The following is a 72,089-nucleotide window of genomic DNA, read 5'->3' on the forward strand; positions in this document are numbered from 1 at the left end:
AATCTCGTCAATTTGTCTTTTGTTTGAGCGCCATGCAACCCTTGATTACTCACTCCACCCACACTATTGTTCAGCTTACATGTTCGAATGTGTCACGAGGAATCCACACATAGCTACAATTTATTTTGTGTTATTTATTTCTGTGTTTGTTGTATCTACGGAGACTTGAGAGACTCTACTACGTCATCCAAACAAAGTAGAACTAATTCTTCTGCATCAAACAAGAAAAGAAAAACTTTATCTTTGGAATGTATAGTTAACATTGGGTATGTTTGTAAAGTCGAACGAGTTAAACGAGAATGACATCATCGTTACTCCTATTTTGTTACACTTTTCGAATGCTTCGTTACTAATGCGTTTAACTTGTTTGACTTCGATATTGAAGACTTCGATACAAAAATGAAAATTTGTGAATTGGCAAAGAAGTTTGATCTACTGGAATTGTCGGTCAGAACAATTATAAAAGGCAAAGAAAACATTCTCAAAGCTGTGAAAAATGCTCAATCTTTAAATTCAAGCATCATTCATAAACATCACTGTATTATCGCTAAGATGGAAACAATGTTAAAATTGTGGCGTAATAATCAAGTAAACATGAAAAATTGTATAATAATATAGGCCTAATTTGTTATACATATGTATATCTAAGATTTTATTAAACATTTTTTCTAAATTATTGTTTTCTTTAGTCTCCGGCCCCAATTAAAAATTATTTGTATGTATTTATATGCGAAATTATACCCCGACTTACGCGGTTACCGCTCAGTCCCACCTATTGCATAAATTCGGGGTGTTACTGTACCTTAAAAATTGTTTTTTTGAAGAAATTCTTTTATCTTGTAGAAGGTCTTCAGTTTCATATTCATCATCATCATTGTCATCATCATCATCATCATCATCATCAACCTCTTCCTCCTCATCCACATCACTAATTGATTCTGGAATAAGTATTTTAATTATAAACTGTTCAAGCATTTATAATTTACTTTCTATATAATCAAAAATTTTCAATCACTTATCGAAAAATAATAATTTTTTTTAAAGTTAATGATATAAATTTACAATTCCTTGCTTATAAACTCAAGCTTAAAATACTTTATATCAACTTCATATAGAAGTCTAGAAGTCACATAAATACTTAAAGGCAAATATTTTTTGTTTATGTTATACCATTCTAAAGCTAATGTACTGTATTTTGCATCACAGAATGAAGTAGAATAAAAAATAAGAAAAAATAAATTATTCACTTAACAAAACTTTACACTAGTCAAATGTGTTGTTTATTTTTAAATAATTCCTTATTTCTTGAAATATGATCATTCTAAATGCAGACTAACTTGCTTCCCATCTCAAATTTATTAATAATTTAATTATGCCATAAAATAATATAATTCTTAATAATCAATGAAAAACTGTAGATTATTTAAAGTTTAATTTTAAGATTCAATAGATATAATCTTTGCTTCTAGTCAAATTGGATAGGAAGCACAAAGAGAATTACTACTAAACATACTCTTCTCAAACAGCACGTCCCTAAAAATAACCACCCTTCACTAACCTTTAACATGCAGTCTATTTTATTAACATAATCTAACATTTTCAATCAAATAAATCGTTCATCATAAATCAAAAATTGTTCGATCTTGATGAAGGTCAATTAATTTGATCAAAAATGTTAGATTAAGTTAATAAAATAGACTGCATGTTAAAGGTAAGTGAAGGGTGGTTACTACTAAACATAGTTGCCTGGTAAGAAATTAAGCTAGACTCACATTGACATATGAATTGCTACAAACAAACAAAACAAACACTAATTGTTGTTTGCATTGTACCACATGACACAAACTAAGCTAGAAACATGATTGGTCAAAATGTTTATATTCCTCAATTTTAAATTATTTTCCTCAAACATGTGTGCTATTTTTATGAAATTGAGGAAATTTTACTTATCATTATTTTAATCAATTGATATTTCTTATAGATTACTTTAAACTTTATGTAATCAGTTTAGAAATATATCTACATTATTGTTAACCAAATAGTAATATTGTATTGGTATGTATTTTAAATAATAATAATAAATATCCTCACACTGGTTTCTTATTACCTTGAACTTCTCTGCTGTTAGATTTTTGAATCAGTAATATTCTTCAATTTTGTAAACTCTACTCATTTCATTTTTTTATATACAATATAATTCTGTTTAAAGTGGCATTACTGTGACAAAACAGTTGTTTGTCTAAATGAAAAAGTGTCTAAAACCTGAATATAATTACATATATTAACTCCAAAAACTCATAAAATCCATTAAAGAGAAATGTTTATTAATGAAATCTATATTTTTGACCACATTTAATGGCCATATTCAGAAACTTAGAAAATGACCATAGACAGACCATAAAAACTTCATATGAAGTTGAAAATGTTAGTTCCATTAATAAACTTTCTTTACACTGAATTTTATGGACTTTTTGGAGTAATAATTGTTTTTTTCTATCTTAATATTCTGTTTAACAAATAGATAAAAATTTTGATAGTTTTAATACTATCAAAATTTATCAGATAATATTGATGGGACCTGCTAATTGATGCCAGATTGCCAAGCTGTTAACCACTCTGCAGTGATTGATGGATATACCTGTTAAGGGTGATCATGTTGCACTGGAGAACGACGTCTATATCTGCAAAAAAATTTTGCGGATATCACCAAAAACTAGCCAATAATTACTGGAAAAAAAAATTCACATAAAAAATGAATTATGTGACAATAAAAAAAGATTTTTCTTTACTAGACATAACTGTTTAAAAAATATTTTTCCGAAATGAAAACGAGAAAAATGCGAGGGAAAATTCTTAAAAAATTTCCTATGTTTATTCTCCACTACATCGTGATAGAGCCATATCTGACTAACCCTCTCTACAAAGGTTAAGAGGCAGCCTACCACTTTGGTAGACCAGGTTCAAATCCAGATGAATCAAAATACCCCAGAAAATTTTTGGAGGGGATAAACCATCCAGATATGTCAGGTCCTCTTCCTCATCATCCACCATCCCATTCTAGGCCTGGTCAAACACATAATGGGCCTATATAAACATCTGTAAACCCAATAGTTACATTAAAGCCAAATGACTGCCAGATTAAATTAGGCTATACTATTACTACTATTAATAATTAAATACTAAGTAATTTGGCCTAGAGGTAAGTGTTAGGTGCCAGCTCTTATTAAATTTAATAATTTTAATTAAATTAATATTTATTAAATAATTTAGAAAATTGTGGAAGAANTATTATAACTTTCACTGCAATGATGATTATACAGTAGAGCCTCGAAAACTCGGCCTAATGTGGACCGAAGGGTGGCCGAGTTTGTGAAAATACCGGGTTATCAGGAATGGGGTTAAAAAAGGATAAGGATGCGTGTTTCCTCAGAAAATATTGTACTGTACTTGTATGTATTGTTTGCTTGAGAATACAACAGAGAATACACTGCCCAAATACCCTTAAACAAAGGAAAAGTACATCCTTCATGAAGGCATAGAGCCTTTACTACATGAAAATGAAAATTAATGAATACACTGTGTACAGTAATTTACCTGATAAGACAGACCTCAGAAAAATACTTTATGAGGCATAAAGCTGTCTTTATCATGAAAATTAATTAACTAAGGATATTTTTGCCCTGCCAGGGTGTGGCCGAGTTATCCGGAGTGCCAGGTTATCGAGTGCCGAGTTTTCGAGGCTCTACTGTATAAACAAATTGGTTGAATGAACTGAAGTTTGGCAAACGTTGAGATATTTTCAACTCCTGATGAACTGACGGTTTGTATCTACTTCTGCAATGAAATGGGAAAACAATGGCTTTCTCGTTACATTGTAGTTATCACTACTATACTCCTGCTCAATTAGAGCAGCAGAAGTATAGTAGTGATAACTGCAAAGCCATCGTGAATATGTATATTTTATGTAATGAATATTAAATAATGTAGCTTGCAATGTAGAATACAGTTAAAAATAAGCATAATGTGCCTTTATGCTAACTAAAGGCACATTATGATTTATGTTGCAAGCAAATATTAGCAGATGAGCTATCAGCTGCAGGCTGAGCACATATGATTAACTGAATGATACAAAGTTATATTACCATATAACTTTGTATCATTCAGTTAATGGCAACACAATGTTGACCACAACTCAAGTGATGTCAAATGGAGTCTCTCTCTTTCTCTTACATTGACATGCTGGCATAAGCTGGGTCATATCTCCCCCTTGTGACCTAGTACAGTATATTTGTATATTATATGTAATTAGTAGATGTGGAGTAATAAATATCTGGGATTCATCCAGAGAATATACTCAACCATTTCCATCTCTTTTCCTACAATTGCAATGTTACACATGGATGAAAACAGATAAATCATTGCACACAGCTTATCTGAGCACAGACTAGCCACCATAACACCACAGTTAAAACTCATAAACAACATAAACATTTTAAAATTTAAAGGAGCTCCAATAAAGTAGATTTATGTTATATTTTAAAGGAGTTTATAATTATTTTTCATTATAAACTCCTTTAAAATATAACATAAATTTACTTTGCTGGAGCTCACAAGTCCATCGTCAGGACTTGCGTGTATAGTGAGCTGTTATAAATTTACTGTTAAAATCTACCTAATTCAGAATATTCCTCCTGTAGCTTCTTTCTAGATATCTTTTTGCCGGCATATTTTGAGCCTAAATTTATTTGAGCAGTTTTCTTTCTTAATTGACTTTGATGAACTGGTATATCGTCTTCTTCATATTTTTCAACAACAGTAGCTTTAGTATCTACAAAATATTAACAAATATTTTAAAATCTAAAGATTTGTTCCTTATTTCCTTATATTAATTTATAAAAATGCATAATACGAGAGAAAATAATGTTTACAAACCAAAATCTACATTATCTTCCGGTTCTATTAATGTCGGTGCTGGATTTATAAGTGCAGCTATTTCTTCTGCAAGAGATGTCATGATTTTAAATAATCTTTATAAAGTTATTAGATTCAAATACCACTCATAACAGTAAAATATGCGAAACCACGTGGTTAGGAAGAACTTAAATGATGTTTGAAAAATACACAGTAGAGGCGCTGCTAAGATTTTAAATTCAAGCGAATAATTTAAAAAAAAATAATAATTAATGATAATAACTTCGAAAATTTCTAAATTACTGATTACTATTTTTACTTTTTGATAAGTTCATATTAATTCATTTTTTATATTTACTTAAAATTCATATTAAAATAATGTTTTTACGTAACAGAGACGAAAGGCAAGATGACCGAGCTGTTAAAGTTGCAGCCTAGCGTCCGGGAGACCCGAAATCAAATCCAGACGAGTCGAAATACGCCGAGGATCTTTCGGCGGGATCCGTTTAGATGAATCCGGACGGGTCGAAAAACCTGAAGAATTTTTCGGTGGGAATCCATCCAGATGTGTCGGGGTCCGTCTACCATCATCCGATAATCCTATTGTGGACTTGGCGAACCCATAATAGGCTTGCTAAAAAGGTCCTCTTAGTGCTCAAGAAGCGAAAAGAATGACGGCCGGATGGCCGAGCGGTCAAGATGGCAAACGATCTCTCTGGGGATCCGGACGGGTCGAAAAATCCCCAGGAATTTTTCGGGGAAGGTCCGACCGGATATATCGGTCTCCGTCCCACACCACCCGGCCCACCCGGCCACCCCATTGTTGGCCTGGCCGAACCCATAATGGGCTTGCTAAATGAGGTCCACTTAGTGCCCACAGGGCAGAAAGAGTTAAAGAAAACAAACGAGTAAAAAGAGTTGAAAAATAAATTTAAAAATATAGAGAGAAATATAACATTTGAATTTGAATTTATTGATCAAGCAGGTAAATTGTTTACCTCACGACTAAAACATTTCAAACATTTACAATAAATAAATATAAAAAGAATATTTCGTATATTTTAATAAGTGTATTATTAATATTATTGAATATATTTTCTTATTTTTTTAAAATAAAGATTACTAGCAAATGTACCCAACATTGTCCAGGCAAAAAGTATAAATAATAAGGGCAAACATTATACAGTAGATCCCCCTATAAGACGGGTTCCTATAATTACGATTCCTATAAGACGGCGAAAAAATTGTGGCGGTATCCGTAAACAACGGTAAAAAAACTCCTATAATTACGTAAAACGTCATCGGGCAGCCGAACTACTTTCCGCCGTCCAGCGCCACGCTACGGACAGTTTAGGCGGGTAAATTGAGTTTAGTATCGTCTGTATATATAATTATATATAAATTATACATAAATTATATATAAATTAGGTACTGTATATATAATTATATATTAACTTAATTTATTGTAACTTTATTATAATTATATATATACTTTCCGCCGTCTAGCGCTACACTACGGACAGTTTAGGCGAGCTATCGTCTGTAGAGTATGTAAATTAGGTACCGTAAGTCTAATACAGCACTAATTTTATACATTTCTTGTGAAAGAAACATTTCTTATTCAACGGCCATAAAAATTATTTATATTAATGATGTCTCCAAAGGTCAACGAAGTTTTCGCAGAAAAATAATATCAGAAATCGCGGCCGCGGTTTGATGCGCTGTTCCGCGACGAAACCAAGCTTTAGCAACGGGCGTAGTCGAACGGTACACACTCGGTAAGCAATCCTACAATTTTTTGTTTATAACGTAGTTTATACGGATTATTTTCAAAAAAATATACGTATTTTGGAAATGTTGAGTCGGATTAGTCTAGAATCGATTAATTTTATGGAAGAAAACCTTTCAAACAGCCGTAGTCCGTAAACTTCACACGTGTCGGGCTGTGATTGGCTGTGATTCCTACAAAATTAAGTCATAAAGAACGGAACGTATCTACCGTCTTATAGGGGGATCGACTGTAATTAAAATCATATCAAAAGTTTGATTATTTTAGGCCGACTCAAGTTCTTAGCATTATTTCGGAGGAGCTTCCAAATCATGGACTCTATCACTAAGAATATGAATCACGAATCGTGTGTTGCCTTCATTAATTATTACTCGATGCTTAATTAGGCTTTTTTGTTTTTTCGACTCTTTCCGCCCTGTGGGCACTAAGAAAGCCTCTTTTTGCAAGCCCATTATGGGTTCGGCCGGACTCACAATGGGCCTGCCGGGTGGTGAGGGACGGGGCCCGACATATCCGAACGGACCACCCCCCGAAAAATTCCTGGGGAGTTTTCGACCGATTCGGATTCGAGCCCGGTTTCCTCAGAGCGGTAGGATGCCGCCTTGATCGCTCGGCTTAATTAGGCTATATAATAATACATTCAATTTAAATTACCACAAAGTGTCAAAAAGATGAAATGAGAGGATGATCGTGTTTCATGGTTGCAAATATTTTCCACGTGGTCTTAGATAATAACCGTAAAAAAACTTGATGAAGATTACAGTGGCGTACCGTAGTGGGGGCGGCAGGGGCGGCCCGCCCCGGGCGGCACTTTTTAGGGGGCGGCAAAATTTCACAATAAATAATAATAACATCTTGTAAAAAATTTGAAACATCCTAAACTATGCTATCGTCCGGACAGTCCGGGAATCGGCTCGCCGTCCGGGTGAACAAGTAATTTTTTTTATCCGAAGAAATCCTGCGAAACCTATTGACCCTTTTTTTATTTTTGCTTGTACGATTCATTCGCGTTCATATACACCACTAATATCCAATAGAACAGGTCCTATTTTAAACAGGTCGCTGCACTACCACCGAATTTTTTATTGCTTGTTCTGTGACAAAACTGAATTTTGGTATTTTAAATTGAAATAACTAAATAAGGGGGGGCCGAAATTTTCCTCCGCCCCGGGCGGCTGACACCCACGGTACGCTACTGGAAGATCACTCAAAGGGTTTGGTATTTTGTAGGGAACAATTAGGCATTCTATTTTATACATATACTTATGAAGAAGTACTTTGTGTTATATAACGTTTTATGACTTAGAAATACTAACCCGTAGTGAGGAAAACTCTGATAAAAAAAAACTCTAACGTTCTTTACGTTGACGAATCGTGTAATTTTATGGAAAATGTATTAAAATAATTAATTTTTACAGGTTTGCAACAGTTAGTTTATTGTTATATTTTATGTTAAAAAACTAAATGAATAAATAAGTTTGATTTTATGTTGATCTTGTTGCTACGATCGTATGTACTAAGGGCCTTTTTTTAATGCTCATCATGTGTGATCATTATGGACATAATATAATCCATGATTATCAAGGTTTACAGCAGAATGACATAGAATGAGAAATGAGACCTGGCATTTCCGAATCAGCCAACCTTTAAAAGTTTTGGAATAAACCTAGATTCGAATCCGGGTTTGCCAGAGAGACAACTGTTGAGTTTATCGCCTCTGCTATCCAACCGTACAGTACGATTATTCTCATGTTTTTACGATTGATCAATCATATAAAAAATAGCGTGATATTTGCAAAATGCAAGAAAACTGTAATGCAGAATTTTTCTAAATTATAAGCAGTTGAGTTATCAAATAGGCAGTTTAATACTGTACAGTACGTAACAGACGAAATGAGTTATGCTCTTGGTTTGCTTACTATTTACAAGCAGCCCTAGTCTAATTTTAAAGACTTATGCATCGGTACTATTAAATAAATAATAATAGTAAACAGTATTTTAATTGTTTTGATAACAAAATAATTAAAATATTCTTTATTCACATTAGTGAACAAGCTAATCTACCATATTTAGTCCTGATGGTAGAGGCGCTGCTAAGATTTTAAATTCAAGCGAATAATTTAAAAAAAAATAATAATTAATGATAATAACTTCGAAAATTTCTAAATTACTGATTACTATTTTTACTTTTTGATAAGTTCATATTAATTCATTTTTTATATTTACTTAAAATTCATATTAAAATAATGTTTTTACGTAACAGAGACGAAAGGCAAGATGACCGAGCTGTTAAAGTTGCAGCCTAGCGTCCGGGAGACCCGAAATCAAATCCAGACGAGTCGAAATACGCCGAGGATCTTTCGGCGGGATCCGTTTAGATGAATCCGGACGGGTCGAAAAACCTGAAGAATTTTTCGGTGGGAATCCATCCAGATGTGTCGGGGTCCGTCTACCATCATCCGATAATCCTATTGTGGACTTGGCGAACCCATAATAGGCTTGCTAAAAAGGCCCTCTTAGTGCTCAAGAAGCGAAAAGAATGACGGCCGGATGGCCGAGCGGTCAAGATGGCAAACGATCTCTCTGGGGATCCGGACGGGTCGAAAAATCCCCAGGAATTTTTCGGGGAAGGTCCGACCGGATATATCGGTCTCCNACTTAAGTCATATTAAAAAATTATTAAAAGAAGAAATAATTTGAATTTTTAAAAACCAGACGATCAAAATTCTAATCACGTGACCAGAGTACAATTCAAACTAGTTTTTCAAGATGGTGGATAGACTGGGTAAGTCACTTATAGCAATAACGTTTAAAACACGAAATAAAGAACGTATCCGTACGAAAAATGTAGAAAACCGGGATTATATAAGTTTAGTTAACGTTACGGCAACTAAATCAATGGAAATATTTATAAATTAACGGAGAAAAAGGAAAAAATAACGAGAAAGAAGTTATCGAGCAACGCCCACTGTGACAAGTGTCACGTTTGATTATGAGTAAAAATTGTCGTGTTTGGTGACGAAACGGAGCAATTTACGTAAAAATAACGTCAGAATTATTCATTCAGCAATGACTAATGATTTTGATTAAAAGTTACGAGCGATTGGTTTAATATAACAATAATTCGACAAACATTCAAGCGTCACATCCTGCTCTTACATATTTTCCACTAGTTTCTTAATAGAATATTTCAATCGAGAATTACACCAACATAAACACTCCTCTTCCTTCTTTAACATGGTGGAAAAAGATTGTATGTAATTAATTTTTATGTATATATATTTATATATTTACTTATGTTACATGTGTCGGTGATATTTACTAGAGTTAATTATATTTAAAGCTAGAAACGTTAAGTTTTAATTATGTAAGAGTAAAATAAGCTTATTTTACTGTTACATGTTTGGGCTGTGGCCCTCGTCGATTTGATCAAAGGAAGAGGGCATCTGGATCGAACCGACTAGGAGCATGGCCCGAAATGCATCTTCGAAAACTGACGGCAATAGAAAACTTTACTTCTTGTGATTGCGCCTGAATAGTGTGCCACAATTTTTGTGAATAAGCCTTCACTATAATAACTAATGTGGATCTTGATACTTGTTGAAGGAATATTTGCTATTTTTTATGTCAATTTGCTTTGTAAAATATTTATATCATAAATATCTTATGAAGTAAATGATATAAATCTGCGGTGCTTGTACTTTTGGTCATCGGGATGAATTGCATGTAACTTGGGCGAGCGGACTGCAAAGGTTTTAGGCGAGTTGGTTCCGTGCAGTATGACTCCAGTAAGGTCCCGATTGTCTCGTTTGGAAGTGTAACTGTACTAGATTTTATATATTCCATCTGCATGAAAAGATCATACAAATTCTGTCTTTAACCGCTCGCCTCTAATCAAATTACCTCATATCTAATTGTTAAATTAGTCTTATTATAGCTTGATAATACTGTGGTTTGGCAAAATGTAGGCCCATTTTTCTCGTTTATAAGCGATACGTCCGATATATTTGGCGACTGGTTTTGACCCGGAGATCATAGTTTGGGCACAGCCAATCTAAATCGTAATTGTGATTTCCGGTAAGTTTATTGCAATGTAATAATAATTTTGAGCATGTGGCAGTAAAATAACCTCGTACAAAATTTATTTTTATATGCTTATATAAAGCTGATTATAATTTAAGTATGTAATAACAAAATAAATGTTGGTTTTTACTGTTGAAATTTAATGTCTCTAGCTGTAAGTTTTGCATTTAACTCTGATTAACTCTACAAAGTTTATTTTACTGTTTACTATTATAATTTTTATTATGTATTTAGCTATTTAATTTATAAATTCTTATTAAATATTGGGAAGTGATGAATCATATCCTGATTTGATTAATATCTTTTATACAACTTTTTCTTTTGTTAATATATTAAAATATAATAATTTCAAAACTTTTTAGAATTGAAATTGTCTACAATTTTCTGTTTGATTGATTATATGTCATCAATTTGTATTGTGAAGTTATATATATATATATTTCTTTTTTTCTATTCTTGCTTTAGTTATAAAATTATAAAATGTAGAAATTTGAGGAAGGTTTAGCAGTGTTTGTGGTTTATTTTTTTTTTAATTTTATTGAATTCGTTATTTAAACTGATTGTAGAATGAGGTCATATATGCTCTGCATATAAACTAGTGACTTCAAGATATTGATTCATCCATGCTTGAGTGAATCAATATGTTACGAAAATTCTTGGACTATTGAAAATATGCCATTCTTGAATGATTTACTGTTTTTAAGAGAAATTTATTTTTAAATTATGTTTGTTGAGTTATATCACTAATTTTTAAATAAAAATAGTTTTTGCCTTTTTCTGTTCTTAAACAATAATTATTAATTTTAGAACGTGATCTATGTCAACCTCTCTAAAGCCGATTTATAGTTAGTTCAAACCAAACGATATGCCAAGTTATCAGGCTAATTATTAAAATTAATGTGAGATGGCAGCATAACTGCCTACCTCTAGACAGATTAATTAGTTTTTAATCATTAACTCGGCCATATAACAGCCTGAGAATTTGGCAGGCTGTTTAATTTGAATTTTCTATAACATGAGAACTTTTTTATATTGTATCTAGAGGTGGTGTTTACTTGAGAGTGCTGATAAATGATTTACAATTCTATGCTTTTGCAATAACTATTTCTATATTTTCTTGAATGATCATTACATTTTGAGTGGTTTATTTAATAAAATATTAATTTTATAAATATATAAATGTGTTAAGAAATGTTTTAAATACTTTAGTACATTCTCCATATGCTTTTTCTATAATATATAATGGATTTTGAACTTTTGAAAGGAATATCCTGAAGATAAAGTTTAATATCTGAAGACTCATATCTTAAGCATTTTATTCAGGATGTTCTTTTGAAAGTATGAAATGCTCTAGTCATGAAATAATTTTATAAATATAATTTGTCACATTCTTAATTGCACTTTCCTGAAGATTCTCTCATACATTTAACACATTACTATGTCCTTTATTTCTATATATGTGAATGTATAATTACAGATATCTTCCAATATTACTGGGTCATTTGAATTAATTAAGAAAGATTAAAACCTGTTGACCTAAAATTTAGAGATGATTGAAAATTATTTTAACCGAATCAGTGGATCTTTGGTTCTTTGACATTTTTAATTGTAATGAAAAAGCAGTCAATGCTGAGATATATATCTGAAAATGTCTGCAAGGAAATAAATTTCTGACTTTATCCTGCATTGCTGCTTTTATTATCATTTAACATATTTTTTGTATTTAAAACCTGTTTCATCATCAATAATATCGGACATACTGTTATGAAATTTGATGCAGTGGAAATTTTATATGAAGTAGCTTTGTAATTTCTTTATTGAAATATGCTTTTAATGATTATTATTTTAAAAAAAAATTGTAGTTAAATTATAAAATGTACAGTTCAAAGGTAAATTTTAGTAAAAATTGTTACATCATGTTTGTGTCAGTTTAAATGTTGAGATACAGCTGTTTGAAAGTTAATTTCAACACATGTTGGCTTATATCGGTTGCATGACATAGTTCGTAGACTGCATGTGGCCCTCCATCTAATTTTGACAAATATTTTTGTATCAATAGGCCATTTAAATATTTAATATGAATTTAGGATTATTTAAATTAAAATTCTTGTAATGTTTTAAAGTTTAATATGGTATTTGTATAGTTGGATTTGCATATACACAATTTTTTATAGCTAAATGTAGCCATATGGGATTTAATGTTGTAATCTGAGGCAATGCTTTAAGTTATACACTCCTGTATTAATATCGTCATGGTATACCACCTCACGTGTATACTTATGCATCCTGGGCTTATGTCATCAGCATACTGACGATTTTATATTTTAATTTTAAATGTTAAAAGTAATTTTCTGTAAATAATGCTTATAATTTAGTAGCTATTTATTATTTATCTTAAATAATATGAAGTTCGTATCAAAATGTAAAAGGATATTACAGAGTGTGCAGAAGAATTTATAAGGTTAAAGTTTTGAATTTTAATTGATTTTTAAACTTGAGTGCATTCCAAATTATTTTTTAATGAGAATTAATACCAATAACTAATTAAAACTAAGCATTTGTTAAGATATGCCTTTATCCCTTAAATCAAAGGGATAGAGGCACACTCTTGATGATGATGATAGGAGGCTGTAACAGGATCTGAGGCCAACTACCTGTTAAGATAATGAGTGACAATGAGAAACAGGAATATTTTATTTTTAATTGCCATGTTTACTGCTTTAAGTAATACATAATTAGCATTAAGACTTTTGTTTCCCTTAAATATGCATTTGTAATAGTGCAATAATGCAGTAGAATTAATTATCAGTGTATATTAGGAGATTGCCATGAATGTTGGAAAATAATTCTAATAATGTATTGAGTAATAAAATAATAGCTATGTTTAATTTATTGTGGTGGAGTATAGTTTAAAGAAGAAAAACCTTGTAATTTCAAAGTCCGTTCTGCGTCAAAAGATTTTGTGTAATTTTTACTTTTGTTTCTAATGTAATGGGATTAAAGTTGAATCTACAAAGAATTTCATATTTCTGTCAATAAAATTATTATAGTTCTACTTGAGTAGTAATTATACAGAAATTTAGTAAACTGTTGCAAAAAAAAACATGCAATTTTCATTATTAATGTAATAATTAATATTTTGTTAAATGTAAACCAAAGCTAAATTGATTTTGCAATTCTTTGTTCATCCTGTCTGGTTATTAGAAAGATGATTTTTCTCAAGTTATCACTTTATTTTGATAAAATTAAAGAAAGTTAGTTGTAAAAATAACACATAAGTATTTTTTTTTTTATGCCTAGCTTTACAGGAACTACTAATTACATCTTACAGGAAACAAAAACTTTTTAGTGAATGTTATGCACATTAACACATCACAAACTAAATATTTTGATATATTTTACCTTATATTGTCAAATACATAAAAATGCTGAATAAGTATTAAATTATACAAATTATTATCCCACGAATCTACAGTCTTTTTGAATTATTCATAAGTTTTCCGTTTAAAGCTGCAGTTACGAAATCAAATACAGAGAAAATTGCAGTTTAGTGTTTATAATAATTACATACAGTATTTCTATTATGTCGCTTACTTGGATCATTATGTTATCAAGATATAATAAATATAATTGTTGTATTATCTATTTCCTTATCATAGCAGTGTTTATAAAAAGTACTTATTAATTATCTATTTGACAAAGGTAAAATTGAATATCTATCTCAATTGTAACAACAAAATTGGATTTATCTCATGGGGTGTGATGCAGCGATCAATATTTGAATTATAGTTAACTAATCAGTTTATCAATATTCTGATAATGGTTAAGATTAAGGAAGCAAATTAAGTAGCTAGTATTAATAATAATGCATTCATTTCATTACACCACATTTTGATACTTGAAGTTCACAAAAGTGTTGAATAATCTATTTATTAATAAATACAACTTATCAACGATAATTTGATGCTAATTTTATTATAGAAAATTATAGTTTCTGACAAGATAACATGCATGTATTAAATATTTTAAGAGCTATAAATGCAGTGTAATAGTATCTTCAGATTTTAACTATTTGTTAGCTGTTAAGCTTTAAATGAAAAGCCAGATGAATTTTTGATATTTTATATCTTGGATGAAACATGATACTTATTAAATTCTATCTGCTTATTAGTTTGGAATAGTTTGCAAAAGGTGATAAGAAGAATGTACTCTTTAATGTGAATAATGGGCTTTTGCTATCGATTTATAAGTTACAGACTTCGTTCAGGTGAAAAAATTCAGTTTAAACTGTGTAATTTTGTGTGAAAATGTTAAAATTTTTTAGGTCTTGCATGCAGAATTGATTTATAAACAAATTTTAAATTTTTTATAAATTGTATTGTAATTGCTACATGTTTTATTTTTTAAATTAATTTAAAGAATTCATTAGTAACAATTTGGAAAGTAAAATTTATTTAATACAACATATGAAGTAAGTGAAGAGTTAGGTTGCGAAACAAACTGGTCCTTTGACACTTTACTGCTGTCGACCATCTGTGACCTGTCCTATTAATGTTAAAACTATGCATAAAAAATATTTAGTTATCATATTAAAATTGGATGATTCTGAAATTACATTAAGAAATACTGTTGACGTAAATTAAAGGAATTTTATTAATAGTAAAGTCCAATAATTGAACTATATTGATTTGTAAAATTAACTTTACAAAGATTTTGCTTAGATTAAAACTTCTTATTTGATTTTTAATAATGGTTGTATCCATTTATGTATTAATATATATTTATATTTCAGTATAAATAGCCATCTTCCTTCTTCTCCTTTTCCAGTATTATTATTTTCACTTTGGGGTGGTTGTTGCCAGGGCTTTGGAATCCATATATAAAACCACCGACTGTCTTCTTAGTTTTTAAATCTCAAGACTTCTTTATGAAAGCTCAATAGGTGTTAATAATGGTGTGACTACAGGGTCGGCACCTCTTTAGCGCCCTGTCAGGATGACACCACTGTGTCTTGTGAACAGACACAGGAAAAGAATATTGGCCGTTAATTTACTTTTCGCGAATGGTCGCGGGTGCGGACTTTTGGTTCCAGGATGGAAGCAGAAGGAGAGAGTCAGAGGAATTATACTCTACAGAATTTCTTTATATACATAATATCCGTTTATTATTCTACTTTAGCTATATACAATTCATGTTGGATTACAATTAACGTGGCTATTATTTTCCAGATAACAAGTATGAGAGAGAGAGTTCACAATTACTTCGTGCAAGGATGAATACTTTGATATAAGTTGTGAGGGTTGGAAGTTTAGTCCTTGGATCTTGAGAGGGCACACAGTTCTTTTGAACGATGAGGTTTCGTAGGTGATGGTCTTCCCGCATGGCGGTGATTAGAACAGTCACTGGCAGCGGCTAATTCACACACGTAATCATACAGTTCACTTAACTCTGGAGACTGTCTTTGATGCATCGACCCTTCCTTTTTATAAAGGGGGCCATCATTGGGTTTTTCACTGCCTTATTAGGATTATTTTTTCACCACTGACAAATAGGGTTTTCTTTCTTCTTCTCGTAGATTCTGGGTGACACATTCGATGTATCATCTTCAACCAGGAAATAAATCTGTGGGAAAACAATTTTATTATTCTTTAAAATGTCAGTTTGTTGTTTATCTCTAAACTAAAAAAAAATATTTTTTTTCCCACAAAAAAAAATTTAAACAAACCATTTCACCAAGTTCGGCTCTCACAATGGTAAACCTTCTGAATTGGTTAACATTGTCACAAGATATTTAATTACTGCTATGTTTATTGTCAAGCTGTTTTTTTAGACTTGTAGCTTATATTTAAATTTGTTCAAATGTTAAAAGTAGGTAAGATGTGCCAACTCAATCTACATAGTCTTTTTTGATGCTATTTCTTGATTTGGCTGGTTTTATGACTATTTACTGGACTTGATGTTAATCAGAACTTTAACCTGGTTGTCCTAAATGGGGTTAGATAACAGCATTTAACTAGAATACTACTAGAATCTGAGCATCTTACTGTTTAACTTCTGATGAGAAGTAGCAGGAATATTCATAATTTGTAGCTTTTCTCACTTAACTGACTTTTGCTACTTTTTTATTAAAGTTGTGAAAGCATTGCTCTTTCCAATCTTGCTTTTGCTAGTATCAATTCTATGATTAAAAAAGACAAGGCCTTATTGGAAAGTTTTTTTGGAACGGCATTCGTCTGAGTGTCAAAAATCATTTTACAATTTGAAAATTGGTGAAAAGAATTCCTCAAAAAAGACAGTTCCAAGTAATAAAATAGTGTGATGAAAATGAAGTAATAATTGCAAATTATTCTGTTGGAATGCATGTTTATGGTTTATAGCTTTTGTATAATGCTGTTCTTCTAAAATTGATAACTTTTATATCTGGTAAAAGCTACTCATTGTCCTAGCTGCTTTTGATACTCAAAATATATATTCTAACTGGTCATTTATTAGTAAAGAATTATTGCATTTAAATGATACTTTGATTTGGTAAACTAAGCTCAATATGATTAACAGTTTTAGTACTTAGCAATAAGTGGATAATTTAAAAATTGTTTTAAAACTTTAAGTTACGACAAAAATTACGAAAGTTGGCTTGTTGGAATCGATGAATAAGGAATGAAGATGTATTTGTGTGAATTAATAAATTGAAAAATATGTGTAGTTAAATTAAAAACAAACGAGATAATGCTGTATTGTGTAAATTATAATTTAGAAATTTTTAAATTTTAAATATGCATTGAAATGTATTCATGGTTTGAATCCTGTTTTTGGATTATGTTGTTTCAGCTGTTATAAATCAATTCTTGTTATTAATTTCAATATAAGATGGCAACATCACTTGCTTCTAGGTCTAGAGGTCAATAAATCATTCAAAAAATAATGCAGTTTCATCACAAAATTCTATATTATTTGAATAAGTATATTGTAAGCAATTGTGTGCAAGATAGTTACATATGTGTAATTATTAAAAAGAATATAGAAGCAAATTTAAATTTTTTTCAATGATTAATTATTGTGTAACCTTCTAGGAACTAAACTTTTAAAATTTCGATAATATGAAAAACATTTTGAATATTCATATTTAACTGTTGTAATATTATGGTAAAGTTGTATGATTAAAATTTATTATTATACTTACATGAGGTCTTCCAAAATGAATGATACCATTTTAAATTACTGTAATGTTGTAAATTGTTATCTGTGAAGGGTTCAAGGTACACAATCAATAGAGTAATTGTCTAAATTTCGTTTTCCCTTTGCATTCAAACGTGCTATCATCTACTACCTTTAAGACTTCTGGTGACTCCAATACAGAAGGCATTTGTGTTCTGAAGTTTATGAAGTCAGAATCTTATCATTGTGCAACATGAGTAATCAGCAAGAGTTGCTGAATTGTGACTGCTTTGGGAGAAGTGACAATGGCTATGCCATAGTGAACTTCGAAAGAATTTGAGTATCAGTCAGAAGTATGCCATGCGGCACAAATTATGTGCATTGAGAAGTTGTAATGGTCAAATGCAAAACTTGGATAGTTTTTAAATGTTTTAATGTACATTATGATGATTTCAAATATTAATTAGCATAATTACAATAATTTAAAATGGTAGCATTTTTTTTTTGGAAGACACTGTATAATTCTAAAACAAATACATACAAAACTTAAGAAAACAGTTTTTGACAGTGTAGGTAGTACTTAAATATTAATATTTCACAAATAAACTTGATTTGTACCATTTTCATTGAAATTAATTCTTAAAATTCCACTCGAGGTCGGTGAGTTAATCATAAACTGGTTTGCATTATTTTCACTTGATTCGGCGTTGATTTTTTTTAAGAAGTCTCAAATAGAAGTTTTAAATAAATCATGTTAAGAATTTGCTTTTTTTTTTTTTAAACATTTTTATCTTTAAAAAGGAATGTTTTTTTTTATTTTTTTCAAAATAAAGAGAGAGAGGTCAATGATAAAACTGAAATAAAACTAGTATATATTTCACTTGATGACTAGTAATTTTGTGCCAGTTAGGAAAAATGGTTGTGTTTTGGTTTGTATTTTACTGACAGTAAAAATGAATAAAATTTAAATTTGTTTTAATAACACACATGAACTTATCTCTTTCTCTTCTTTTTCTATACTGACATAATTCAATTTACATGATTTTTCAACTGTATAAAAAAACCAGTTGCACACTCACAAACACAAATACACTTATCCTCAATTTAACAGAGTATCATCAAACTTTGTTAAAGTAATGAAAAGACGTTTTTGTTTTTTTTCATATTTATTCTTTATTTCATTCATTTATAATTTATTCTGTTTTGTATCTGTGTGGAAAGAATTCCATGAATTGAATTTCATTTTGTAAAGAGGTTGACAAGCAAAATCAATTGGAAAACACATCTAAATAAAACCACATTATAATTTTTTTTGTGCTTAACATTCTACAGAAATTATTCATATTTTTATTTTTTAAAGTTTTGGAGAAAAATTTAGAATTGGAATTCCCAAATTCAACTAAAAAGTAGGAGGTAGTAAGGTACAGTGGTGAGATATACATGTTTTATTAATAGCCGAGGTAGTAAAGCTTTTGCTCTGCAGACCTGAAATTAAATCCTGGCAAAGAACTCAGAAATATTTTTGGGTGGGGTCTGTCTTGGATACCTTGAGTTCCGTTCTTCATCACACAACTATCTCCGTTATATGCCTGGCTGAACCTGTAATGGAAATGGTTAAAGGAACCCTCTTAATGCCTTTAGGATGGAGAAAATTTGGTAACTGTTTCCTTTAATCTAATCCAACTAGATGTGTTTAAAAAAATGTTACCAGTTAGTCCATTGTGTGTCTAGGCATATGTTTTGCTCTTATTAATAGTGCCTGCCAGTGTGATACTTTAACTTCAAAATTCATTTTTAATCTAAATTGGATATGTTTTAACAAAATAACACCTAAACACAAATTTCCAGCAAACATATTTTAATTAAAACAGTTAAGTACATTATTTAACTTTTCAAAAAACTTATATATAAAAATTACTTTGTCTGTATATATCATATTGCAGGACTTCTGTTATTTTCAACAGCTAAGGGCTGATCATGAAGAAAAGATTGTGTGAATCTGAATTAAATCAATGCAATAGTCTACTGTTTAAAAAGATTGCTATCAAATCTGATTTATATTTTGCTATTAAAAATGTTCCTGTTAAAGTAACATGTTAAAAGTTTATTTAACTCCAGCACTGATTTCAATAAAAGAAAGAATATTTCTTGTATTTCTAATTGAATCTGGAAATTCTTTAATTTTTAATGACAAGACCTCTTCCACCAAATCTTTAAAATTATAATTACTTAGATTACATATAAAATATAATAGGACTATAAATTCTATTTTGTCTTTCTGTTATGTACTATAAACATAGAACTTTCTTTTTCTAGATATCGTATATTTAAAATAATCTGTCCTCATCGTCAATTTCTTGATTGATGTTTCTCTCCATTATCTGCACATTTATTTATGACAGTCAAGGCATGCTATGCTATTATCTGCAATACCATAAAACATGCAGTGCCAAACTGCCAACCACTATGATACAAATATAGGCCAGTCCTTATTACAAAATATGATGTCAGTTTATGGTATTTACTTGTTTGAGAGGCTGTTTGTGTCAGTCTTTGTTAATAGAGAAAAAATATTGTATATACAAGGAAATAATCTATACTTACAAGGTTCTTGAATGTAAACATTAATAACAAGCTTGCAAACTCATTAAATTTAAATAAAATTTAATGAGTTTTCCATGCTATCTCAACACATCTTATCACTGGTTAAATCCTATCTGAATTTTAAATTTAGGTTTAAAGAAACATTCTTATGTTCTCATTATTTTATATAATCATTATTATAAAATCGAAACTTTGTCGTGACTACAGAATCTTTGACTACTGTTTGTTGAGGCTTGTAATAATGATCTGTATCTTGCCGTATCTTTTTTAATTTCTTTTTAACTCTCCCTACCTCATGGGCACTAAGACAATTTGCATATCCAGCATGATTTGGTCAGACTCTTAACAAATCCAGGTTTAACCATCTACAAAAATTTGAGTTAATTGGACTCAAAGAGAATCTCTGGAAGTGTCATTTTGATGCCTTTACTGCCTCACCCATCTGGTTGTTGATAAGTTTGCTATTAATTTTATTGCTTTTTATTATTAATTAATATTTTGGACATATGCGGTTTTTAAAATGAGTGAATTTTTTTTAATAGTGAACAGTGAAGCAAATGCTCAAAGAATTGCAACTGTGGAGTACTGTTTTGGCAGCTCTGGCGAGGTAATTTGATTGTTTTTAAATTAAAAAAAGTAGATATGTTTATAATAATGTATAGAACAAACTGATACACTTGTATTACCAAATGAGCTGCTGAATCTTTTTTACTAGGTTCTATTATTAACTAACCTTAATGTAGACTTATTAAAACATCTGGCAGGTCATTTGGTGATAGATATATTTCACTGGAGAAATTGTCAGCTTTTACAACAGAATTTAACCTTTATTCTAGAAAAATTAATTATATTTCTGGCTACTATACTTAAATTTTTCAGAATTAAAAAATTTTCTTAATGAATTCATAGGAAATGAAAATTTTTTACACTGTTTTTCTTAGCATATCTATGAAGACAATATGTGTATATATATATATTTTTGCAAGAGCCTCTCTGGTATTGAGTTTTTGCAAAAATGTTATATAATAATTAAAAATTTTAGGACAAAATATATATATTTTTAAGAATTTGGAGAGAATATTCTTTACAAAATTAATAGCTGATTCCAAAGATACATGCAGACAAATTAAATAGTGGTAAGCCTGTGAGGAAATCAATAAAACAGGATATACTTGGAAAATTTGTACAGTAGATTTAAAGAAATTACATAACACACAGATTGATTTTGTAACATAAAAGGAGTAATTTCAGATTACGACATGCTTTATAAAATATTTTTGCTATAGACTTCAAATGATTTCAAATAACATCAGAATTTTTTCATTTAAAATTCTATTTAGATTATTAAATATGGTTGGGAACAATATTAGAACAGCTTCCAAAGACAATTTATATTTTATATTAAAGTCATATTATTTTTCTTTTATAGCCACTTGCCATTCAGGGTCGTGTGTTGGTCGGCGATGGAGTTTTAACCAAGATGTGCCGAAAAAAGCCAAAACCCCGTCAATTTTTTTTATTTAACGATATACTAGTATATGGCAATATTATTATACCAAAGAAAAAGGTAAATATTTTTGAAGTTCTACAAAAATATGAGAAATTGATATGTTATATGTTTTTTCCATTAGAAATTTTATATATTGAGAAATTTAATTTGAACAGAATATTATATTATGTTGATTAACTTTGTTGTACTGTACTCTCACTATCCTGAACTAGTTATTATGTGAGATTATCTGGATTATGAAAAGCTAAGATTAGTGGAGTTATATAGAAAGCAAAGAGAGTTGAAAAGGACTATGGAAAAATACATATGTTAAAAAACATTATTACACTGCATTTGGTATATGTATACAGTTTTTCAAAAAAATGCTACCACTTTAAATGATTGTAATTACGTTAATTATTATCTGAGAACATGAAAATGACATTAAATATTGAAAAACTGTTCAAGTTTCACATTTGACCTATTACAATTCCTCAATGTGTGCACTTCATGTCGCATGGTATACATCCAACCAATACTCAAATTCTTCCTATGCTGGCTACAACAAATCCATTGTCACTCTCACAGCAGCTGCAGTTCTAAGATTCCTTCATATTATTTGCATTACACAATGATAAGTAATTTCAACTTTGCAAAACTGCAGAACACAAAATGCCTTCTCTGCTGAAGTTGCCATTTTTGTTTACAGCACTTCCTAGAGATTTTAGAATGCAGGTGGGAGGTGAAACTTGGATGGTTACTCTGTCCATTGGTGTACTTTGCATACTTCTTGGATAATAATTAAAATAATTGCAATAATTTAAAATATCAGCATTCACTTGGAAGACATTGTATTTGTTAAAATGTGCTTATTAATTTTACAAACTTTTTTCTTGCAACATTTAGTGAGGAATTGAAGAAAATATGTTTGGATTATTGCAAGTTTGAATTAGTGAGAGGACTATATATGTATTATCACTTATTTTACTGAACATAAATTATCATTAGAGTAAATTTTGCACTTCTAAAAATTTCTTTCATTTTAAATATTGTTAGTTTTTTCAGCTGCTTTTTGTAAATATAACATATCCCTATGTCAAATTAATTAATTAATTAACGTATACATGGAAAATCCAGTTAGTGTTACAATGAATTGTAAAATGTATATAATGATTTTACTAAATCTTTTATAAGCATTAAGTTATTCATTTATGTTTTTAAAAGTTGTTGTTATTTCTTATTTCTGCTTTATTTAAACTTTGGAGGAGGGAAAAATATTGAACAGAGAACAATTAATATTATACAAGTAGATAAAGAATGTAATACACACTAATATGCTGATTATAAATTGTATGACGTAATATAATTTCTATGTAATTAGGAAGTAAAATTTTTCGTGCATTATCATATCAAACTGTGTAACTTCCTAATTACATAAATTCCTATTTTTCCCCTTCTAATATTCATAATTATATTTGAAAATTCCCAAGTATCAAATTTCAATATTAAAATAGAGTGAAAGTTTAGTTAAATAATAAAACCAAAAAATTCTATAATTATGAAATTGAGTAGGAAAATAAAGTAAAAGTTATTGGAAAATGTTAGTTTTTACAATCCAACACACTAGTTTCATAGTATAGAACAGTGGTTATTAACTTGGGGCATGAGAGAGATCTTTTTAGGGGTTACTAGACTTTAAATTTTTTTCTCCTTTAGTTGAACATTTTAGATTTCTTTTTTATTAAGAACAGAGTATTTTTAAAATAGAAACTTAATAAAAGTATACTAGTATCAAATTGAAATTTATTTCAAAATATATTTATTACCACACTTCTAATAAAATATTAAAACTAATAATTATATATTTGATATAGTTAATACATGATTGATATATTGTGCATACACCTAGTAACAAATGACCTAAAAATTAGTTTTAATATTTTTATTCCCTGTTTCAAATCTACTCAACTTTTTAAAATACATTATTATTTAAGATTAAAAATGATGATGATGATAATTAATTAAAAATTATTATTTTTAGTACAACAAGCAGCATATTATTCCTTTGGAAGCAGTAAAATTGGAGAACTTAGAAGATGAGGGAGGTATGTAATCTTTTGTATTGGAATAAAAAAAAAGGCATAAAATGTAGTTTAATAATAAATTTGAAGAGAAAGTCTGTTTAATTGCCATCTGACAGAATTCTATAATTGAAAATATAAAAAAGTATATTAGTGATTCATCGTCTGGATTTTTTCATAAGTAATTCTTATAAAAATCAATGAAATCCGTCAATTCCAGAAAGTGTATTGATTTTGAAGTAGGATTTTTTTCCAATGTATTCTGTAGATGTTTTACATATGTTTGCAGCATAAAGATTCTAGAAAGTTTTAAAAAGAAGAATTGTGATATGCATGATACAGTTCAATATATTTAAATTTCCAGTGCTATTCCAAAAATAGGATCTTTACTATAATTAAAAGGACCATCAGAGAATTGCATTTAAAATATGATTTTAATGTTGGTAGTTGAAAGGCTGTATCATTGAGATAAAATAAGTTTTAGGTGAAATTAAAGAATTACTTCTGTGTAACAGAATAGTCTTGTTCTGTATAATAACTGTTATTTTCAAAAAGTATTATATTTTAGAATGCGCATTGTTAATTCTTATTTATTGAACATTGTCATAATTAATAATCATTGTAAAATGTAAATTTTTTAGAAACAAATTCCTGTTAAAGTTTGATTGTTACAAACATTGTTTTCCTTGAGATTTATTAAATCTTTATAAAATATCTGTAATACCATTAATGCCCAAAGTAAATTTGAAGTTGTGGTACAAATAGATAACAAGTAATGCCTAAATAAACTTGGGTGGTGGTGTTTTGGCAAAATTTATTCAAAAATTTACAAATATTAATGATAAACATAAACATACAGTATAGTACAGTCAATAAGATCAAAGAAGTTGCAGTGCTTGAAGAAGATTTTTGCTACATACTACTTTGAAATACTTTCCACATTTCTCCCAATGGATGTATCATAGTTGGATGCAGTTGTGTAAGCCATTTTCTGTGATTGTTTGTTACGTGTCTACCATAGCTACTGAGACCAAATAAACACAAATTACTACCTCTCTACATTCTTCACCTTCAAAAACAGCTAAATCTATTGGAATCAGATCTGGGAAATTGACCCAAGTAGACTTTTACCTGTTCCTAAAACGAAAAGATTAAGGAAATAGTATATTTGAAATTTTTGTAAATCCTATTTGAATAAAAACTAAGTTTTTAAAATAAACATTCAAATGTTCCATAGAAAATTTATACATATATACATATTTATTTTGATAATTTAACTACTTTTACATTATTAAAGTTTTAGAATATTATTTTAGTGAAATCTGATTATTTTTTATTAATATAATCATGTTGCATGTAAAACATAAATAACCAAATTATAATCTTGCTGTTATCATCAATAAAATGATTGATCAATTATGCTTAGATTGATCAAATTTTAAGATTTTTATATTAATATGCAATTAAAAGATATTTTTTTTTTAAATAGCTGTAAAGAATGGATGGTTAATTAGAACCCCAACAAAATCGTTTGCTGTTTATGCAGCAACTGCTAGTGAAAAAACAGAATGGATGGCCCATATTAACAAATGTGTTGAAGATTTAATAAGAAAGAGTAAGTAAATGTTATTTTGATTATCTTAGAGTTTAGATTATTTTTTTTTCCTTAAAAAATATAATATGCAATGTCTATTATTAAAAACTAAGTTCAGAACCTCCTCTGGATATTCAGAGCAGAATTATACAATAGAAGTAGATATGAAAATAATTATTGCCAATTGATGCCAAAAGTTGCTAATTACAGTAGAGCGTCGTTTATCCGAAAGCTGGTCAACTGAAACATTGGTTAACTAAAAACATTCCAGTCAGAAAATTTAAATTTCTTCTAGTGCTGTGGTGCTGCAACCTTTGGCTATGTCTTGGGCTACTTCAATATTTTTTTTGTTGGTGTGTGTATTTTAGCTGGCAGGACTGGCACTTTTGTGTGACGTTTTTCTGAGTACTGTGTGTTAGGATGCGTGTCGTGCTGAATTGAACGTTTTTGATACTAGATTAACTTCTAAAGTATAATTTTTTTTGTTTTTATATTTTTCAATATATTTATTTTGTTTGTACAAAATAAAGAAATAATTTTTAATGATACAATAGCCACGATTATTATTATAAAATTTTTGTTAGGCTTAACATCGATGAAAATTCAACACGAAGCGACACGCAGCAGAGAAAAATTTTAACATGGGATAGGTTAATATATTTTTTGTACGTAATCAGTTATCTGAAAAATAAGTTATCCAAACAACTCCAGTCCCCAATTGATTTGGATAAATGATGCTCTACTGTATTTAAGATTTTATATTTTAATGAAATGCTGCTGTAATTATATACATTATTATAAGTCATTCTAAAAATTTCTTATACATAAAAATAGCTGGAAAAAAACCTTCAAAAGAACATGCTGCTGTTTGGGTGCCAGATTCAGAAGCATCAGTTTGTATGCACTGTAGAAAATCTCAATTTACTATTATTAATCGTAAAGTAAGTGAATTTATCATACAATAACTTTTAAAATTTTAAATATGTGATTTTAACGATGATTTAACAATTCATTATTTGCAGAATTAATACTTCAATGTTTTAATTGAATTTTTATCATTCTGACAGAAAATTATTTCAGTTTAGAATTAAAGATTGATTTTTGTAAATTCAAACCTCTCATTTTTTTTAATTGAATGGAACATTTTATATATTTGGACAATTTTTTTAATGATGATTGTAATTCTATAGAGAATTTTTAATTTTCATAACTGTGTTATTATTGTATGCTTGCAGTATGACTGCTCTAATTCTCTGTATAATTAAGTTGTCATACTAAAATTTAACTTTTAACATGAACATTTCTCTTCTATATTAGTAACCATGATATTCTAGTGTAGTTGTTTATAAACTTTATGCTGTGACCCTAAGGACAACAATTATAAGATGTGTACCCCTGCAATCCCTGTTTTATTGAGTAAATTTATTTAAATATTCCTCTGCATAATATTTTTTAATTTTGTTTTTCTGTATCATATAATAATGTAATAAGAATAGTCAAAGCAATTTTATTTTATGAAAATGTTATTTTTGTCTCTGGTTCTCTGAAGTCATCTCACAGCCTTTTACTTTAAGAAGCTCTATTGTAGATACTAATTTTTAATAATGTTAGTATAATTAAATCATCTTAGAATATGTAATAATCAACACTTGTAATATGTTAATATTTCAGGCTATTTTATATTCCCTTATCAGTGTTGCTGCCAATTAAAATTTATTGTTTATTTTTTTTGATGTCTTTGCATTCATTAAAACCTGTGTTTGCAAACCACACTATTGTAGTGTTCAGAAGATAGCTAATCAAAACCTTTATAGTAAAATATATTTAGATATGGTCTCTCTGCCAATAAGATGTCTTACAAGCATGTATAGATTTTAATGATTTTTTTTTTTAGTGCAAAAAAGTTTTATTAAAAAAAAAAAAAAGACAATGGGATTTTAATTGGCAGCCATACTGATGAAAGGATTAAAAAAAACCTGAAATGTATTTATGGCTATAGTATGAGTGTTTGTAAAGAAGATTAAACATGTCCTAAAAAAGAATTTATAGTATTAAGATAATTAGCACTTTTCCAATCTATCAAAGAAAAAAATTAAGTATGGTTAATAATTAAATGATACAACTAAATGTTAAATAGTTACTTAAGATAAATGTTTTAAAATGTAAAGATTTTACAGTTCGGACATGCTCAGCAGAGATAAAGTACAAATTTTCTACCACACATATTCATTTGCTGAGAGAATATTTTTATTCACTAACATTTTCAGCCTACTCCTATAGGCCATCATCAGGTTTCTTAAAACCGTTTATAGACTATGTTCCACAAATAGAACATTCCATTTAAAATTTAACCTTTGAAGTATTCTAAATACAAATTTAAACTGAGATGAATTAAATAAATAACTTATGAAATATAAGGTTGATGTTAAATAAAAATAAACCTAAAAAATATACAATGTTAACAAAATATAAATAAATATGCAAATAAGAAAAATATATAATAAAAACTATGATAGTATAACACAAAAGCCAAATATGTTATGGGGGACACAATTCAGGGGTTTTTATGTCTTTTTTCAATGATGTATTTCCAGGCTGAAGATAATGCATTTGTCTCTCTCACATTTAGGCACTGCTCTTTGATCTTGCTTATAAGTATCACTATATTACTAAAGTTGTGTTACTAAACAATGTCTACGGAGTTATAACCAATTGTGCTTCAGATTCTAATTTTTAAGCGGAATTCCAATGGTGGTTTGATTATTATGTTCTTAGAATTTTGACTAATAATGGCCATTGAACATGACCAAAATGGTTGCAATTTGAAACTTAAATATAGTGCTGGAATTTAAAAGATGATATGTATCTTTTTCAGTTTATAGTATATTACTAATGATAAGTTTTGAATTTACTTAAATGGTTAATTACGGCTAACCAACAAAACAAATGATAATGGTTATAAGTTATTTAATTCCAATAAATATTAGTTCAACAGTCAGAATTAATTTAAATTGAGCCATCCAATTATATATGATCATCATTCTTAATATGTTGTTTTAATCTTGCACTCAATGTTCATACAATACTGTAGTTTAAATTTTGATTTCTGGCACTCATTACTTCATTTACAGGCTGTTTGCTGTTGTTCAAAACTGTGATCTTCATTACTATTTAATTAAATTGTGTGACATCTCTTAATGGAAGAAGCAAATAAATGCAAAAATTTGCCTTTCAAAAATAAACTTGAAATTTTACAACAATGTTATAATTTGCCAAAAGTCAATGTAATGCCAATGCACAATTAAAAATTTCAGTCAATTTTGTGCAAGATTTTGAAAAATAGAGTGATTTATTTGTAATTCATGAATAATATTTCCAAATTATAGCCTGATTATTTATGGCAGGTGTGGGTGTATATTTGCTAAGCATTGGGTTTCAGTAGATGTTTGTATCTAAATAGAATGAATATTGAAATGTCATTGGGACAAAATGATGACATGATTTGAATATGTTAATGCTATGGTAATGAATCGTTAGATAGCAGAATTAGCTAAAAATGTGAGAAAGATTTTATTGTACACAATGCATGGTTTGACTAGGGGGAAAACAAGAACATTCATACACAGATGCATTAGTGAGGAGAAAAGTTCTGCATTATCTTAATTGTGAATGAACAGAGAATACCATTATTGCCAAATATTCATCAAGGAATATGTGCAATGCACATGAAACAGTACTTTACTTTTGTGTAATGTCCAGTCATACTTACTATGAAAGTGCTAATGATTTAGCATATTAATTTTTTACCATGCTAATGTGAAAGGCAATTCTAGTGACTGAAAATAGTAAAAATCTTAGTTCTAAAGGTGTGAAACATTAATATTTTTACAACTGTTTAGTTAAATGGGATGTAAACTTGAAAGAGAGGATTGTTTTGTTGGTAGACAATAGTACAACATGATTCATATATTAATGATGTCATTAAAAACATTAAAATAATAATCCTTTCTGCCAATAAATCATTGCTTCAGCTATGCAATGCAATCAAGGAGTCATATCTAACTTAAAAGCATACTTGAGATCCTGGTTTTAACTCCTATCGTGAGACAGTTATAACCCTCCATAAAAGGGGCATGTCAAATGATTGACATTAACATGATTTGAATAAACACAGAATGAGAAGGTAAATGGCCTACATTACTTCGGTGAGTCATTAAACAAAACATGGATTGACTTTAATGAAAAAGCCCAGAGTCTACAAATGCTATGCTATTAATTTTGTAATTTGCTCTATAACAATGTGTTAAACATATGCAGATTCTATTCTAAATAAATACTTAAATTAAATTTCTTATGACTGCTGAAATGCATATACAGTGATTAAATAAAGAGAAGTAATTAGCTATCTGCTGTGTGATGGTCTACTGCTAAACCGAAAATTTATATATTTTTCATGCGGATTTACAGAGACTTTATAATATTTAAATAAATACTCTTTTAAAAATATTTTTCAAGCTGAAAAAATAAAATGGCTCTAATTTTTTATCGTGAAGAATAGTCTTAATTCTTTTTCTTACTCTGAATGTAGACTTTCTGGTATTCATTTTTAACTTTTCTTGCATTTATATTACATGAATCGTTATTTATGCACAAGTTGATTCTCTTTTCCAAGCCATAAAAGATCATGTTTGCTTAGTCTGAGTCATAAGTGAATAATTCGACATTACTCAGTAGTGGACCACTCTATTAGTTACGTAATGAATCAAAGTTATCAGTTCAGTAATGAATCATTTACATTTCATAAAAATGAATAATTACTGGTTGGTAGCAATCCAAATTTGAGATCTTAAACTTTCAAATAATTAGTCATTGAAACATCAGAACAGGTTTTTGAGTTTTTTAAATAGAAATAAATTAGAAACTGATTATTTCGTTAAATATTAAATCTACTTTTGTTATAAATGTTTAATAGACATATCTCATCTCCATTTTTTAAGTTTCAACAATTTATTACTTGCATATATTAACAAGTATTTTGCTCTGCTTGTTAGTTTCTTATTTCTGTATTGTTTCTGAATAAAGGAAGTTATAAATACTGGTTTATCAATTATAAATTGATATATTGTAGAGTTTGTTTTTAAAAAAAATTGAAAGATGCTGCTTTAATAATTTAATCTGTTGTAAACTAGAGGACAATTACAGAAAGTGTTTGAGAATGTTTTACGAATAATAAGTATTTAGAAAGTCATTTTTCTTCTCTGAAGAGTATTGCAGAAACTTATTTTTAATTGTCTGTGCTTTTTTTTTTTTTTTTTAATATTTTAAAATTGAAAAGATTGTTGAAGTAGGCTAAGATCTAATTTTTAAAGTATTTGCTAGTAAGACCAAAGATAAGGATGTAAGTAAATTTAAAAATTAAGTGGTGATGATATAAAATCTATTAAAAAAGAATAAGAGCAATTACTCTCAACTTTTTTTTAAATTACCAAAGTCAGGTATTATATTTAATTACTAAATGGACTCTTCATCCAAGATGAAATGTTAAAAACATTAAGTCTTTTTAATACCAGTTTATTGTTTTTAACATTTCACCTTGGATGAAGAGTCGGGAAAGTATAAGAGATATATAACTAAGGATTTTATCAAAGTTTTATCAAATTTTATGTATTTTTAATAAAATTTTAGTAACGATGATATAATTTCAGATTGTCTATATTTTAATAAATGTTAAACTGTACTAAACTTAGCTGTAGTGAAAAATATTTAATTAGAAGTATATGTATTTAAATTTCATGAGTGTTTAAAACAATATGATAATTGTATTACTTAGTATTTTTAAGTATTTCCTTGGTTTTACCAAACTGTTTTTTGGACTGTGGTTAAAGTAATATGGTATCTTGAGAAAAAGATTTGATATTATGCATTTGAAGTCCATAAACTGTAATAAATATATCAATCATTTAGTGCTTGTTACATTGCAGGTCAGTACATATATATAATCATGTACAACAAATTTAATTTATGGTTTATTGCTTTATGCCTTTTTACACCGGGGGCCAAGGGGGCAATCCCTAATGACCACTTAATCAGAACGGGTTGGTAAAACCCAGTCTCTATGTCTGTTGGATGGCTAGGAGGGCTATTAATGGAATGGGGAGGTCATGAGTAAGTCAATATGACGAACGACGACAGGTAGCCAGGTTAACAAATACAAATAACATTTAATCTACTAAGCTAAATCTAGAGTTACAAAATGCACAACTAAATGTTACCCATAGCCGTGTCGCTTCGTGAGATGCGGTTCCAGTTTCCTATAAACTAATATTGAACACGGAGAGAGGGTTTACAAATTTGACTCTTCAAATACCTCTGAGAATGATGCTATTGAGATGCTGTTTTCTGTCTTGGTTGAGGTTGAATTATAATCACTGTCGTTTAATGTTTAGGGATGGCATTTCCTTCTTAGAATGTTTTTCATGTTTTGGGATCCAATTTCTTATTTGGCAATTTGAGCCATCATCTTCTATGTTGTATGGTGAGGAGGAAGCTTTGTAAGGAGTCCATTCTATATGTCAAGTCTTCTCTCCGTTGTTCTATACGGGCCGGAGAAGTTCATTCAATGGACATCCACTGAATATGGCATGACAGGAGACTGGTGTTGTCTGCCTCTAGAGAGGATAGAGCTGCTTCTTGCTCTGGGGGACAAATGCCTCAAAGTAGAGGTGCTGCGTCCTTATATTTGTTTCTGGCCTGGGAAAATGATCAGGTGATCAAATGTTTAATGACGAATCTGCAGGTGTTGGGTTAGAGGTGATCCAGGGAGATAAAAAGGTGTCGAAATGGGACGTAGAATGTAATCTTTGGTTCATGCAACGTTAGATACATCCCGTTTATACAAATGAATGTTTATGTTCTCATCCCTTTAACTGTAAATTGTTACACTTTCTTAGCTGTTGTTGATGAGAAAGACAACATTCAATCCTTTTTCTATTCAATGTTTTCTTAACAATCGCAATGGAGAAATAAGCTTAAGATTTTCTCTAAATTTGTGCAAAAACAAGTGCTCGATCTCACACCTTTAACAAGATTGTATATAATATAATCTTTTACAATAACATCCATGATTTTGTCGATTCACATTACATGTAGATACAGTATCAGACCAAATATCCAGTTCCTGGAAATCTGGAATTAGTGGAAAATTGGCATTTTGAATTTGGCAGTCTGTAGTTCACCATCTGGGCACTTTGTTTTAGTTTTCATGGCATAATTACATGCTAGTTCTGATGGGACTGCTATTATATAGACAGTCCTCTTGCAGTTGAGTTTTTTGTCAGAATTATAATTTTCATTTTTTGTTTTGTTCATTATTTTCTATTATTATATATTTAGTCTGGGTCAAGAAAACCAGAAAATTTAAAAATCCTGACCACTTCTGTTTCCAAACTTGCTGAATACTTGGTCTAGTATCAATTATGTAATCTCAGTTTTATTCTTAATGAAAACTAGAACTTTTATAAACTTAAAATGAAAAAGAATATGATTTACATACATATTGAAACTGTAAACATAAATTATTAATCTTTGCCTTTCAGAAATGAAATTACGATCTTTGAAGTATATGTATTTAAATTTCATGAAATCATCAGATTTCATGAAATTTAAATTACATTAATTTTGGTAAACACATTTTAGAATATATCTTATTAGAATATAATTTATAAACATCTGTTTTAAATAAATTTGTGTTCACACATGATATGTTTATATTAGTTTAAAGAGAATATCATATTAATATTAAAATAGTATATTTTAAAAATTTTCAGCATCATTGTAGAAAATGTGGTGCAGTAGTTTGTAATCCATGCTCGAGCAAAAAGTTTCTCCTACCTACACAATCTTCTAAACCTCTTCGAGTTTGCCTTCATTGCTATGACACACTCAGCAAGTCGAAATCCGATGCTCAACAAATCGAAAAAGTGGATGCCGCAAAAGGTGGGTGGATAAGAAAGTTTTAAACCATTTGATTCTAAGTGCTAAGTTTTCTTACAGGATTAAAGGTGTAGTAAACAAGGTACATCTAGTAAACTCTTAGGACTTAATATCATTGGAGCATAGTTGATGGTAGCCTTTCAAATTTTTCATTATTTTGAGCTTATATAAGATAAAATAGCTAAAAAATGAATAAGACTGAAGTTGGAAGTTTTCTTTTCAATATTGTGTCTTATCATTAAAATGCAGCAAGATCAGAGTTATCATAGAAGAATATTAATATTATTATTATTTGTGAGTAGTCTACTTAAGGGTCTCGGTCAGAAAGGAAGAGAGTGAGGGAATATGAAGTAGCATAAGAAAAAGGAGGAAAGGTCCTAGCAAAAGGATATTGAGCAGATTGGGTGAATCAGAAGGTATGGAAGGGGAACTTGTTTACAAGGAATGGTAACGTCCACTGTTTTACAAAGAAGAAAAATATGAATATGGTAACAAAAATATAAAAATTAAATACAATATTTAAATAAAAATATTAACATATAAACTTGTATATATCTTGTGTTTACAAGATAATACAAAAAGTAACAGCTTTATGACGATAAAATGGAATGGTAAAGAGTAGGACAGTATAAAGCAGGGCTGCCCAATTCATTTTGGAGGCGTGCTATAATTTCAATTACCTGTCAGCCGGCAGGCTACCTAGTGAATCATACTTGCTTACACTCATGATTCTTCTATAAATGGATAGGTATTTGAATCAAACAAAGCTTTAAATTGCACATGTTTTTAATAATACCTAATAAAAAATACATCAATGAGACCTATGAAGGGGCTTATTAGCTAATAATTTTTCAATATTTGGTGACAACAATTTAATTTTAATACACAAAAGTCAACTCAGAACTAATAGAACAAGTGTAATAAATGCATAGGTCAGGTATTAACAGCAGTGTGGCGGTGACTCAAGTCATAGTTCATTCCGCATTCAACCAATCATGTGGTGGTTGGCATTTATTGGTAGCATGGCATCGCGCATGGTGACAGCCGACCGCTACCGTGGGTGGACAAATTCAAATGCATTGGCGGACCAGGGTTTGGGCAGCCTTGGTATAAAGCAAAAACTGTATAATATATTAATTTTTAGATCTAATAAATTAATTAATACCATGTATTCCTTTTTTCCTTTTTTTTGTTTTTTTCAAAAATACTTATTTATTTTTTGAAGCATTTTCTACTTTGTACCTTGTTTTTTTGAATGAGTTTTATTTTATTTTTGTGCACTATTCAAATAAAATGTAAAATGGAGAAATTAAAAATAAATCATTAAAACAAAATTCTACATAATTACTAATTTCAATGTAAGTGCAATGAATTTAATTGAAAATATACAAAGACTTATAAGGAATTTTTGATGGGCAACAGAATATTTTAGTTCTATTACTGTGACAAAATTATTGCTGCCTGACACATATTCTGAGAAAAATGCTATTACTTTGAATATTCTGTACTATGAAGAGTTTACTCTTTACTTTAATAATTTTAGATTGTTTTTAAATAAATTTACACATGTTCATAAAATCTTTCCTACTTTTTTCTTATGAACTTAAAGGGGTTTTTTTGATACTTGACACAAGTTTGCCAAGCCCACTTATCGAAGGTATTGGAATTTGTTGTGTCCAGAACAAAAACCACCCAATAATTCCTAAGGTTCTTGACCTCAATTTAAAACTAGATCCTCCAGAGTTGTTGACACCTTAACCTATTTAGTTATCTGACAGTCATTATTATTTTATGAAATTTATAAATTTATTGGAAGCCATATTTTCTTGGAAATTTCTGTAAGGCTTATTTTTGAAGAATGAAATATAGCTAATTATGAAAACCATGGTTAAGTCAAGGAGAAATGTTTTTGGACTGACTTCGGTTCATTGTAACATTCGAAACAATACATGCATTATTTACAGGATACATGCATTGTTTCTGAAGCATGTGAAATCCAAAATTTACACTAGTGTCACACATAACAAATCAAAAATTTTATTATCTCAATATTGAAAGTTACCTTTGTTTTTTTTAAATAGTGTTTTTTTTTTTAAATTTGCATCTTATTCTTGAAATGATACTTTTGTATTTTTATAAAATAAATTATCAGAAATTTCAAATTGCTAATGTTGAAATTTTTCAGTTGAACATGAAATGCTAAGAAATATGGAAAAGTGATGCAGAATAAATGAAATGCAGTTGTTTTTGTTTTCTATGGAAATTTTTTAATTCATTGAACAAGCAATTAAAATTTTAAAATAAATTAAGAATGGAATATTTATTTATTGTGATATAATGTGTATTATTTTCATTGCTGCTCCCTTGCGGCAAAAAAAAGTTTTTTAACTTTTTAAAAGTTTTAACTTGTGCAGACACTTTAATATTATAAATCAGTTTTTATTTACAGCTCTTCTATGTGCTAAAAATAACTAAGAATTTGATTAATAGTACAGTTTTGTTTTGCTTTTTTCTTTCTTTCTTTGAGAGGTTATCATTAAAGTTGTTCAAACACAAAATTAAAAAATAAAATTGCAAACAGTATCATTGGTAAACAGTTCAGAGAATAAAAACAACTATTCCATTGCTAAAAATTAAATTTTTCTTGCATTAAAGTATCATTTAAAATTTCTGTTATGCAAAAAAAAATGTTAATTTGAACTTTTATTGCTTATCATCCTATTATACTCGTTCTTCAAAAAGTAGTGAGTGAAATTACAATAAATTTTATAGATGGGATGAAGATTTTTAATTTAAAAAAAATTAAAAACGTTATACAGATAAACCCTGGTTATTGTTGTTAATGTTGCCAAGAAAAACATTGCATTAAGTGAGAATAACAATGCATGGCAGATAGAAGATTGTTGTAGGAATATTCCAAAATTATGATTAAATCTTTAAAGTATATAAATATTTAGCATAGTACTTAATAAAGGAAAGAGGTAGTAAATTAAATGCTGCTTTGATTGTTAAATAAAAAAAAACACATTAGATGACTTATTTTTCAAAAAATAATGTAGGTGACTACTATAAAAATTTCTTATCTTCTATGTAGCTCAGTAAGAGTGTCATTTTCTATTTCTTGGCACAGTTTCATCGAATGTTCAGTATTAGCTGGCCCGAACACTGTGCAACTTTAACAAAGTTGCAGTAACATGTGACCATTTGAGACAAAGTACATTGACATTTTTGATGAAATCTTGCTTCAGAGAAGTTTTCCTGTAGTTTCTGTTGAGAATTGTGTGACTGTGTTTGCTTATAGTCCTAATAAGCTGACTAGTGATGATCTAGTATTGATTGACATGAGTGACATTATCCTTGGTTAAAAACAAACTACAGCTGCACCCAAATAAGCCAAATATATATTTATATTCTTTGTCATCTTCACTATTCTTGTCAATTAAATATCATATTTACTTGCATATAAGATGAGGTTTTTATTCATTTTTCACTGCTTCAAAAACCTAGGTCATCTTATATGCGTGAGCAAAGGATTCTAGGTTTTTGCAATAATTTTTGTGAACCCTGTATTTTAATTTTTTATCAGATGCTCATCCTATGGTGTTTAAAAACAAAAATGTTTTATCTGAGTCGTTTCAATTGTTCTTGTGTATTGCAGCAGTAAAGATGAATAGCAATAGGAAAAAACAAAGCTTTTGAATTGAATTTCAAATTAAAATTCCAAAATCACATGGCAGCCCACTATAAGTTTTAATCCATTCCCATGTGAAAACAGATAATTATTTGGAAATCAGAATTTGGAGAAACTCATAAGTATGGATTCGGCTGTTAAGAATTGGCAAAAAAGATTCCTGATTACATGAAAAAATTTTGTTGCCGATTTACAAGATTTTTCCTTAAAGATTAAAATGCCAGTAATTTTTGCAGGACAATAAAATATGAAATGCATTTATGTGCATTTGATATTTTATTTGTGATTAGATGAAATAAAATTAGAATTGTATTAATAAATCTAATTTTCTGTATTTTAATCTTTAAAGTCATACCTCATCCTATATGTGAAATCATCTTATATGCAAGTAAATATAATACATTAAATTAATTGTGACTGCTTTCATGTTTTATAATTTGAATGGAAAGAATGTGTGCCATCACAATGAATGCAATTGTGGAACTGCAATGTCCGGAAGTGAACAACAGATTGCTAATGGGATATGCAATTTAAGTTGTATATAGCATCTTGCAGTTTTTGCATATGTAACTTTATTGACATTCAGCTTTTATTCCAAAAATGTTGTGGTGTATCTGAGGCCTATTAGGATCACCATCCATTATTTTTTGTCGAGAGATTCACAGACATGAAACATTTCATCAAGTACTTTTTAATGTGAATTCCTTTGTTGCTGTTTCTATGTCTTAATCTTCATTGCTATTACTCTGAGCTTTGTATGGTTGATTTGCATCCAGATTAATACAGTGGTACCTCGGTATACGTCTGCTTTAGAATATGTCCAGTTCGGAATACGTCCTCTTTGGACGAAACAAATTTTGCTCGGTATACAACTTAATTCAATTATATGCACGTTTATGAACAAGCAGCACTATCGGTGTACTAGACCAGACTAGACATTTGCGGTGCCACGGTTTATAACTTTGTTAAATTTCTTCTGATTTTAATTTGTAAGTAAAATTTTATTATTTTTATTAATCATGAATTGCAAAAAGGCAAATGAAAAGCAACAGAAAATTAAAAAATTGACTAGAATCACATGGAACTGAAAAAAAGAGATTGTTGAGAAATATGAAGGTGGCATGCATGTTCCAGATTTAACTGTTGCATACTGTATTCCGAGAATGACGACATCGACAATCATAAAAAATAAAAACATTTTTAAATCTGCTAACGTTGCAAAAGGGGTTAAATCAATTTCTAAACAGAGATTGAAGACATTAGATCATGTTGAGAAATTGCTTTTGCTTTGGATAACTGAAAAACAGTGTGCTGGCGACAGCATATCAGAAGCAATTATTTGTGAGAAAGCTAAAAAGATACATGTTGATCTCATGAAAAATCAAGCAGGAACTAACCAGGAAAGCAAGGTGTTTAAAGCCAGTCACTTTTTTTTACATGAGAATGAATTAATCATTTTTACATTACTTCTTATGGGAAAGGTTGGTTTGGTATACGTCCTATTCGGTATAAGTCCAAACATCAGGAATCGATTAAGGTCATATACCAAGGTTCCACTGTAACTTACTCATTGGTAAGATCTCTGTAATGGGATTGGGACAATTTTTGAACTGCATTCTTGTCTATTTCAGTTAATTCTAGATCTAGTCCAAGTTGTCTAATTTTTCTAAGTTACTATTAGTTTTAGAGTTGAATCATTCTTTGGAAATCGTTTGTGTATTCAGGAATTAATTAATTTTTGTCAACTGGCCCTGATCTTACTTATTGTAACTTCTCTCCACACTTCATCTGTGTTTTCAAGAGCAATTTTTAAACTGAAAATTTTTCCAAAATTATTTTAAAATAATTGATTCATCTCCTTTAATTGATCATGAATAATTATTTTATAATACTGATTCACTTTATTTATGTACTTTAAAGTCTTTGGCACTTGGAAGAATTAGTTTAAAGACTATAAAGTACATAAAATAAAGTGGATGAGGAAAGTCCAGTGTCTAGTGTCAACACTTCATGGTGTCTCAAAATATAACAAAAGAAAAAAAAAAGCACAGTTTCAACATAGAGAAGACTAATTCATGTTACTAAACTCTATATAATTTACTTAAACTAAATAATAATGCATCACTTTGATAAATATCTGTTTATTTTTCTAGTTCCACCAGTAAATGTTACAGTCGATTCTTCTGGAGACGAAGATTCCGACGAAGGTGACGAAGAAGAACAAGAAAAACAAATGACCATCGAAGACGAAGAGGATGCCACCAAAGATATGGAGGAACTTCACATTCAAGAAAAGGTTAGATATTTAATACTAAACAATTATTGATTTATTAATGTGTTTCATACAAGTGTACTGTAGATACAGGTAACCCCTGTATAACATGGGAATTGTTTTAAAAAATTGCCGTGTTATGAGAATCTGTGTTATACGAAACAAAGAACTAGTATGAAAAGGGGGGGTTAGGTTCCAAAAATTAAAAAAATATGCTTTTATATTTTCATAATTAAGATAAAAAAATTTTAATAAAGATACAGTAGAACCTCAAAAACTCGGCTCTCGATAACCCGGCCACACCCTGGCAGGGCAAAAAAATCCTTAGTTAATTAATTTTCATTATGGACAGCTTTATAAAAGTATAAAGGCTCTCATAAAGTATTTTTCTGAGGTCTGTCTTATCAGGTAAATTACTGTACACAGTGTATTCATTAATTTTCATTTTCATGTAGTAAAGGCTCTATGCCTTCATAAAGGACGTACTTTTCCTTTGTTTAAGAATATTTGGGCAGTTTATTCTCTGTTATATTCTCAAGTAAACAATACATACAAGTACAGTACAGTACAGTATTTTCTGAGGAAACACTCGTACTTATTTTTTTAACCCCATTCCCGATAACCCGGCATTTTCAAAAACTCGGCCACCCTTCGGTCCACATTAGGCCAAGTTTTCAAGGTTCTACTGTATTTATATTAATATGTATCACTTCTTAAATTAAACAATGTTTTCTTCATCATCACTAAGCATTATTAACCAAGGGTGTTTTCTTTTTGGCAAGATATCCTTATCCTCTGGGCATTTTTCAGCATTATCTTCAGATTCATGCTCTACCTTTTGCAAAAAATATGTTATTTTAGATTGCTTGCTTTTAGTTAAAAGATCTAAAAACCGGGGATGGAATAAAGCAAGTATGGAATAAGGGAAAAACTTCTGGCAACACCAAAACAAGTTTTGAGAAGGACCACATGTATTGATAGAAGGCGGGAAAAGAAAATTTACATACTTAAGTACTAATAGTTCACAAAAATTATGCAAGAAAATCTGATAGTACATACGCACTTGAATGAAAAATGTCAAATGAGGTATCTTTCACACTTAAAAACTTTATCACATTTATTGAACTGTTGTACGGGGATTTCTCTAATTTCAAATTAGATAAAGTTTGCTTTTAATAGTTTTTATTACATTTAATGTTGTTCGAGGGTTTTGCCAATTCTTGAATCATGTTAGAGTGAATTTGTGCTATAGAAGTGCTGTGTTATACAGGGATTACCTGTATTAGGATTAATTCATTGGGACAATTTGCAATTTATAAATTTATCTTTCATTAAAAAAAGAAATTAAATATTAATGTTCTGGATGTGATTTGAATTTTGTAAAGTCATTTTGAATATGAACAATGCTATCTTTTCATTCACAATAAAGATGACAACTGTAAGATAAAGCTTATTATGTTAAGATAATTAATAATTAATGTGAAATTAATATCAGAAATTATCTGTTATATAACACATTCTGTTCATTAATATATATTAAACTTCTTAGCTAATTTGATGCAACATAATTCTATATTTTAATTAATCTTTAACTACGACAGTTTAAAACAAAAAAATCTATCCCTTTTATTTCATACTTTGAAATCTTATGTATATACTTTTTCAAAATATCTACTTAATAATTTGAATTAATTTAAATAAGTAAAAGAATGGCTTGTAGTTTATATATATTGTTAAATTCAAAGAAGAAACAAGTAAACTGAGATTTTAAAATAGTCAATAATAGAGTAGATGTCTACATTAAAATTTTCTGCTTTTAGAATGAAGTTTAGAATGAAGTTTAGAATGAATAGTATTAATATTATGTCATAATATTATTCTTCTGTTTTTTTTATTATTATAGCAGAAATGATTGAATACATCAATTTCTGTAATTTGTTTTCTTGATTTATCCATTCTGAGTTTTTTAAAATCATTTAATTTTTATCTATTTTGTTCCTGTTTGGTAACTTATTCTACTATAAGTCTCTATTTTAGCACTTTTGAACTCTGTTTGTTAATGTATTTGGTTCTGCTTAACATGATTATAGTAGATTTCAATTATTCAGGATTACGTTAGCCAAGCAGCAGATGAACTGAGATGACAAATTGCCTATAGACAAATTGTTAAGTCGTCACAAATTATTTTTGCCTCTGTAATTTGCAGGCTGTTAGTCAGTAGGAGGGAAAATGGAATGATACGCATTGCCAAAATGTTCAGTTTATTACAAAATAATTACATGTAGTAGCTATATATGTTTTCTTTTCCTTTCTTTAAAAATTTGTTTGTTATACAAAACAGTTTGTTTATATATGTAAGTTATTTATATTAGAATTTCACTAATAGAAATGTAAAATATTCATAATAGCCAATTTTTAATTCTAGAAACTTTTGAAAGATTGAGAATAAAATTACATTATATATATATATATAACTATCTTTGCCTCTGAAAATATTTATGATTGACTACAAAACAGGTTCAGCCTGCTGAAAAATCCCATAAAATGAAATTTTGTCTCTACATCCAGCTCAAAATAGTCATTTCTTTTAAAGTATTTTTCAGCATAAAAGGATTAATTTTGTGCAAATTCCATTCCATTTGTTTTCCTCTGTCTTATCAGAAAATTGTTTTCATTTCAAATTGCCAAATTCTATTTAAAGTACAAAATTAACTTGGCATCAAAAGTTTATTTTTTACTGGCTTGATGCTTGCATTTTATCAGTTATTATTATTATGTTTATTTTTTCATTTCCATATGTGCACAACAGAGCTCAGAGATTTAATCATTTGATGGAATTCGCTGTAATGAAGTCAGTATTAATACAATAATCTAATGTGTCAACAGAGTTTGTGCTATAATTCCTTTATAATTCCCTTGTTAAATGTGCCAAATTTAATAATAATGGAATTGTTTGAGTTTCTTGGTGCACTTAATTTATTTAAAATTAATAACTATGGCATGATTTTAAACTTGTGTGTCTATACTTTGCTCATATTTGAATTTTGGAGGGAAAAGGCCAAAAAAAAATCTGAATATTCTTAAATTTATTGTTTGAAATTATTTCCCATAATAATAAGATCTTATTTAAGACATTGATTAGTTTGAATTCTGATCAAAGACGATGCTTAGTCAGGTATTCATTAAAAATGTCAAAAAATCAATAAATGCGTAATCTGAAATGGAGAGGCGATTATATGACAGATCGGAAGCATAATTGAAATTTCAAAACACAAAGTCTTGATTTTAAAGGGGGGAGCGGATATAGAATGGGAGAAATTGCATTCGACTCGTTGACGGCCAAACAAAAGCTCGGATTTCCCTGGAGGAATCTGAGAACGGAGAGAGATAATGATGTGGCAATACAGAATTTGAAACACATTCTGGTTTGGACAGACTTAGATGCTGTCAAAATGAGTAAGTAAAAATAATAATCACTTCCGACATCCAAGCTTTTATTATTTTTGTTTATATGAAAAAAAGGGAAGCCGATAGACTATGCAATGTCATTAAGAATAAAGAAGTCAGCTGATGTCTTTAAGTGTACAGTGTAGAGTCATTTGGCTCAGTTCTCCTTGGTGTCTAATTTACAAATGAATAAATTATTTGTATTTATTTGAAATACCCGCATTACGTTTATACCGAGAGTAATTTTGAGAAGTTCGTGAGTTGGTTCAAAATAACTTATGCTATTTTTCATCAAGATGGAAGTTCCATTTAAAACTAAAATTTGTATGCTTTAACATGATTTTTACTTTTCATATACAGTATTAGAGCTAAATATTTAATAATAAAAATTGACGTTTTATTTACAATTTTCCTGATAAATTTCATAAATCGTTCATAAATTTTTTCTATTTCCAAAATTAGATTAAAACTTAAAGCATTGTATTTATTTTAAACCCGGAGCTTTAGAAATTCAAGGAAATTAATTATTAGCCGCTGTGGACATTCTAATTTCCAAACTGAAAAATTGCATTACATTAAAGTGAAAATTTAATTACAGATCTCAATAAAATAAAACATTTGTACGACAATGCGGAGTTTCTGCATTGAAACCCGAGAGAGTGAGAGTCAGTCTATCTACAATGACATTAATATCAGTAGAAGCTTTGTGAAGTGTTACAAGTTGCAATTGCAAGTGATAAAATGAAATTTGGAAAATCTCATGAAAAACACATCTCCGGTATCAATTGAAACATAAAAACAAACTGTAAAAGTCAAGTAAAAATTAAGATTTCGATGAAGAGGAATTAAGTATTAATAGAAAGAAATAAGAGAATTAATTTTTATACTCTTTTCTATTACGCAGTACTTCAACTTTTATGGAAGTCAGATCAACAACTACTTTTGAATAATTCAATAAAATCTCGGAATTCACCTGGTAGACGTGTTAAAAATACTATATAAGATGGTAATTATTTAACTACTTTCGATTGCCGTAACGTCCGTGTGCTATAAATCTTGAAAGTACTTAAAATGAAGTGACACGACTTATTTAAATTTAATTATTATTTGTATTTTCTGTAATTATAGTAACAGAAAATTGTATTACGAATTCTATGCAATAAATCTTATTTTATCTGATCATTTCATTTCTGTTCAGCAATTGCTTTATCGCTCATCAGTTTCGACAAGTGATCCTGTCTTCTGCATCAACATGGATGCTATCATTCATTTCCTAAACTGCTTTCTGACAAATGCCGAAATAACATAAGCTCTATCAATTTTTCTATTAGACATTTTTTGAATAACTATTATGTTGATAATAAAAAAATCCTTACTAAGTAATACAAAGATATACGCATCAATATAAATATATTCTTCGTGAAATGAAAGCAATAACTCGAGAATATCAATGCGTATAAGCTTTCTTTAGTTAAAAATTACACTTTAAATAACATTTCAATTAATAAAAATTCGGAATGCAAAAATACATAAAATAATACTTAAAAATTATATAAAAATTCAATAGGAATTTTTAGTAGCTCTTTTAAGACTTCCAGAAAAACCAAAAACAATGTTTAAAAGTATTTTAATTAATGAACAATAAGTTAATTGAAATGATTAAATTCTATTCATAAAGAAATGGTTTATTTATAGAATAATGAATTTTTAGTTTTAACAAATGTTCACATTTTGATAATTAATTCAAATCTTTTCACATCTTCTTCAAATCATTATTAATTCGTTTATCATGGTTTAAATTCCTAGTGGACTTAGAAAATTTGAAAGAAATTAATAAACTGACACAATGTTAGAAGCAAGTTATTATGATAGATAATAAACAAAAAGAAAAACAAATACAGAAAAATGACTTTTCATTTTCATATCTACTCTTCTAAACAGTGAATTATTTAATGGAAATTTGGCCTTTAGCCAAATGAATAAAAAAGATTTATATATTTTAACACATTCGATGCTGCACTGCAGTTCTTACTCACATTACAATTTTTAGCTGTCAGAAAAACATCGAATTTCACAAAAGTTTTGGTTCAAACACGTATTATTATAACGAAAGATGGCACTAAAAGTATGAGTCGAGAAAATAAATCTTTTATTTTTCTTCAAGGTTAAAAAAAATTTAATCTTATTATTCAAAAACTTTAATATTTATATTATTCGAATTGTATCAATTCTAAACGTAATTAGATCTTTAGGCTTAATTTCGAGATTAGAATTTATTTTTATGATTGATGATGTGTCAATTAGTGCACTTGTTCTATGATTTACGTGGGGATTTGTTGATGCAAATCACAACAGCGATATAAGTTTAATGAAGATCCCAAACATGAATTTATGCTGATGAAATTTTGAATGATTTAATGAAAATATCTAAATATTTACAGTTACTTATTTATGGTTAAGAAAATTCTGATTTAAATATACAACAATGTACTTTTTTCGGATATAAGAAGTTTCTTTGTAAATCATTTAAGAGAGAAATTCAAACTGACAAAAAATAATGTTTTTACATCTTTTCAGCTGGTCGAGCTGACAGGAAGTTATAAAAATGTCAAAATATTCGAAGTTAAAACTAAAGAATATTACTTTCGCAAAATCGCTCTGAGACGTTACTCTGCTAAACTAAACAGGAAAGTTCGAGGAAAAATATGAAGAGAGGGTGGAAGTGGTAGGTGGAATAAAAGCAATGATAAAATATTCTATTTTTCTTATTCAAACTCGATAAATTAGCCAAGTATGAATGAATTAAAGCTTCAAGCATGACTGTATTCAATACATTATAGTAGAAGCCCCCATTAATCATATCATTGATAATGTTTGCAGAAAGAATTTATGCTGTTAATTCGTTTTATAATCTGATTATTTTTTGGATAAATTTGGCCAATTTGAATAATTAAATCACAGTTATAGTAGATCTTATCAAGACAACGACATAATATTTCAATGAGAATAACGTTATCATCTACATAAAACAAAAATGGAACAAGTGAATTAATTCATTAGCTTAACCCGAAATTAAATGTTATTCTACTATTTCTTTCCTTCGATAATGTAAAATGACAAACTAATTTGAATTTAACATGAATTTAATTCTTTTTTTTAGTTATTTTTTTCTACCGGGAGAGCAATAAACTGGACGAGTAACAATTATAAACCTTTCCATCGGATATTATAGCTTATAAATATTTACGCGTTCGTTTCTACTCTTCGCAGATGAAACAAATATGAATATTTAACAGATATTATTTTCCACTATTCAATTACTATAATTAAATGACAAAGTTATAGGATTTTTTAAAATAAAACAGATAAAAATCCCATCTTTCCGTGATTTATATTTATATACGAGTATATTTTAAAAAATTTTAAATGTAATCGTTTAAATTTTATGAGAAGAAATAGTCCATCAAGTTATAATTGAACAGGAAAAACAATTTTAAGCTCCAACGAACTTATTAATAGAGTTTTATCTGCAATAATAATTATACTGGCGTCACTAAATGAAAATTTTTGAAAAGAAATAATTTGTTTAATCGTTTTTAAAAATCTATTCTTTTTTTATTTATTATTATTATATATATTTTTTTATTTAGAAGACAGAATGTTTAAATTTTGGATGAGGATATTGAATGGAGTTTAGCTTTGTGGGTTATAAACAGAACCACACCTAATTTAAATCCGCTTTGGCTGTATCGTCGCCCCCTTTTTTATTATTAAAGTACTCACTATCGCTATTCGCAATCATTTCTCGGAACGAAAGTACTTTAGAATAAAAATGCCGTAATCTGCTTACAATTACACGGAAATGGTTCATTGTGGAAAGAAGATAATTCAAGTATGCTAGCTATCGATTTAAAAATAACCGCGTTAAAACTTATTAGTAGAACGTTTTTAGTAGATATCTGTCATTAAAATATGTTGCTAAATATTTTAGAAAAAAAAGAGAAAAGATATAGCCTTTCTTATAAAAAGAATTTGGGATTTTTCTAGCTTGGAAAATTGACATGTCCGGCAGTAAAAACATAAAAGAAACGGTATATATATTGTTGAAACAGATAATTTAATTTTTGTTAGTTTCTATTTCGTTTCGAGAAAATACTCAAATATAGGAGAAGCAATTTTGTTTCGGTTCTATTTCAAAAAACTGATGGAAAAAACGATTGAAAACGAAATCTTTAGTCGATGACAACGACTATAGTTAGAGCGATCCCATCCAAACAACTATCACCAAAATTGAAGAATATCGACACTTGCCATAAAAAGAGAAAAATTGGAAAGCGTTAAAAAGTGGTCTTTCTTTCGATCTCTTCGCAAATCCTGAGAAAGTAAGTAAAAAATTGAAAGCGTATAATAGAAGTCATGGTAATATCGAGACGGTGAAAGGCAGTTTATTTCATTTTTCTCCACAAACAACCATTATCATTGATTGTTTATTATTAACTAATTACATTATCAATATTTGCAATCGGTTGATTTGTGACAGTCACGCTATTTTTCGTTCTCGCTTCGGTAATTATCGTAAACTTAATTCTAAATAAACGATTAGCAAAAGGATATGATAATTGTTTGGCCTGTGTTTATAGTCAACGGGATGGGAATATTTATTGAGTTTCATGAACAATCGAATGCCGAACTAACAGTTAATGAAGTTTTAGTAAGAAAAGAAAGACAACAATGAAGAAAGTAGCGAAAGAACAGCTCGATTGATTGCTTTGACCGGTATCGAATCGAACCGAATTCTTTTCTGAAGGAACATATGTGAATAAATTACATTCCCCTTTAAACAATATGTCTGCTTGAGTGATGAGCCGAACAAAACATTCTACGATTATGTTGGAAAGAAGAGCTGTCCTACAAAGAAAATTAAATATTTTATTTTAAGAATATTTAAAATTAATATAAAAATACCTATTTTTAAATGCCGAGCTTCTTGATTTTTCATTTTTAAAAATTTCAACTGATGATTGTTTTTTAGATTCTAAAATAACGCCATTTTAGAAAAAAATAAAAGTTTAAAAATAATTAAAGTTTAATTTTTCTTTAATTTAAATCTCTAAGCTAACAAATTTAGTAAATCGTTAAGAGATAAATACTTAAAATTATTATAAAATATTCATTAAATCGAATGTTTTTAACAGAATATTTTCTTAGAAGAATTGTAATGTGTTTCTGATAAATTATGCCCCTTTTATTAAGACTTGGTTGGAAATTTATTTTTGTTATTAGATTGAAAATTGATATAAGTAATATGGAAAGACTCACCTTGCGCCGGTAAGAAATTGAAATTGGACCATAATTCAACAAATAACACAAATATATATCCGTAACACATAGTTAAATCCTTAATAGTATTTTTCTAGTGATCCGCGTAGGGAATTCTCATTGACTCAGTTATCAATGTATTAGTGGCCAGATACCCATGTCACGACTATTGGTGTACACACCAAAGCTTTACAGGTTGGTGGCAACTCCAGGCTGCAAGTGCGTGAATCCAGCTGTGAGCGGTGAAAGATCGAAGGCTCGCTGGGCTGATCCACTAGTATCGGAGGGTGCGGCTGCTTCTTCACCAATACGTATCAATACCAACCCGTAGTTATCATCGAAATTTAAAGCTTTTAATTTATAACACTGTTACTCTACTCTTAAGAAAGGGGAGGAGATAAGAAAAGGGATAGTTTTCTCGATAACGATGAAAAACGATAACACAATTCAGTTTTCTGTTATAAAAAATTTATCTTCCTTATCGATAATAACAGTTCGAAAAGTATATTTTTCTAATTGAAAGTTAAAACATATAACCATAAACAACTAATTGACGACTTAAATATTTATTATTAGTCTATTTTACATTGTAAAATCTATTTTACAATAAAAATAACGTCTATTTTACATTGTAAAATAGACGTTATTTTTAATTCTTATTTTACGAGTAATTATTTATAAGATAATATGAGTGAAAAGAAAAATTTTCGAGAAAACTTTACAATAAAAATAACAGAAAACAGACTACATTTCCAAAACAAAATTAAATAAAGTATGAGCATCTCATTGTTTTTTTATTACATATTTTAAAACGAAATAAGAATCAAAGCAGAAAAGCTTTATCCTACTCTAATAATGATATAAGAAGTTACTTTCTGTTACCAAGAAACGGGAATTTCTAGGAGAATTTTTGTTTATTGGAGTATCTGATGCAGCAGAAAATTTCTTACTAGATACGTACACCATTCTTGAAAGGTAGAAGACATACTTATCTTTGCTGTTGTTTTATATATATATATATATATACATACATACATATATAATAAAATAAAATTTGCAGAAACTTTTATATTCCTTCAAATTCTTTTACTAGTCTACTTATATTTAATAATTGCGTTAAAGAAACATAAGGATAAACTGCCGGTTGCACTAACGATGAGAAAACAAGCATCTTTCGTTGAAAAGAGATAAGAAATAAGAATAACTGAAGCGGATATTCTTGCACAACTAACATTTTTCTCGAAAAGTAATATAATTAAAGCGATGATAACGCTATAAATGCTTAAATTATTACATGTTTTAGCCATAGTATTTCTTTAATATGACTAAAATTTCTATGGGATAAGTCATCATTAAAATGTGTTTCAATTTAAAAATAAAATATAAATTATTTAATACCATACTATGAAATGTAATTAATGTATATAGTTTCCTGAAATTTTAATGTTATTTAAAATAAAAATTTTTAAAAAGCCTTACTTGATGCGTTAATATATCCAATTATTGTAATCAAAGTATACGCTGCGATAATAAAATAAAATAAGAAATGCTTTCTTTCATAAATTTTCATCAGATTTCTCATAAATAATTTCATAATTCTGTAAAAAAAAAGTTATAATAGTTTACACAGCAACATTAAAAAAAATTCGTAATAACTAAATAAATAATGCATAAATTTAATTTAAAAATTCGAAATTAAAATTCTGTAGTTGATTAAAATATAATAAATAGAAATTCAAATAAAAATGTAATTTTTTTTAAATCTGTAAGTAAAATATGTTTTTTTTTTTCCTATTTTAAATAACGGAAAGAATTGTTTAAAATTTCAAAAATATTTTAATAATAAAATTATATATATGAAAAAAACTTATAAAATATATTTAAGTTAAATGTCATTTTTCTTTTATAAATTTCATATAAACTTACAATCTAATTTAGTTATAAGTAGGATTTATAATTTTTCAAAATATCTCGAGTTATTTTATGCAGAATGTATTATAAAATTTTTATTACTTTTATTTTCTTTTTATAAATAAAGGAAATTATACCTGTATATTTCATGGTGAAAGAAAAATTTAGTTGTGAGACGATTCTATATGTAGTGTCATTTCATTTTATATTGTATTATACATTATGCAGATATAATAAAAATAAAAGAACATTTTTATAAGAAGTTGACAAAAATCCTATAAAAATCTCTTTTATTCTTAACCAGAACTCTGACAAGAATCATGTCAAAAGAGAATAAGAACATCTTTCAGGAACATTCCACACATATTCGATCTGATTTAGTACGGCAAGTTTAGTCTACAATCCCTTAAAACGCTTTTCTTTCTTCAAGAAGTATTCGCAGTTGGAAAATGTGAATAGTAACACATAGTAAATGTCAAGGAAACTATTCAAGCACTAACACGAAAGAACCAAGAATTTTGAACTCTCTTTTTTCCCTTTTTCAAAAGTCTCTCGGAACAAACATGCTTCCATTTTATGATGATTTATTCCAAAAATCTACGCTTTTGTAGTCAAAATAACATTTCCTCTACAAAGATAGGAAGATTGAAATAAATATTCATCTAAGTCGAAACTCCAACACACAGTAGATGTGGGGATCGATATTTTAGCATTATCTATCAACAATTTTCTTGAATATGCAGATTGATAGACGTAGGCACTGTAAGATATTTGTTTAGCTTATAAAATGACATTACTTTCACTCTATACATCTGTTAGCTAATGACTTAGTTCTATCGCATTTACTGCCAGAAGAAAACATCTGTGAAAGTCACGAGTTGAGGTCATACGGAATGATATGGATAAATGGATGGATGACATCTGTCGTTGACGATTTACCTTTGTTTTTTTTTAATCTATATATAGAAAAATCTTGTCTTATTTTAAATGATTTACTTGAAATTTAATTTATTATTTAACATATTTCTATTTCTAACTCTATTATAATAAGTATATTATATTGAAAAAAAATATATATTTATATATATATATAAATCTGATTGATTTTTTTAAAGATAATCGAAGTGTTCGAAACAAATTCGGTATCATAGGAAGAAAATAAAAGTTCCAATTATATAATAGAACCGCAAGAGAAATTACTTTATCTATCATAAAGTATAAAAATCCAATATCGAATGTATTATCTACATTCTCTGATATTTTCTAAATTTTTCGATCATTTTTTTGGTAAATCGTTGTAGGAGGTATTGATACTTTATCTCCGGATTTTAAAAAAATCCATAAACAATCTATTTTTTGATGAAGCAATTTAAAAATTAAAACATAAAAGGATTAGATATTCTTCTTATTAAAACTCACTGAAAAATAAGAAGTAATAAAATTCTTTAAACTTACTTTAAAAAATATAAATTGAAAAAGATTTCTTTAATATTTTTTAATAAAATTGTTTTCTATTTTATTTTTTAGATAATGATGATACAAACTTAAAAAAATATATATTCAGATAAAAAGTTTTGAGAGTTAATTCATAAAAAGTAATTAGGCCAACATTATTTTTAAAAAATCAAATTATTTATTTATTTATTTTATTCAAATTTTATCTTATACGAGTTAATAAAGTTATTTTTCAATTAAATTTCTTAAACATTTTTTTCTTGCTAATTTAAACTAATTTATACAATTTATAAAGTATATTTATAAGAATAACGTCTTTAAAAATATCGCTCGATGTAAACTAGATTTAAAACTTTTATCACATTTAAATAATGAAATATTTTATAAACTCTACTTTTTAAAAATTTATAAGCCTGCGTGTATAATTCAGATTTTAGGCAGATAAAGTTTAAATATAATATTAACTTTCGAATAAAATTTTAAACGCATTCAAAATTCTTATTTTAGTTTTAAAATTTATCGCATAAAACATTTTTTTTTAAGTTTATGATAAAAAAAAATTCATCACTTAATGAAATAAATAAACAAATTCTTAAAAAAATTATAATTTAATTATTTAAATAATTTTAAAATATTTTAATGATTCTTAATTCTTTCTATTTATATATCTATCTGATATATATAAATGACAATATTTATTTAAATGGATTGCTAGATTTTGATATATCATAGCCAGTTTAAAAAGAGTTGTCTTTTTTTTGTGAGTTAAGTGTTGCGTAAAAAGAATTCTCTCCCAGGAGACAACCGAATATATGAAGTCTCAGATATCTTAGGAAGTAGAGTTTTGATGTCTAGTTTTTGAGGTATCTTCTCCAGTTCCACGAGTTGGAAGTCAAGAACAGAAGTTTGATAAGATGATCTCTTGGGCTCTGTGTATCCTAGCCATCTATTTTCACGTGAAAAATCTCTTTAAGAAAAGCCATGACGGTTTGACATTAAGATTCTGTAAGGAAAGCTATCTCTACAATGATTGCTGATGTAATATCTCTTTGAAGAGGAGCAGATTCAATAGTAAGTGACCGCTGCGGTTGGTCGATGGCATAGTCTGTAGGATCGACTTTGATAACCATGTTGTCAACAGTTAACTTAGATTTAAGCAAATAGTTAATTAACTCTTCTACATAAATTTTGAAATACTTTTATACAAAGCAAATTATAATTAATTTATCATAAAGCGATTAATATTTATTAATTACTTTAAGATAAATATATATATTTTATTTTCATATTTAAGCTGTTTAAGCCTGAAGAACGGAAAGGAATATAAAGCAATAAACCGTACGAGATAAACCGGAGAGGAGAGTAAATTTATTTTAAGGATAAATAATTTTATAAATTGAATATAAAAAAGTCAATTCTTTAAAAAATCCTACAATTTTTTTCTTTTGAAAAGTTTTTCTATTGTAGAAAAATATATAATCTTATGAACAAAAATGTAATCTTAAGATGATCCCAAAGGATTCAATCTTGTTGATACTTTGCTCTTGCCACCTGCTGATATAAAAAGAAGTCATAGAATCCTTTATGTCATCGTGAGAATGTGAGATATTTTTTGATCGGTCATTTTAAAGATTGTTGGATAATATTGTTATATTTATAGAAGTCAATACTGCACAATAAAGTTAATCTTGAATTTTATTGGGGGTTTTTTCTAACGAAAGGAGTAAAAAACACTCGCCTTTAAACTATTTTTGAACATATTCAATGCTTAGGCAATCTAAACCTTAAATAAAATTCTTAACGCAAAAAAATATTCTGAAAGAGTATTCTGAAAATGACAAAACAATCAATTTTTATAAAAGAGAAAATTATTCATACCAAAAATCGTAATAATTCTGCACTACGTTATTGTATAAATAAAAATAAATATTTAGATATATTCTTTTTAAAATTGAATTACTTTTTTAGATTTAAATATTATTATTTATAGTTTCAAATAAAATTAATTAAATCAAATGTTTTTTTAATATCAAATAAAATATCTTATTATTTGTGCAAAACTTTTGTGTTTGTAAAAAATAAAAAACAGTAAATAAAATTGTGGGACAGTCGTTAAAAACAGTCCTAGAAACGGAACCAATTGTGTATTGTTACGCTTTGCAATAAGATCTATCTTTCTGAACGCTATTCAATAGTTTATCCATTGACAAAAATAGAATAGGTATTCATATTTTCAGAAAATAAGAAACTGAAGAACTCCGAATTCTTTTGATCAATTCTCAAATAAATTATACAAAATTTTTATTTTATTTTATTCTATAAAAACATCTTTCGAAAGTAAGAAATAATCTTTGTATGAAGTAATAGATTTTTTTTCTATAAAATCATACTTAATGTGATTTTTAAAAATTATTTTATATTTATATGTATTAATTACAATATCTATTACAATAGATATATCGTGGCAATGATATATTTTCATCTAATGAAAATTATTCTGTTTGAATTTAAATTTATTTTATACATTTTAGAAAAGATTTTGTTTCATTTTTTTACTTATTTCTTAATTGCTTGCCTTCGATCTTACATTTTCAGGAAGAATTTTACGAGTTAATATAATAATCTGTAAATGAGGATCAAACAATTACTAAAATAGCTAATTTTGATATGTTAAAACAATAAAAGTTTATAAATTTGAATGACTTTTTCATATGAAAACGTTTCTCTTAAAGATTTACAAAGTGTTTTTTTTTAATCATATTTTTTCGAAAAAATAATAGGGTCTATTTAAATTCGTAATCAATCTTGAATTCTTTTCCTTCTGTAAATTTAGAAAACATCATTCAAAAATTGATATAAATGAAGATTTATTAATACCTAATGAATTTGTGATGGAGCAGAACATTTTGAATATTCAGTAGGTGGAATATAGTCTATACATCATTTAAATTTACTTGTACAATATTTAAATCTTATTCAAATTCAAATTTTGATCTTACATTAAAGTATCCTTTATCAAATGTTTTCAAATTATTTCTTGATTCATTGAATTTACGGCGGCAACACGTTCCAAACCATTTATTTTCTCTTATTAATAGCTGGGTAAACGTCAAGAGAATAAAATGCGACTGCATGGATATGATTTACATTGACATTTTGTGCACGACGAGAAAAACAAAATGGCGTCGAGTGTTTGTATACGATAAGCGAAACAGAATTGTCGAAGGCCGGATGCTATTTGAGAAAGAACCTTTGCTTTAGAATTTGCAACAGTGTTTCTGTCACGGCCAATACATCAATGCTCTTTTTAAAAAAGGAATTCCCTTCACAAAGAAGCACAGCCGCAGAGTGGGATCGTCTGTCATCTTCCGGACACATGTTGTCATGAAAAATCTCTCGTAAAAACAACCTATTCAGAAAAGCTAATGTTTGTTTCCTAATATCATACCAGGAAATATCTCTATCGATTACTATCTAAAGATTGAGTTTAAAGATATCATTCAAAATTTTTAAAAAATTGAACAAATTTCCATACTTAAGTACACGAAATGATAAAAAAATCCTTACTGCATAAGTCGTTATCTCAATAATTTGCTTACAGTGAAATAGGAGAATGTAAAATTTTTGCCCGCTTTGACGTAGTTTATTAATAGAATTTTAGGGAATTTATCGTTGTTAGATACGGTTATTAACTTTAGAGAAAACAATATCTTATCTGTCTGATGCCATGTCTAAAATGATGAAGAGACTGTTATAAAAATATAGATGCATCTATAAGCTTATTATGTGAGAGAATATTAAATTCCGAAATGTTTTCCTCCTATGTAATGTCAGAGTTATGCATTTCTTATATTACTATTTTATTCATTTTTCTTAGGAGCACTATCCTTTCTATGCATTTGTGAATTTTATATTTATCGTGCAACCCATGTTACATTTTTTAATACATTGGGGAGATGAGTTCTATAACTTCCTTGTATAAAACATTATGATAGGCATACAGTTTACTATAGATTTAAAATAAAAAATAAAATAAATTCTTTTATTGTATATCTTTTACCATAATCGATAGAGAAGAAATGACATTAATCTTTGATCGTCTTTAACTTCGAGACAAGACTTATTGAGAGGAAATATCTTGTTGACACAAGAACGTCATTGATTTTCAACATCTATACTATATAAATCGACATCAGTTTTATTTTTAGTGTTTTAAAACAATAAAGTCGTTGAATGGAAGAGCTAACAGTCCGGAACGATGTAAAGTCTAGATATGTGTCGTGCGTTTAGAAATCGAAGACAGATAAATAAATTGAATACAAATTGTAGAAACAATTTGGCTCATTAGGATTTAAAATCTTTTAAAAAATATTTATAAATTATTTTAATTGCAAAGTTGTTTATACCATAAAGCACGCCGTAAAATAACTTTTAACAAGTGATAGAGCGTATCCTCTTTCAATTGCTAACAAAAACGTGGCCATAAAAGATAATGCCCAGCACGACGTGTCAAAGTTTCTTTAAACTATGCCCTAACGTGATTTCATGATAGCGAATACAATATACTGAGGAGCACCTCAAGGGTCTTGTTTAGTTTCCAAATCAAAGCTTTTATTCTCATTAATTTTTATATTTTTCTTATTTTTTTAATATTTATAATAGGAAAATAAAAGAAAAATGATAAATTATTAAAACCATAAATATGTGTGACGAGATTCAAAAAATATACAAATAATTACTGTAAATGGAAGCAATTATCATTGGAATAAAATAAACTCAAAAGAAATTGACTTATTTATGTAATTTTCACAGGGAGAAAAGCTCGTGTCGCTCCGTTTCATTAAAAATAGTAAATGAAGGCAATACATTTAACATTTATTTTAAAAAAATTTAATTGCTTCAATCATTACGAAAGAATAAATTGAGCATCTGCTTCGTGAAATTTATTACAAAATAAATATTTGATTTAGTTATAAATGAAGTCTTATTTTGCAATTTTTTAAAATATTGAAATTTTTAATCACGCTTAGCCAGTTTTAAAGCAGTTTAGAGAACAACGTAATTAATTTTAAAATTATTAAGACGGTAAAGAAAAGTAAAAAATATACATTTTATAATATTTCATTGTAGGAAAAAAGATTAACCGGTTTACATAATCAATTTTGAAAATTATTAACCACTCAGTTTTAAGCATAAAATTTTATGTATAAGTTTAATTGGTTATTTTGATGTTAGAATCTCCATCTTAGAGAGAATCTCTTGTTCATTAATCACCTTAACCCCTTCATAGCGGCAATTCGTCGCGGTATTTTGACGTCAAAACCAATCAATAAGTGTTTTCTGTTATCTTGAGGTAGAATGAGAGAAAGCAACTGTGCAACTCCTTGTAATCCACTTAAATCAATCTTTATGCTGTTGCTACAATTACCCACGGGTAAAATTAACAAAAAAGAATTCATCCAATTGTTCATCCTACTAAAAAAAATAATAAAAATTGGATTTTATTGTTATAGCGAACCATTCAGAAACTTCATGAATTACAAGTTAAAAATCTAATATTCTTTTATTTACCGCATCTAAGAATTTTAACTGAGTCAAAATTTAATATGGAAGTAGAATATTTCTTAAAGTAAAAAAAGAATTTCTTCTCACTATAAATATTTATTTGTTTATTAATAATATTAAAAAATAAAATTTTTAACTTAGCTAAATGCATTCAAAATTTATTTATTTTTATAGTGCATTTATTANGGAAGAATTTTACGAGTTAATATAATAATCTGTAAATGAGGATCAAACAATTACTAAAATAGCTAATTTTGATATGTTAAAACAATAAAAGTTTATAAATTTGAATGACTTTTTCATATGAAAACGTTTCTCTTAAAGATTTACAAAGTGTTTTTTTTTAATCATATTTTTTCGAAAAAATAATAGGGTCTATTTAAATTCGTAATCAATCTTGAATTCTTTTCCTTCTGTAAATTTAGAAAACATCATTCAAAAATTGATATAAATGAAGATTTATTAATACCTAATGAATTTGTGATGGAGCAGAACATTTTGAATATTCAGTAGGTGGAATATAGTCTATACATCATTTAAATTTACTTGTACAATATTTAAATCTTATTCAAATTCAAATTTTGATCTTACATTAAAGTATCCTTTATCAAATGTTTTCAAATTATTTCTTGATTCATTGAATTTACGGCGGCAACACGTTCCAAACCATTTATTTTCTCTTATTAATAGCTGGGTAAACGTCAAGAGAATAAAATGCGACTGCATGGATATGATTTACATTGACATTTTGTGCACGACGAGAAAAACAAAATGGCGTCGAGTGTTTGTATACGATAAGCGAAACAGAATTGTCGAAGGCCGGATGCTATTTGAGAAAGAACCTTTGCTTTAGAATTTGCAACAGTGTTTCTGTCACGGCCAATACATCAATGCTCTTTTTAAAAAAGGAATTCCCTTCACAAAGAAGCACAGCCGCAGAGTGGGATCGTCTGTCATCTTCCGGACACATGTTGTCATGAAAAATCTCTCGTAAAAACAACCTATTCAGAAAAGCTAATGTTTGTTTCCTAATATCATACCAGGAAATATCTCTATCGATTACTATCTAAAGATTGAGTTTAAAGATATCATTCAAAATTTTTAAAAAATTGAACAAATTTCCATACTTAAGTACACGAAATGATAAAAAAATCCTTACTGCATAAGTCGTTATCTCAATAATTTGCTTACAGTGAAATAGGAGAATGTAAAATTTTTGCCCGCTTTGACGTAGTTTATTAATAGAATTTTAGGGAATTTATCGTTGTTAGATACGGTTATTAACTTTAGAGAAAACAATATCTTATCTGTCTGATGCCATGTCTAAAATGATGAAGAGACTGTTATAAAAATATAGATGCATCTATAAGCTTATTATGTGAGAGAATATTAAATTCCGAAATGTTTTCCTCCTATGTAATGTCAGAGTTATGCATTTCTTATATTACTATTTTATTCATTTTTCTTAGGAGCACTATCCTTTCTATGCATTTGTGAATTTTATATTTATCGTGCAACCCATGTTACATTTTTTAATACATTGGGGAGATGAGTTCTATAACTTCCTTGTATAAAACATTATGATAGGCATACAGTTTACTATAGATTTAAAATAAAAAATAAAATAAATTCTTTTATTGTATATCTTTTACCATAATCGATAGAGAAGAAATGACATTAATCTTTGATCGTCTTTAACTTCGAGACAAGACTTATTGAGAGGAAATATCTTGTTGACACAAGAACGTCATTGATTTTCAACATCTATACTATATAAATCGACATCAGTTTTATTTTTAGTGTTTTAAAACAATAAAGTCGTTGAATGGAAGAGCTAACAGTCCGGAACGATGTAAAGTCTAGATATGTGTCGTGCGTTTAGAAATCGAAGACAGATAAATAAATTGAATACAAATTGTAGAAACAATTTGGCTCATTAGGATTTAAAATCTTTTAAAAAATATTTATAAATTATTTTAATTGCAAAGTTGTTTATACCATAAAGCACGCCGTAAAATAACTTTTAACAAGTGATAGAGCGTATCCTCTTTCAATTGCTAACAAAAACGTGGCCATAAAAGATAATGCCCAGCACGACGTGTCAAAGTTTCTTTAAACTATGCCCTAACGTGATTTCATGATAGCGAATACAATATACTGAGGAGCACCTCAAGGGTCTTGTTTAGTTTCCAAATCAAAGCTTTTATTCTCATTAATTTTTATATTTTTCTTATTTTTTTAATATTTATAATAGGAAAATAAAAGAAAAATGATAAATTATTAAAACCATAAATATGTGTGACGAGATTCAAAAAATATACAAATAATTACTGTAAATGGAAGCAATTATCATTGGAATAAAATAAACTCAAAAGAAATTGACTTATTTATGTAATTTTCACAGGGAGAAAAGCTCGTGTCGCTCCGTTTCATTAAAAATAGTAAATGAAGGCAATACATTTAACATTTATTTTAAAAAAATTTAATTGCTTCAATCATTACGAAAGAATAAATTGAGCATCTGCTTCGTGAAATTTATTACAAAATAAATATTTGATTTAGTTATAAATGAAGTCTTATTTTGCAATTTTTTAAAATATTGAAATTTTTAATCACGCTTAGCCAGTTTTAAAGCAGTTTAGAGAACAACGTAATTAATTTTAAAATTATTAAGACGGTAAAGAAAAGTAAAAAATATACATTTTATAATATTTCATTGTAGGAAAAAAGATTAACCGGTTTACATAATCAATTTTGAAAATTATTAACCACTCAGTTTTAAGCATAAAATTTTATGTATAAGTTTAATTGGTTATTTTGATGTTAGAATCTCCATCTTAGAGAGAATCTCTTGTTCATTAATCACCTTAACCCCTTCATAGCGGCAATTCGTCGCGGTATTTTGACGTCAAAACCAATCAATAAGTGTTTTCTGTTATCTTGAGGTAGAATGAGAGAAAGCAACTGTGCAACTCCTTGTAATCCACTTAAATCAATCTTTATGCTGTTGCTACAATTACCCACGGGTAAAATTAACAAAAAAGAATTCATCCAATTGTTCATCCTACTAAAAAAAAATAATAAAAATTGGATTTTATTGTTATAGCGAACCATTCAGAAACTTCATGAATTACAAGTTAAAAATCTAATATTCTTTTATTTACCGCATCTAAGAATTTTAACTGAGTCAAAATTTAATATGGAAGTAGAATATTTCTTAAAGTAAAAAAAGAATTTCTTCTCACTATAAATATTTATTTGTTTATTAATAATATTAAAAAATAAAATTTTTAACTTAGCTAAATGCATTCAAAATTTATTTATTTTTATAGTGCATTTATTATAAATACATTTTATTTAAAAAAATTAAGTTTTAAAATCGATATATTACTTTTTTATAAATCAAACTAATATATTTTTTTAAAAGATAAACAACATAAAAATTATTAAAATAAGTTTAGAATAAATTGGATTTGAAAATAATTAATGTAACCTATAGTCTCTAGGGATATTTAAGTTTTAAATATTTACTTATTTAAAATTATAAATGTAATAAAAGAAATTTAATTACATAAAATAAGTTGGAAAGGTTATCGATTATTTTTTATTATGAAGCAATTTTTTTATTAAATATGCATAAATATTATTCTTTGTTTATCCTTTTAAGCCATTCAAATTTTTACAATAGAAATTATTTTTACTTTAAAAAATTGATTTATAAAAAGTACAAAAAATATATGAATTCATTTTTATTTTATTTAAACAGAAATTTTAGTAATAAAGTTTTTTATTAATATTTTTAAGTTTCAAAATGCACTTTATGATTTTCTTAGAGGCGGAAGGAAAAAATATTTACTATAATTTCGAAAGTTTTGTGATATAATTCGATAATTTCTATCGATAAGTAGTTTTTAATACATAAAATAAAAAGAACGAATAGTTTACTCATTTTAATTTGTCAACAACGTATTTATGACTCGAAAAAAGTAGAAGGAAAGTGAACGACTTGCTTTTTTATAAACTTAAATATTCTTTACTTTTCATAATGCATCTCATAGCTCATTAGCAGTTCGTCAGCGAAAATAGGAAAAAAATGACTCTCCACTTTTCTCCATTAGCTGTTATCGAAATTCTTCCCCCGACTTCTATTACCATATTATCAATTAGTGGAAGTAAGTTTGAAATGGCGATAAGCAGTTGGCCATAAAGTTTCAAAAAGTTAAACTTTTCTATGACGTCGTTATTGTCCTTTTAAAGTTTAAAATGTTAAAGATATAAATTACGTTACCTACTCGAAGACTGTACAATCATCTGTAGAAAACTTTTCTTGGAGAAAGTGTTTCCTTGGTCCGTCTGATGATAAAAATATTGAACACAACACATTCTCTTAAATAGAAATTAATTTATTGTCACACAACGTGATTGTCTACCAGAAAAATATCAAAAGAAACCGAAGAGAGAGTTTTTTTCTACACTATACATAAAAAGAAATAGATATTAATTCTTTTGCCTCTACGATTTCCTTACTGTATTAAATTTTTTATTCTATTATTGTCTACGTTAGACTTAGTATATTAATAGGACTTATTCTACTGGTGTTGTTTCAGTTTTTGCAAATAGAGGAGATCTTATTCAGAAAAATAAAGATATAACAAAAAGGTTAAACGAAGTAGATAATTGCATTATAATCTTGTAAGACGATATGTTATCTGATAGAAAAACATTATGATAGGCATACAGTTTACTATAGATTTAAAATAAAAAATAAAATAAATTCTTTTATTGTATATCTTTTACCATAATCGATAGAGAAGAAATGACATTAATCTTTGATCGTCTTTAACTTCGAGACAAGACTTATTGAGAGGAAATATCTTGTTGACACAAGAACGTCATTGATTTTCAACATCTATACTATATAAATCGACATCAGTTTTATTTTTAGTGTTTTAAAACAATAAAGTCGTTGAATGGAAGAGCTAACAGTCCGGAACGATGTAAAGTCTAGATATGTGTCGTGCGTTTAGAAATCGAAGACAGATAAATAAATTGAATACAAATTGTAGAAACAATTTGGCTCATTAGGATTTAAAATCTTTTAAAAAATATTTATAAATTATTTTAATTGCAAAGTTGTTTATACCATAAAGCACGCCGTAAAATAACTTTTAACAAGTGATAGAGCGTATCCTCTTTCAATTGCTAACAAAAACGTGGCCATAAAAGATAATGCCCAGCACGACGTGTCAAAGTTTCTTTAAACTATGCCCTAACGTGATTTCATGATAGCGAATACAATATACTGAGGAGCACCTCAAGGGTCTTGTTTAGTTTCCAAATCAAAGCTTTTATTCTCATTAATTTTTATATTTTTCTTATTTTTTTAATATTTATAATAGGAAAATAAAAGAAAAATGATAAATTATTAAAACCATAAATATGTGTGACGAGATTCAAAAAATATACAAATAATTACTGTAAATGGAAGCAATTATCATTGGAATAAAATAAACTCAAAAGAAATTGACTTATTTATGTAATTTTCACAGGGAGAAAAGCTCGTGTCGCTCCGTTTCATTAAAAATAGTAAATGAAGGCAATACATTTAACATTTATTTTAAAAAAATTTAATTGCTTCAATCATTACGAAAGAATAAATTGAGCATCTGCTTCGTGAAATTTATTACAAAATAAATATTTGATTTAGTTATAAATGAAGTCTTATTTTGCAATTTTTTAAAATATTGAAATTTTTAATCACGCTTAGCCAGTTTTAAAGCAGTTTAGAGAACAACGTAATTAATTTTAAAATTATTAAGACGGTAAAGAAAAGTAAAAAATATACATTTTATAATATTTCATTGTAGGAAAAAAGATTAACCGGTTTACATAATCAATTTTGAAAATTATTAACCACTCAGTTTTAAGCATAAAATTTTATGTATAAGTTTAATTGGTTATTTTGATGTTAGAATCTCCATCTTAGAGAGAATCTCTTGTTCATTAATCACCTTAACCCCTTCATAGCGGCAATTCGTCGCGGTATTTTGACGTCAAAACCAATCAATAAGTGTTTTCTGTTATCTTGAGGTAGAATGAGAGAAAGCAACTGTGCAACTCCTTGTAATCCACTTAAATCAATCTTTATGCTGTTGCTACAATTACCCACGGGTAAAATTAACAAAAAAGAATTCATCCAATTGTTCATCCTACTAAAAAAAATAATAAAAATTGGATTTTATTGTTATAGCGAACCATTCAGAAACTTCATGAATTACAAGTTAAAAATCTAATATTCTTTTATTTACCGCATCTAAGAATTTTAACTGAGTCAAAATTTAATATGGAAGTAGAATATTTCTTAAAGTAAAAAAAGAATTTCTTCTCACTATAAATATTTATTTGTTTATTAATAATATTAAAAAATAAAATTTTTAACTTAGCTAAATGCATTCAAAATTTATTTATTTTTATAGTGCATTTATTATAAATACATTTTATTTAAAAAAATTAAGTTTTAAAATCGATATATTACTTTTTTATAAATCAAACTAATATATTTTTTTAAAAGATAAACAACATAAAAATTATTAAAATAAGTTTAGAATAAATTGGATTTGAAAATAATTAATGTAACCTATAGTCTCTAGGGATATTTAAGTTTTAAATATTTACTTATTTAAAATTATAAATGTAATAAAAGAAATTTAATTACATAAAATAAGTTGGAAAGGTTATCGATTATTTTTTATTATGAAGCAATTTTTTTATTAAATATGCATAAATATTATTCTTTGTTTATCCTTTTAAGCCATTCAAATTTTTACAATAGAAATTATTTTTACTTTAAAAAATTGATTTATAAAAAGTACAAAAAATATATGAATTCATTTTTATTTTATTTAAACAGAAATTTTAGTAATAAAGTTTTTTATTAATATTTTTAAGTTTCAAAATGCACTTTATGATTTTCTTAGAGGCGGAAGGAAAAAATATTTACTATAATTTCGAAAGTTTTGTGATATAATTCGATAATTTCTATCGATAAGTAGTTTTTAATACATAAAATAAAAAGAACGAATAGTTTACTCATTTTAATTTGTCAACAACGTATTTATGACTCGAAAAAAGTAGAAGGAAAGTGAACGACTTGCTTTTTTATAAACTTAAATATTCTTTACTTTTCATAATGCATCTCATAGCTCATTAGCAGTTCGTCAGCGAAAATAGGAAAAAAATGACTCTCCACTTTTCTCCATTAGCTGTTATCGAAATTCTTCCCCCGACTTCTATTACCATATTATCAATTAGTGGAAGTAAGTTTGAAATGGCGATAAGCAGTTGGCCATAAAGTTTCAAAAAGTTAAACTTTTCTATGACGTCGTTATTGTCCTTTTAAAGTTTAAAATGTTAAAGATATAAATTACGTTACCTACTCGAAGACTGTACAATCATCTGTAGAAAACTTTTCTTGGAGAAAGTGTTTCCTTGGTCCGTCTGATGATAAAAATATTGAACACAACACATTCTCTTAAATAGAAATTAATTTATTGTCACACAACGTGATTGTCTACCAGAAAAATATCAAAAGAAACCGAAGAGAGAGTTTTTTTCTACACTATACATAAAAAGAAATAGGACTTATTCTACTGGTGTTGTTTCAGTTTTTGCAAATAGAGGAGATCTTATTCAGAAAAATAAAGATATAACAAAAAGGTTAAACGAAGTAGATAATTGCATTATAATCTTGTAAGACGATATGTTATCTGATAGAAATGATATCATCTGCATCTTAGGAGAATAATTACAATTATATTTCCCTATACAGAAGCTTTCAGTATCGTATTATCACAAATGTAATTATGAAGAACTTTGCTACATGTTTATGGAAGTTATATATATATACTACCTCTGAGAACGTTTCTCCAAGTTTGTCGGAAGATGTTTAACCATCGAAATAATAGTTCCCTCATCAGTCACCCGTGTTCTCTCGAGTGTTCCTTCTTCCTGTACCTCTTTTAATTACTTGATAAAATCTGTGACGCTAATTTACCTCAGGTTAGAACTTAGGTCGAAATTAATTAAGTGAGGCTAAAGACAAGAACAGCTTATCATTTCTGACTCGAAACAGCTAACCTTGGTTACGAACTACATTGACATAAAGGAGAAAGCAAACGAGAACAGACGATCTGTAGACTACATACTTCTTTTAAAGCTTAAAATTTCGAACAAAAATCTTATTAGAAATGTCCATAATTCATTTGTTTCATTCTCTACCAACATATATTTAATTTGAAGTTTATTAAAATTACTAAATATATCACTTTTAAATGTTAAAATTAAAAATTTCTGTCTTAAATAAATCACTTATCCGATTTTTTTAAAACTAAAATTTATTAACATTATAGTAAAATAAATAATTAAATATTTTGATAACTCAATAAAATTTCTACTATTTTCTATAATATTTTTAATGTAGAAATAAATTATAATGGCAAGTTATTATTCTTAAAGTCCATATACATTCCGATAAGGGGGAAAAAAACGAATTAGGACGGTTTCGGGGCATAATGACGACTTCTTTTATTTTTTTAAAGCACTCATGATAGATTAATGCTGTTTAAATCACCAGACAATAAAAAAAAGTCAATATAACAGTTCAAGTAAATTTCTTTTATTGTAATTTATCAACTGTAAAGTCAATCATAAAAGTAATTGTCGCGACAATATTGAAATTTGGTTCTTTCAAGAAATAAATAATTTTTTCTCAGAATAGAAAATGGTTTCCTAGAATGGGAAATTTGTAATAGCCCGAATGATCCAACCAATAGATTAAAATTAAAATTATTATTACTATTCATTATCTAGCAAATTCGAATTTTTATTTTCTAGATATTCAACTAAACGTTGGAGAAAAAATAAAATTCTTTATTCTTGTAAACAAAAATAAGTCATGTAAGTTTCGCGTAAAATTAATTAGCTTTGAAACTATAGAAAAAAAAAATGAAAATATTAGCTTAGTTTTGTATGAAAGTTTGCTGATATTCTATTCAATGTTTATCTAGATGAGACTCGGAAAGTACATTAAATTTAAATTTGAATAATTTATCATGTTTATACAAACATTGTTTACGTATGCAATAAATATTATATATATTCTGAATAAGTAATTCTTACTTTTGATACTTAAGTATTTAGTCTTGTAATATTTTTCAAGTCAAATAAATGGAAAAACAAAATTCGCTAACTCGGTTAATCTATGTTTGAAGTTCTTATTTTATTATTGATTAGTATTAACCGTAAGAAATTTATCTTTCTTTCACACTCCATATTTTAGATAATATTTCTTAAATAAATTTCAGATTAAAATGTGTAATCAGAAACTATTATTATTCATCATTTTATCTGAAAGTAGAGTTTGCCAGCCACTAGTCGAGAAATACTTTCTCAGTACCAAAGATTTCGCTCATATTTATAATAATTTTACTCGAAATTATGATNATTAAAAATTTCTGTCTTAAATAAATCACTTATCCGACTGCTTCGTGAAATTTATTACAAAATAAATATTTGATTTAGTTATAAATGAAGTCTTATTTTGCAATTTTTTAAAATATTGAAATTTTTAATCACGCTTAGCCAGTTTTAAAGCAGTTTAGAGAACAACGTAATTAATTTTAAAATTATTAAGACGGTAAAGAAAAGTAAAAAATATACATTTTATAATATTTCATTGTAGGAAAAAAGATTAACCGGTTTACATAATCAATTTTGAAAATTATTAACCACTCAGTTTTAAGCATAAAATTTTATGTATAAGTTTAATTGGTTATTTTGATGTTAGAATCTCCATCTTAGAGAGAATCTCTTGTTCATTAATCACCTTAACCCCTTCATAGCGGCAATTCGTCGCGGTATTTTGACGTCAAAACCAATCAATAAGTGTTTTCTGTTATCTTGAGGTAGAATGAGAGAAAGCAACTGTGCAACTCCTTGTAATCCACTTAAATCAATCTTTATGCTGTTGCTACAATTACCCACGGGTAAAATTAACAAAAAAGAATTCATCCAATTGTTCATCCTACTAAAAAAAAATAATAAAAATTGGATTTTATTGTTATAGCGAACCATTCAGAAACTTCATGAATTACAAGTTAAAAATCTAATATTCTTTTATTTACCGCATCTAAGAATTTTAACTGAGTCAAAATTTAATATGGAAGTAGAATATTTCTTAAAGTAAAAAAAGAATTTCTTCTCACTATAAATATTTATTTGTTTATTAATAATATTAAAAAATAAAATTTTTAACTTAGCTAAATGCATTCAAAATTTATTTATTTTTATAGTGCATTTATTATAAATACATTTTATTTAAAAAAATTAAGTTTTAAAATCGATATATTACTTTTTTATAAATCAAACTAATATATTTTTTTAAAAGATAAACAACATAAAAATTATTAAAATAAGTTTAGAATAAATTGGATTTGAAAATAATTAATGTAACCTATAGTCTCTAGGGATATTTAAGTTTTAAATATTTACTTATTTAAAATTATAAATGTAATAAAAGAAATTTAATTACATAAAATAAGTTGGAAAGGTTATCGATTATTTTTTATTATGAAGCAATTTTTTTATTAAATATGCATAAATATTATTCTTTGTTTATCCTTTTAAGCCATTCAAATTTTTACAATAGAAATTATTTTTACTTTAAAAAATTGATTTATAAAAAGTACAAAAAATATATGAATTCATTTTTATTTTATTTAAACAGAAATTTTAGTAATAAAGTTTTTTATTAATATTTTTAAGTTTCAAAATGCACTTTATGATTTTCTTAGAGGCGGAAGGAAAAAATATTTACTATAATTTCGAAAGTTTTGTGATATAATTCGATAATTTCTATCGATAAGTAGTTTTTAATACATAAAATAAAAAGAACGAATAGTTTACTCATTTTAATTTGTCAACAACGTATTTATGACTCGAAAAAAGTAGAAGGAAAGTGAACGACTTGCTTTTTTATAAACTTAAATATTCTTTACTTTTCATAATGCATCTCATAGCTCATTAGCAGTTCGTCAGCGAAAATAGGAAAAAAATGACTCTCCACTTTTCTCCATTAGCTGTTATCGAAATTCTTCCCCCGACTTCTATTACCATATTATCAATTAGTGGAAGTAAGTTTGAAATGGCGATAAGCAGTTGGCCATAAAGTTTCAAAAAGTTAAACTTTTCTATGACGTCGTTATTGTCCTTTTAAAGTTTAAAATGTTAAAGATATAAATTACGTTACCTACTCGAAGACTGTACAATCATCTGTAGAAAACTTTTCTTGGAGAAAGTGTTTCCTTGGTCCGTCTGATGATAAAAATATTGAACACAACACATTCTCTTAAATAGAAATTAATTTATTGTCACACAACGTGATTGTCTACCAGAAAAATATCAAAAGAAACCGAAGAGAGAGTTTTTTTCTACACTATACATAAAAAGAAATAGGACTTATTCTACTGGTGTTGTTTCAGTTTTTGCAAATAGAGGAGATCTTATTCAGAAAAATAAAGATATAACAAAAAGGTTAAACGAAGTAGATAATTGCATTATAATCTTGTAAGACGATATGTTATCTGATAGAAATGATATCATCTGCATCTTAGGAGAATAATTACAATTATATTTCCCTATACAGAAGCTTTCAGTATCGTATTATCACAAATGTAATTATGAAGAACTTTGCTACATGTTTATGGAAGTTATATATATATATACTACCTCTGAGAACGTTTCTCCAAGTTTGTCGGAAGATGTTTAACCATCGAAATAATAGTTCCCTCATCAGTCACCCGTGTTCTCTCGAGTGTTCCTTCTTCCTGTACCTCTTTTAATTACTTGATAAAATCTGTGACGCTAATTTACCTCAGGTTAGAACTTAGGTCGAAATTAATTAAGTGAGGCTAAAGACAAGAACAGCTTATCATTTCTGACTCGAAACAGCTAACCTTGGTTACGAACTACATTGACATAAAGGAGAAAGCAAACGAGAACAGACGATCTGTAGACTACATACTTCTTTTAAAGCTTAAAATTTCGAACAAAAATCTTATTAGAAATGTCCATAATTCATTTGTTTCATTCTCTACCAACATATATTTAATTTGAAGTTTATTAAAATTACTAAATATATCACTTTTAAATGTTAAAATTAAAAATTTCTGTCTTAAATAAATCACTTATCCGATTTTTTTAAAACTAAAATTTATTAACATTATAGTAAAATAAATAATTAAATATTTTGATAACTCAATAAAATTTCTACTATTTTCTATAATATTTTTAATGTAGAAATAAATTATAATGGCAAGTTATTATTCTTAAAGTCCATATACATTCCGATAAGGGGGAAAAAAACGAATTAGGACGGTTTCGGGGCATAATGACGACTTCTTTTATTTTTTTAAAGCACTCATGATAGATTAATGCTGTTTAAATCACCAGACAATAAAAAAAAAGTCAATATAACAGTTCAAGTAAATTTCTTTTATTGTAATTTATCAACTGTAAAGTCAATCATAAAAGTAATTGTCGCGACAATATTGAAATTTGGTTCTTTCAAGAAATAAATAATTTTTTCTCAGAATAGAAAATGGTTTCCTAGAATGGGAAATTTGTAATAGCCCGAATGATCCAACCAATAGATTAAAATTAAAATTATTATTACTATTCATTATCTAGCAAATTCGAATTTTTATTTTCTAGATATTCAACTAAACGTTGGAGAAAAAATAAAATTCTTTCATAGCTAATGGCTAAAACACATTTCTAGTTTAAGTGATGAAAAAAAATTTTATATATATATATATATATATACATATTTATATACCCATTTAAATTTTTATAAAGTGAAAGAGCAAAAAATAAAATTTGTTATTTATAAAAATAGAAAATTTCTCTGTATAAAAGATTAAAATATGCGTATATATTTTTATTACTATTATTTTAAGACTGCTTAAATATAATTAATAAATGAAAAATAAATGACTTTAATGTATAGTTTTTGCTATATTAAACGGTAATGATGCATGGGCATTGTGAAAATTTTTCATAAAAATGCGTTTTTAGAAATTTAAATGTATGATTTTAATAATTACTTTCAATCAACAATATAAAATTATTTATTTAAGCTAATTTTTAATTATTATTTACATATTAAAAATAATAAAGTTTTGTAAATTGCCTATAAAAATATACTTTAATTAATAATAATATTTAGTTGAAATATAGCACGTTATTTATTTAAAAACTTATTTTTGATGTTATAAAATTTTCTAAAATAAAGTCGTAATATCAATACTTTAGAATTAAAAAAAACAATTAAAAATGATAGAATAACAATTGATAATACCTCAGAAATTGAGAAAATTTCCATAATCCTTATCTTGGGAATTATTGGATTTCGTGGATTTTCTCAATTTCACTAAAGTGGAACGACTCTCTCGAGAAAAGAATAATTAGCAGTTGATAGCCGAGATTTTACTCATTTTTCTAGTGGATAATACGAATTATTCAGATAAAATCTTATAAATAGTTGGATTACTATTTAATAAATTGATTTTCTGGATAAAATTATAAGGAAATTGTTTAAAATTAATAATCCAGAAGCTGTTATTAATGTTGCTATTTTTAGTAATTTCTTTTATATAAAGAGAAAAGCAACAAATAAAACATTTAAAAGAAAAATATATACGGCACTTAGCATTGCGATAATAAGATTATAATGTATTAATCCTATTAAGAAATTATATCATTAATGTTATATTACCACGTATTTCATGCACTTTGCATATATTAAAAGTTTAAAAGTGCTAAGCAATTATTTAATTAAGTTAGATTAAACAATTATTTATAATTAAATAATTCAATTAAATTATGTATAAAATAAATGTCTAAATAAATGTATAAATTCTTATCTGTAGAGAAATAAAAGGAATGAAAATCCTCATTCGAACGTTTATAATGTATAAGTGCTCACATAGTAGTTATTTATCAGTTTACTTCTTCCTTACTCTGTTGGCTTTCTCGAAAATAATTTTTCTACAATTGCATAATATTTTGATAGAGAATATCTAACAATACTGTTTAAATTATTATTACTGTTTTAATGTCCTGCTTCAGTTCTTTATTTTCTTATTTTACAATGTATATTTAGTTTTCTTCTGCTTGTATCTCTCTAGATTCATGCTTAGTTTGTTCTATGTTTTCCTTAGGGCTGTCATCCTTTTATTTTATTTCTATTGATTTTATTTTGTTTAAAGAATTGTTTAGATTTAATTCCGCTTTATACAATATAATGCATTTTCAAAATAAACTTTCTATTAATTTATTTCTAATTAATTTATATATGGCAAAAATCATTTAATTTATTTACATATATTTATATATTATTATATTTAAAGTTTATCACCTATTTTTATCGTTAGTTGTATGACATTCGAGCGACGTTTTGGCAATCAAATCATTTATTTTTATCAAATATATCGATAAAAATAAATGATTTGATGAAAATTGATTGCTTAGATGCATCGAAAAGATGGAGGTTTTCCCTATTTTTATTCGATAGATTTTCGTTTAGAATTGATTTTAGATTCGATTTCCTTTGAATCTTATTGTTATATGAAAAGATCCATCCGAGAAGACTGAATAAGCTCGGATTGATTGAAAA

General features: G+C 27.7%; 2 protein-coding genes across 4 annotated transcripts in view; one reads left to right on the forward strand and one right to left on the reverse strand.

Annotated features, from left to right (window-relative positions):
- The window catches only part of LOC111630400 (protein AATF-like), a 47,049-nt gene extending 41,943 nt beyond the window's left edge, over window positions 1–5,106 (reverse strand). The window contains exons 1-3 of the mRNA XM_023374490.1: window positions 4,933–5,106; window positions 4,673–4,828; window positions 803–938 (exon numbers count right to left, since the gene is read on the reverse strand). Coding sequence (XP_023230258.1) covers window positions 803–938; window positions 4,673–4,828; window positions 4,933–5,014 — 374 coding nt within the window. The 5' untranslated portion in view covers window positions 5,015–5,106. The remainder of the gene's footprint in view (window positions 1–802; window positions 939–4,672; window positions 4,829–4,932) is intronic.
- A 4,294-nt stretch (window positions 5,107–9,400) lies between these two features.
- On the forward strand, window positions 9,401–39,730 carry LOC111630392 (pleckstrin homology domain-containing family F member 2-like). Of its 3 annotated transcripts, none has more exons than XM_023374484.1 (8): window positions 9,401–9,485; window positions 21,085–21,149; window positions 21,972–22,109; window positions 24,073–24,136; window positions 25,602–25,727; window positions 26,541–26,647; window positions 33,533–33,701; window positions 39,543–39,730. In XM_023374484.1, the coding sequence occupies exons 1-8, from the start codon at window positions 9,470–9,472 to the stop codon at window positions 39,713–39,715; spliced, it is 858 nt and encodes a 285-aa protein (XP_023230252.1). In that variant the 5' UTR covers window positions 9,401–9,469; the 3' UTR covers window positions 39,716–39,730. The 3 variants fall into 3 exon arrangements, with proteins under 3 accessions (XP_023230252.1, XP_023230253.1, XP_023230251.1); XM_023374485.1 differs by lacking the exon at window positions 9,401–9,485 and adding an exon at window positions 9,524–9,953; XM_023374483.1 differs by lacking the exon at window positions 9,401–9,485 and adding an exon at window positions 14,901–15,050.
- Window positions 39,731–72,089: the final 32,359 nt, after the last annotated feature.

This window comes from Centruroides sculpturatus, unplaced genomic scaffold, assembly GCF_000671375.1.
Source record: "Centruroides sculpturatus isolate CEXI.00-Female unplaced genomic scaffold, Cexi_2.0 scaffold728, whole genome shotgun sequence".
Classification (NCBI taxonomy): Eukaryota; Metazoa; Arthropoda; class Arachnida; order Scorpiones; family Buthidae; genus Centruroides; species Centruroides sculpturatus.

Excerpts from the sequence above, each read along its gene's own strand:
- LOC111630392 (XM_023374483.1), top strand. The coding sequence starts at position 15,008 with ATGGGCTTTTGCTATCGATTTATAAGTTACAGACTTCGTTCAG. Across the intron at positions 15,051-21,084 it reads AAGTTACAGACTTCGTTCAG|TGAACAGTGAAGCAAATGCT; the intron begins GTGAAAAAATTC and ends TTTTTTTAATAG. Across the intron at positions 33,702-39,542 it reads AAAAGTGGATGCCGCAAAAG|TTCCACCAGTAAATGTTACA; the intron begins GTGGGTGGATAA and ends TTATTTTTCTAG.